This window comes from Diuraphis noxia, unplaced genomic scaffold (assembly GCF_037042655.1).
Source record: "Diuraphis noxia isolate RWA-SAM2 unplaced genomic scaffold, SU_Dnox_SAM2 contig0003, whole genome shotgun sequence".
Lineage (NCBI taxonomy): Eukaryota > Metazoa > Arthropoda > Insecta > Hemiptera > Aphididae > Diuraphis > Diuraphis noxia.
The window spans coordinates 59,387,426-59,459,514 of NW_028301713.1; the positions used below are offsets into that span (position 1 = coordinate 59,387,426).

Genomic DNA, 72,089 nt, shown 5'->3' on the forward strand with positions numbered 1-72,089 from the left:
TGCTAAAAAAATATAAATGTTGTATACAAAACGGATATAACAAATTACATCCTACTGACGCGTACCCACGTCGCTTACGACGATTATATAACCAACAAATTATAATTTAGTATGCACATAAAATTAATATTCTTCAACAGGTATTATACTATTATGTAATCAAAATGTGCGAAATGTGTTGAGTACGCGTGGATAACGTAGTAAAACTTCTGTAGAGAGGTTCAAGAGTACGAAATAAAATCGTCTAGACATAAACGTTTTTATAGTTTGTTTTGTATATGTATGTATTTATATCAAAAAAAAAACAACTAAATAAATAAAATGCAAAAAAGATGGCTGCTCCGACTCGAATCAAACCCGCAACGGTTCTCATCATTTTAAACCACTCGAACCGTCTTCGGAGCATTTCGTCCGATCGTAACGGTCACGCCTTTATATATAAATATATATATATAGGTACTTTCTGTAAAATAGTTCTACTTAAAGAACATAACTTATGGACAACGATTCTGATATCAAAGACGGTCTGTTAGCCTTTATTAGTAAGTGCTTATATTTTATGATTTACAAATGAATGATATTATAAATTGTTCTGTATTTTATTAATATTTAATTATTTTTAATATTTTATAATAATATATTCATATTAAATATTATTGTTAATAATTTTCGAATCATTATTATTAATTTAATACAAAACCTATATTAACTGACTTACTGTAGAACTGAATGAATAAAGGGGATTCATAACTTCGTAGTATAAATAGGAAATACCATAAAAACAGGCACGTAACTAGACATTTTTCTATAAGGAGGCCAATATTTTTTGGCCCCTTTCTGTTTTTTGTACCCAATTCCACTCCTCTTCTTATCAGAAAATATCTATAAAAAATATTACTATATACATTTCACAATGTATTATCTGTATTAGTTAAGCATTATATTTTTGTTATTTATTAATATAGGTATACAATATACATCTTAAAAAACTATATTAGGACCAAGTCGTCTATTTCTATGGTTCGCTGCTTAGTGTTAAGTCTCTAACTCGATACATAATAATATTATATTGGGACATATCATTTTGTTAGGCATGTTTATTTTATATTATACGATTACTGTATTGGTCCACTATTATATATAGTAATGTCTGTAGTTGTGTTTATCAAACGTGCGTTCGATACCCGTATTTGGCATTCCTAGATTTCAATTTATTAATAGACTGAATTTTATCATAATATTAACTTAAACATTTTTTTAGTTGTTATAAGTGGATATATCTTTATTGTTTTTAAACACTTATTAACAAAAATTTGTGAAAAACTTTGTGAACAAGAAAATCAAAAATGTCAAATTTCTATAAGTAGCTCAAAAAAACTCAGTATTTTATACACGAAACCAAGTATAGAAATGTATAATATCTGGTGAACATTTCATGTATCTTTGGTCGATCGTTTCTGAATATATATAAAAAATAAATCAAACCCGTTTGATGAATAAACGTTAATTTACGCTTGAATACGTTTTTCATATAAACTTCAGACGCTTGATATATTTTGTTTTAATTCCAATGATAAAAACTTATGAATAACCTAGTGAACAATTTGTTCATTTAAAACTTTTAAATTTCAAATTTTTAGTCTGTATTAAGAAAGTAAAATTTTTATTGGCTTAATTGTTGTTATGGGTTTTTTTCTGGCTTAATATAGACCATTCAGGTCCTTCGCCGCAACCACCACTTCTATCCATCTTTCTCTATCCATGGCTAGTTCTTCACCGTTCAGGATTCCCAGCATATCCAAGTCTTTATTGTCCCTGTCTATCCATCTTTGTCTTGGACGACCTAGTTGTTTTTTACTCTTCGGCTTCCAGCAGGTGACCTGACCGATTTTCTGTTCTCGACCTGCCATACATGCCCTGCCCAACTTATCCTTTTGCTTTTCATAGTAGCTATTATATCTGAATCTTCTAACATGTTTATTGCCTATTTATTCTTTCTTCGCTCATATTCTCCCGTGTTTTGGTTTCTTCTTGGGTCAGAAACCTGTCGTAACACCTTTCTCTCAAACCTTTCTAGGCTTTGCTTGTCTGTTTTCGTTGTGGACCAGGTTTCGCACGCAAATATCGCTATCGGGCGTATCATTACTTTGTATAAAGTTAGTTTAGATCTGATTGAAACTAATTTAGATTTTAATATTGTCTTTGTCATGGGTATGCAAAAATAATGCAGCTATCGAGATTACTGGACTTCTCCTACATGACGATTCTAAAAGTAATTGTGTGCAAGAAAATAGGTTTATTTGGTTGTTATCTCATATACTGTGTATGACGTTTCATGCCTTTTTACTTTTCAGTGGTGTACTTAATGTGCACGCATATACGATCAAATGTCTATTATTGTAGCATACATACCTATTATTTTTTAAATACATAAGAAAAAAACAACTAAATAATACCTCTTAGAAAACTGATGAATACTTTACCCTACGTGTCAAATCCTACACTACACGCCGACTTAAAACTCAAAACAATTAATGACAAATCAAAAATCTTTTATAAATTTGGTTGCCCCCTCGAAGATGTTTACTTCCTTAAATGGCTGCTGGAGAAAAATTAATATCTCTAATCCTGGTTTTCTATATTAATTTTCATTCCAGTTTGAGTTAACCAGGCTACATATCTCAGAATTTCTCGCATGTGTTACAAGTTACAACTTGTAACAAACCTAACATGGAAGTAAGTATAACTGAATCGTTTAGGAATCGGATCGTTTTTGTAACTGGAAGTACAGGATTTTTGGGAAAAATACTCACTGAAAAATTACTCAGATCTTGTTCATTGGAAAAAATTGCACTGCTTGTTAGAAGTAAAAAAGGACTCGATCCAAGCCAGAGGGTAGCAGATATCTGCAATCAGTCTGTAAGTTAATTTTGATTTTGGTCGTTATATTATTATTTATTATGTGCAATAATTGCACATAATTGATTTTATTTTATTATAATGTGTATTAGTTATGAAAAAAACAGTTAATTTTAATGTCATAATCCATTAGTCATGAACTATCGAAAATCTAAACGGATAAGTATAGTTTTAGATAAAAAAATTCATTTAACAATTAACATTTAATGAATCAATAATGAGCTAATGATCCCTTAAACATGATTTAGTGGCCTTGATTGTTCCATTAAATTTTATTGAACCATTAATTCAATACATTTTTCATGCAAGCCATTATATGACACTAAATGTTGAGATACATAAAAAATGTTAGTTAATAGTTATTACTAAACATTTAATGTTGAAAACAAGCTATTAGACCTTTAATCGTGATAAGTGGCGCTTTTTGTTCCATTAATTTGTTTGCAACGCTTCCTGGGAATTAAAATAAATTTAATAACTATTGATATAAATTATTAAAATACTAAAGAACAATGCTTGTACCATGGGACTATACTGATATTAATATTCATCTAATAGGTACCATGGTTTAAAATTGTATTTACATTTTTTTTATTACCTAATGATAACTAAATGCTCATAAAATTACATATTAAAAATTGCGATATGCATATTATACATATAGTAATCATTAAGAACATTAATTTAAAAATAATATTTTAACACTGTACATCAAGCAACTATTTTATCCTAGTTGATCAAAAGACAACTCATAATTTATTAAACCAAACTTTTATTGAAATAAAACAACTGGAAATATTAATATTAAAAAATAAATAAAAATTACAATATTTATGAACAATATTACAAATAAAACAATGTAATAATAATATTATTATTAAACAGTGAAATTTAATATTATAATATAATTTAAATTACTTTGGAGTTCTATAAAAATGATGAAAGTAAGAAGGTATAATGAGGCTTTAATAAATAATGATAATATTATATATCATTAATTTTCATTTTATCAACTGATAAATTTTCATTAGGTTAAGGCTCTTAACGGTATATAAAACATTTTTGAAACATTCCTCTTTTTTCTTAGCCAACATATTCATGTTATTTGTAGGTACTTATTGGGCTATTTAAATTGTACTTAATGTTAATTTTATTGGGTGTTGTATATCATGATATAGTTATCTCTTTTATGTTTCTCTTTTAATTACTTGGACCAAGTAATATATAATATATAATATCAGTCGATATTTTCCAATTTGATTGTGAACTCTCTAGTCTCTAGCAAGGATTTAAAATCTAAATAATCTTTATGTGACAATTCAAACACTTAATAAGATTAACCATTTATTTAAACATATTTTAATAATACAACCCATTGGGCTATAATGTAGATCGTTTAATATTATTTAGAGCATTAAAAGATTATATGAATGCTATCATCTCCGTTGTGTGATCCCTTTTCTAAAAATATATGTTTGATCTTCACTTTAAGAATAAACGCTGCATGCTCTCACATTACATTTCAGTTATGCCCTGCGGAGTCGTCAGAAAAAAAATTGAACTTTTCAGTAGGTATCATCACTTTCCTTCATAATTATAATGAACTTCAATGATCATGCAGATATTTCATTAGAACCTCTATTAGCATCTGTTTCAGTTCACATAAAACAATATCCTTATTTTTCTCTACGCCATAAATTATAAAATCATAGTTGGCAAACTTTTTCTTGTAGTAGAAACACTAGAAACTACTAACTTTACTTTGTGGTGAAGTTATAATACTTTCTATAAATCAAATACAGCAATGCAAAACTGGGTGTCAATTTCAGATCTTTCTTTGCCAACTTTTTTCATATTTCATGCTAATGTCTTTTTTAAAAGATCATCTTCAGTTTGTATGGTGGTCTCATTTCCTTTTCCTTTATAATCTTATTATTTCTGTTAACACGCTCTTTGCTATTGTTATGAGAATTTTTGACTTTACATCTATCCAATCACCAATTATTTTTATTAACTTACAATTTTCAACGACAGTGACGCCTGCATTTTCAATACCAAACACAACACTTGCATAATTATAGTGTGAATCTATAGGTACATATTCAGGATATTTGTCACTATCATAGTATTCACTACAAGGTACATCAATATCTCTAGGAGATCTTTGTCTTATACAAAGTAACAATAAAAAAAAAAATATTTATATTTTTGTAATATCCATAACATAATATTATATGTTTAGAAGTTTAGAAGAAGCTACTAGCAACGATGGCCGGTGCGTAGATACACTCAGAGCGCGTACGCAGCTGAGTGTAGACATTCGGCCACACCAAGTCACAATTATTATTTTGAAACAGTGGCGTAATTACGGGGGGGGGGACATTTGGGTGTCGTATCCCCCATGACCTTTCTTTTAAGATTGATTAACTACATACCTATGTACTTCTTTATCTAATATTATTATTATTATTCTTTTTATATAAATGTATATAATGAAATCAAATACCTCGGTGAATTAATATTATTATAAATAGCCTATATTTTATACTTTATAGAAATAATACAAAAAACACAAATCCTTTATGCTAGTTGTACACAAATACTTCGTACCTAGTTCGTTTTAAATGCAGCCACGCAAGTTTATAAGTATCACTATTGCAATATGAATATGTTTTGTGTAAGTTTTGATTTTGTTTATGTATTGTGTAGTGGTACAAAAATAAACCACCGAGCAGTAAAGTATTATTTTATCGTGGATCGACGACGATCGAAAGACTATTGTCATATCTGTCCTATCTTATCCTATCCTAATATTTTTCCCAGTGGCGTGTCCAGAACTTTTTTGGTGGATGGGCCACAAATATTAAGTTCTGAATGGTTTTACCCCCTCCTCATACTAAAATTTCATTGAGCATCGGACTTACATACTAGTCTAGTACTTATATAAAAATGTGGGTGGGCACATGCCCACCGAACCCACCCCCTAAACACGCCACTGATTTTTCCGTAGTCCTATTGAACTAAAAATAACTTATCGATTTTTACAGCACTTAATCGGAATTTATTCCATGTCTCACGTGTACATAAATATATTACTCTGAATTCTGAAAGATACTTATAATAAATACTTTTTATTGTTTTTTATGGGAGGGGGGTATAGGTAAAATGTTAAAATATTTTATCCCCCCCCCCCCCCCCACAAACATGGCAAAATTACGCCACTGTTTTGAAATGATGTATTTAAAAAATAAACATTTAAAATATAATAATAATATATTACATTTTTCTAGCAATTATATTTTCAAAACGATTAATTTAACAAAATATTTTTTAATTCAATTCATAGTGTGACCCTTTTATAGTAAAATTAAATGTATTGTTGACATAATATATCCATAACATTAGGTTATGTATGTTTTTAAGATGTTTGACCGCCTTCGAATTGAAAAGCCCAACTTCATGACTAAGATAAAAATTATTGATGGAGATTTGGAACAACCCTCACTAGGTTTATCATCAAATGATCGTGATTGGTTGATCGAAAATGTGAATTTCATTTTTCACTGTGCTGCAACAATCAAATTCAACGAACCTCTTTCAGTAGCAATAAGGATAAACATTCAAGGAACAGAAAATCTATTAGAACTATCAACGAAAATTAATAATCTTAAGGTAATAGAAATTCATCATTGAATGTGTTTTCATAATAAACATTTTTTTAGGTACAGTATGGTCAGGTATTAACAGTGGACATTGATTTAATAAAAATAAAATAATTATTAAATTTGCATTTTGATTAATTAAAGCTACAATTATCTCATTAACTTGAGTTAGTATTTGGGTTATTAGGTTATAATGATTAAGTAAATTAAGGAAATTACATAAAATATCAAAACTGTTATAATACCTATGTAAAATTTCTTAGAAATCTTAAAAAAAATATAATTTTATAAATGATACAATTAGTTTTATGATATAATAATAATAATAATAATAATAGTTAAATATCATCGTAATTTTAAATGCAATCTGTGCAATTGAATGATTGATAGCGTATCATTTTTTCAGGGTTTTGTTCATGTATCAACCGCTTATTCACATTGCCCAAGAAATGAAATCAAAGAAGAATTTTATCCCGTTTCGATATCAGCCAAAGAATTGAAAAATGTAATTAAACGAGATAAAAATACACACAAGTAAATATGGCTTTTCCTTTCTTTCTATTTTTTTTTTTTTTAATTTGCATATTTAATGAAAATCTAGCGTTTTAGTAGATTGGCCCAATACATATACTTTCACTAAAGCACTAATGGAAAACGTAATATCAACAAATGATAATCATTTACCGATCTCAATATTTCGTCCTTCAATTAGTAAGGGTTCTAAATAGAAATTATGTTTGAGTAATACATTACAATATTCTATAGATACCAAAAAGTATTTTTAAGTTTGTTTTATGTATTTATATTACTTTTTTTTTGATCGAAAAGTGTAATTGAAGATATTAAGCAACGTTATTGTATTATTGTAGTAGGGTGCACAAAATCTGAACCAGAACCAGGTTGGCTGGTTAATATGAATGGATTATCTGGGGTAGTTACTCCAATAATCGTCGGATTTTTAAGAACAATTCAACTGTCCAAAAACAAAATAACTGATATTGTCCCAGTTGACTACGCTGTCAATGCACTAATTAGTGTAATGTGGGATACGGTAAATAGGTAGGTATAGGTATAATGTATTACATGTAATATTTGCAGCATAATCATTTATGTTCAATTCTATTCGTCGATAGACATCGAGATGGCGACAGACGAAATAAGGTACCAAAAATTTATAATTACGTGTCTAGTGTTGAAAGCTCAATGAATTGGGGCGAGTTCTTACAATACACATATGAAACGTACCACCAGGTGCCTCCATTGGGATCAATGTGGTATATATTTTGTATATTTTCTGCTAATCGATGGGTCGTTAGTATTTCGAGATTTTTTTTACACCGAATTCCTGGGGCGATTGTTGACTTATCATTCATTATTCGTGGAAAAAAACCAAAGTAAGTTATAAATACCGTAAGTAATCTATCTAGTACCTAATAATATATCATATTTCTTTTCTAGTCTCAAATAATCGTTAAATGTTAATATTTGTATAGGTACTAGAAATATAATTGTTTGATATTTCCAAAACATAAGATGGAAAATTGATGGTTTGAAAATACATATTATGACTAGGTATTTTAGGGTTTAAATATTTGGAGATCAAATATTTTCAAAACATTGAATGGAAAATTATTGATATGTGATAGTTTAAAAATGTAGTGACTATATTAGGGTTTAAATATTTATTTGGAGATCTAATATTTTCAAAATAACAGTATAATATTTTAAAATAAATATTTGTGGTATAACCTAATTTAAATACTGTGAAAATATTAATGTTTTCAATTTAGTGTGTGGGTATTGAAGTTAAATTAGGTAACATAAAAAAAAAATTATATTCTTGTTAATTTCTAATACAATATTCTGATTTTTAACTTGTTACTTATCTTAATTTAAGGGTTTTGGTGATTTCATTTTGACCAGTTTATTACCAACAGGCTTATTTATTCAAACCATCTACCATTATTTGTATTTCACAATATTCAAAACTATACTCAATTACCAAAAATTTTAATATGGCTATATAAAATATTAATTAAGATTTTATATGTTCATTTAGAATGCTGAAAATGTATGAAAATATGGAAAATATGACTGATTTGCTTATAAAGTTTACGACGAGTGAATGGAAATTTGACAATAGCAATACTCGAGAATTATGGTCATTACTAAGTAAAGAAGACCGCAAAACATTTTGGTTTAGTTTCGAAGATTTCGAATGGAAATCATACATAAAATGTATGGTTTACGGGATTAGGAAACACATTTTACACGAAGACTTAAGTAACATGACGAGAGCATTGTCAAAAAATCGAAGGTATTATTTCGTATGTTTGATCAAAATACGCATATAATAATTTCATTAATTATTATTTATTGGTTTCAGGTTATTTTGGTTGCATCTGTTGTGCATTTTCTTTATTATAATATACATCATATTTCAAGTATATTGGATGGATATAATAAAATTCATACATATTTATTAGATTTAATCTTAAATAATAGTAATTTAATATTAATACCTATGTAATTTGTTTTTACTGTTTTTAAAAATGTTACTAGTTGTTTATTGAAAATTATATTATATTGGTTAAGCAGTCTTACACTTTCATGAACTGAGTTTTAGCTTCGAAACCGTCATTCTTACTTCCAAAACAGATTCTGATATGGCTTCTTCCACCCTTCAAAATCACCTCAATTTTATGTACCTAAGGCCTAGGCAACCAGATGATGAGCCAAAATAAGCCCTGAAAAATCATTTCATGTTCCATTCACACTCAAGAAAAAAAGCTCCCCCCCTTCAACTGCGAGGTGTTGATATTCCTATTACACCAAAGGTAAAATATTTAGGAATCATAATTGACAAAATATGATTAACATAGAGGCCCACACGGCAACACCTAGAATCCAAAAGCAAATTGTTAAATAATCACCTACACATGCTTCGCCCAATATTAAAATCCAAAATTTCTATAAATTCAAGATTAACAATATATAAATCTTTTATAAGGCCCATATATGGACTGGGTAAGCGCCAAACTGTCTTTAATACAAACTATTTAAGAGGACGTTTCACCCGCATGTGTTGTCTCCGTCTTACAAGTGCGTAACATTACAAAAACTTTTACGCGCGGGAAAGAACCGAGAAAGATACAGTTATAACTAAGAAACGAAATTTTCATCACATAAAAAGGAGAATTTTGTCTGTGCAATATCGTTTTTATTTTTTCGATATCAGAACTACAAAAAAAGTTATTCATGCTTAAAAAACGCAAAATTAATGTATTATAAAACAATAAGAATTTTTGTTGTATAAGTGATATCGAAAAAATAAAAACGATATTGCACAGACAAAATTCACCTTTTTATGTGGTGAAAATTTCGTTTCTTAGTTATAACTGTATCTTTCTCTGTTCTTTCCCGCGCAAAACAGTTTTTGCAATGTTACGCACTTGTAAGACGGAGACAACACATGCGGGTGAAACGTCCTCTTAAGTATTTCAGTTTTGTAGCCTCTGCTCCATGGAATGTCGCAAATAATGTGCTCAACAAGGACTTACAAATCCAAACTGTTGAACAACTAATCAAACAAAATTACATTAAATTTCACAAACAATTACAGAAAAACCAAAATTCTCTTATATCCACCTATCCTTACTTTCACTATCTTACACCCCCCCCCCCCCCTCGTTGCCTTAAAAGGCACTGGTGTCGAGATCTTTTAAGATATAATAATAACAAAAAAATATTATGTTTAATTTAAGTCTGAAGGGTTCTGTATTTGGATAGTTGCCTTTATCATGCCTTTCTGTCTTTATATTTATATTGTTTTGTTATACATGTTACCACATTGGGTTTTGTTAAAATAGATTGCAAATTTTCAATTAAAAAAAAAAAGAAGCTTTTGAAACTATATTTTGACTAATTTAATATATCATGTTAGTTGGTGATTTATTCAATTTTTTTTACTTATATTCAAGTTTTATGTTTTCTTAGAGTTCTTAGAGTATTTTTCAAACACAACCATCGAGACCAGCATATTACCTGTCAAATAATTTACAGTAAAAAAGGGAGAGTTTCATTTGAAAAGCCAATACGTTTGTGTCACCCTACATTTGTTGCTGTTTAAGATAATAATAATAATAACCTCCTCGATACTCAATTCATATACTATTGCAGATACCTAAAAATTGTTGAACACACTACCACCATCGAGTTTAGCATATTATCTACGGCATAGGGCGTAAGTCACGTTAGTCACGGCAAATGTTTTCGATAGAATTCTGTTAAAGTAATAAAGTGGCTGACTTTTTGATAGGTATGATAAATATTGTATACAATCGATTAAAATTTACTATACCAGAAATTTAGCCTTGGGACATGTCTGAAAATTAGTGTATGCTCAACAAAGGAATATATTTAAATATTAAAAATAAATAATAATCAAAATTAATATATGTCAGCAAAATACATGGGCAAAACAAAATATCACGAAATAATAACAACTATTCTTCACTGGTCTAATAAGAATCATGCTGATAGGAAAAAGGAAACTATCATAAACAGGCTAAGAATTATAGGTAAAACCAGAAAAACTCATGGTTTCCTACCTAATGTCCCGAGAGGAACCCCTCTCGGCTCTCATACACTACTTTCGGGGTTCAGTTCACAATAAAACACATTCTGACCGAATGTGATGCATACCTCGAAGCAAGGAATCGCAATCAATTACCCGATGATGTAGGTATATTGAACAACATAATTGAACCAGTTCTTCCTTCGCCAGGCATATTTCCTTTCCTCTAGGAGACAAGATTGCATAAACCTATTTAAGTATCAGAATAGTAATAGGTTTCTTAAGGTTTAAGCTCATATAAATAATATGATATACTATATTGTAATACCTTTATACCTATACATAGGTATTCTCCCAATGGCCACGATGCCGAAAGTTATTATATTTAAATAAAAAAAATACGTCATTAGTTGTAATACCTAGGTAATAATGTTTTTAACATTTATGTGTATATTATACTAGCTAACTCGGCTTACGTTGTTTTGCCATATACATTATTTTTAATGAATATATTGGTAGTAAAATAAAAAATAACAAAATTAGGTATTATAATTACCTATGTGTTGATGTGTTTTATTGGTAGGTATGAGACTGAAAGAGGAATGGAGCACTGGGAACAATAGCAAAACACTAAATAGATACCTATGCATTTTTTTGAGTTCATTGTAATTTTATTATCTTAATCTTAAATTTCGAACTAAATCTCTTAACACACATTATGAAAATTAAAAATAAGAACTATCAGTCTCTTAGTGCAATGGAATGTACAATACTTTTAGTGAGCCCATCTTTAGCCAACACAAACCAATGTTGATAATGGTTCGGGTGATTGATGTAATTCTGGCAATTTAACTTTTCCATCACATGCCTGGATTTTCTAAAAAAATTCTAATAAAGCTTTGCTTATCACCTTACAAATATAAATCAATAACAGAAAAACATGTCTATGATTTATCAACTTTCCATGCGGAGGAAAAATTTATGGTAGCAAGCAGCAATTTTATTTCATACATTTTTAATATTCTAAATAGACAATCATATTTTTAGGTATGCAAATAAATTATTATCAATAATAAAATAATATTTAGTACTTATTTGTTAGTTTTGTTTGTATTTAATCTTCTACACAAAAAAAAAAAATCATTGCTTTCCTTAAAAATTATTCACTTTTAGTTAAACTGTTCAGTCAGTCAGTTGATATCTCCACATTGATAATTAAGTCTATATCCTAAAAATGCTTAAAACAAAAAAGCCCATTGGAAATTTAAGACTTTATTTTATTTTTTACTTCAGTCAAACTTGTATTTAAAGTATAATATTAAGAATTAAAATAGTATAATGTTTTTTATAGGTACAATGGTACATTTAAAAAAAACCACATCAATAGATGTATCATTCAGTAAAACTAAAAATGACACCAAAAGATAGTAGCACGATAATAACACATTGAGAGAAAGCCGAAAGGCATAATAATTAATAATATTACCAAAGAATAACGTCTTATTACTATACCTTAACAAATAACAATAGAAAATAATAAGCGTTATGAATTCTAATATGGAGTAAAAATAATGTGGAATATATTCATATTCTATTGATAATAATACATTATCAGTATTATATATAAAAAAAAAATAAAATACTGTATAATATAAAAACAATATAATATATGCTATTTTATAGTTGAACATCAAAAGAAACTCAATATTATTTAATACAAATACATCAAGTCAGCAAAAAAAAAAAAAAAAAAAAATAAATAAATAGTACACACACATCATAATGAAATTTGTAAAAGCTTTTTTGGCTTTTTTTGTTAGATAACTATTAAAATAAACAAAAGTTTTAATTATTGGCATGTCCATACAATTGAGAGTTACTTCAAGCTTATTTTCACAATACTACCAAGATAAAAACAGTTTATTTTGAATTGTTTTAGCAATAATTTAAACGGTTTACTAAAATGTTGGCTTCTATTGCTATCCGAATATTTCAACAGTTTGATGTTGCTTGTACCAAAATAAATTTTCACATTGGCAATAAACAAAGTTGATGTTATAAAGAATCAGTAAACAGTAAATAAATCGTTTGCTTTGAGTACCTTCACAAAAACACATTTAATATTGAAAGTGGTAAAAACTATTATCAATCAGAAAAACAGTTAGATATTGTTTAGGTTAGGTTGTACTATAAAACATATTAAGTACATATAATTTTATAAAATAAACAATTAATTACACATAGTTTTATGTAATCATAGGTAACATTGAAGTCGTTGAAGATAACAAATTAAATTGTTTTGAAGAAATCACAGGTAGCTGATCAGTACAGAATTTAAATTTAAATTTATTCTTAAAAACAATACATATAAAATAAATAATAATATTTAAAATATTAAACTAAAGTATAACAAAAAATTTATAAACAGTCTCGAATGTTTTTTTTTCGAGCTTATTATTTTATACTTATAGTATACGCTCAGATTCATTTGAGTAGCATTTTACGCGTGAAAATATAAAAGGTGGAAAACGATTATTTGTTAAATCGTATTTGGTAACCTTTACTTTGTTAACTCGGCTTTGATAAACTATTTCATAATCTATACATTGCAATTTCCAGTTGTGTTTGGATTTGTATTTTGAAATTTCTAAAACCTAAATTAAGAAAGAAATGAGTAGAATAAGAAGAAAGTAAAGATTTTATCGTTTTCAAAAAATTAGTATTATACCATGTTATAAGTAGTCTTCCTTTCAGTGTTGTCTTCCCAGCCATATTTTCTGTTAAATTCTCGATCGCGTTCCTTATCTTCACTGTCAAGAGTCAAAAATAATTGTTTACCAGACAATCTATAATGTCCAGGAGACACATTGAAAGGTGCTTTCTCTCTTGTCTTTAATTTTCGCACTATTTTATATGGAGGATTGTAAGATAGTACCATCAAAACACGACCATCGGAAAAAAACCTAATATAAAAATCAAAATATCATTTTAGTAAAATTATGCGTTGAATAATTCGTTGATGATATTTTATTTAATGGAAATAAAAAATAAATTTATTTGTATATTGGATAAATCAAAATTGATATACAGTAGACCATCCCTGTATTCTTTAAAATAGTTGTACTAACATTTATAAATAATTTAATTAAAATAATTATTTTTAATTCATAAACTATTGTCAGTTGTCATAGGTGCATATAAAAATCACAAATTGTAACAAGTTTTGAAAAATTATGAATAATCAAAAATTGCAACATCATATTAAATTAGAATTATTACTGTTATGTAATAAAAACATTAAACAAATATTTAAAATTTTGAATTCAGTTAGTCCCTAAATATTTCCTATACATGTATTAACATATTGCTCTTGACTGATATAGAGAGTGTAATTGTTAATTTAGTAATTCTACTTAGGTATAAGTTTAAATATTTGAAATGTTTATTATGGTATTTAATTTTATGGGAATAAAGAAACTTTAAAGCATAATCACCTTAAGTATCTGTAATAAACAACTTCAAAAGAAGGTCCATTAGTGTTGTCTCTAAAAGATTCTTCACCTCTTCTAACATAAGTTATTTTACAAATGTAACAACCAATTGTCAGTACATTGGGTCGTTCAATGAACATGTTACGCCAATTTCCATCATACGGGACTAAGTCGTTGATATTTGAAGGCCAGAATCTAAAAAAAAGAAATACTAATACTTAATTATTCAAATAAAATTAAAGAGACAAATGAATTTTGGGTATATTTATATCAAAATTGTAATTGTATTTTTATAATCATATAATTTATTAAAACTAAAAAAAACAAAAGAAAAATATGACTGGATTCTTCACAAATTTGCAAAGTATACTCAATTATAAATTATTTTTATTTAAATAAACTCTAAAAATAAATTTTATTTAATAGGTAGTTGGAATAAAAATTGAAAATTGAATTGTAATTGCATAAAGTAATGAAAGTAATTAAATTAAATCATAAAAACAAGAATTCATTAAGATATATTTTCACAATTCCAAATAGAATTAGATAAGTTGGATCTGTTTATAGAAATTTAATATTATTAAATTTCTAAACACAATTATTTAGTAAGACTTAACACATTTCAATTTAATAAAGTATAATAATATTAATGTTTTACAGTTTTTAAGGTACTTTTTTCTTACTGCCCTTTCATCAAGCAGTACACAATTTATCACCTTGCGTTCAGGCGATCATACATCAGTAATCGATCTACAGTCTTTACCTAATCTATTTATCTAAAATATTGATATTTTTATAATATCTCACTTTAAAGTTAGGCAGGTATATTATGTTCTATCCATGGAAAAAGAGTAATTACTATTTATAATGTTTGAAATTTTATTATTACCATGTTAGTATGTAGGTAGGTATGTGTAATCAAATGTCAGTGCCTAACCTATCTTATGGTCTTATGGATTTTATTAGCTTACAACAAAATATTTTTAAAAATTGATTTTAAATATTTACTTCTTGCAACATTTAATATCAGCATTCAATTTTTACTAGAATAGTACATTCTTATAACAAAAAAAAGTGTGAAAATGAAGTCTTTGCAAAACTGTTTTATTTTTTATGTGTACCTAATTATGAGATATTAATTAAACTATTAGTTATATCACAATAAATTCTAAAGAATTATTATTATTAAGGGCCGTTCTTACAATGCTCGGTTAGTGCCTGATAACACTAATCGAATTTATACGAATTTATCATGAGTTAACCGATAGAATTCTACCGGTTAGTCTTAACCGGACATTGTAAGAACGGCCCTAAATATTATTTATTTATATTTGAAAGTTTTAACAGTCTTATGTAATAAAAAATATTATTATATTTATAACAAATGGTCATACCAGTGACAAGGCAATAATAAATATAACTGTTTTAAAAAAATAATAAAAATGCTTATTAAGTTAATTTACTTGGAACATGCTCGACGCCACAATTCGGGATCTCTTGCACACAAGTACCAACCACGACAAACAGCTGCACACTGCTCTAACATACGTAGATCAAGATCATAAGATACAACCCACCTAAATATATATATAATGAGCTCAGGAGGAAGTGCTGAAAAATGAGTGGTCTAGAACACAAATAAAATAATAATAAAACAAAAAAACATTTTAAGAGTTGAATCTTGAATATTGTCATACTTACTAGTTGAGCACGTGCTGGAAAGCATATTAGAGGTCCCATTATTCTCTGAAATCTCAAGAAAAGGTTTTCTTTGTTATCATATTCGTCTTCGATTGTGTCATCGCTTGCATTATTTTCATCTGCTAAAAATAAAACACGTTAAGTTCATTCCACAAATACTTAAGTTACACTTCTCACCAGTTGTATCCATAGAGCGTGCAACAAACTCTTCATCTGCAATTTTTTTCTCAACATCAGGGTCTAACTTCAGCGCTTGCTTGTAGCAACGCGTCGCCTTGTAGTGGAAACCCTCCCGTTCGTAGTCGACTCCCTTGCGAAACAACACTTTTGCGTCGTCCTGCAAAAATAACATTAATAAACAACATTGCGGAATAATGTGAGGCGGTGTAACGGAGGACTGTAACTACTACGGTACTACTCCCCGTAACGACACACTACTTTTGTAGGTATATTATACATCAAATGGTACCTCGGAAGACGTCGTCGGCGTATCGTCCATAGCAGTGTGGCGTTCAACTTTTGATGAGGTTGAATCTATTGCTCAACGACTTGAAGAAGTTTTGACTGCGGTGGCTCACGTAAAAGTCGACGAAAAACATGAGCATCAGCAGTAGCAAAAGGATGACCACCCTGGCAAGTATGCGATCTTGGTACAGCATGTAAAGGATAAGCATCGCCGAGAGCAAAACTCTGTAGCCTGCAGTTGTACCGCAGTTGTAGTCGTCGGTACTCGGTATCAGCAGTACCGTAGTGCGATCGGGAAACGGCGTAGTGAAAACAATAATAAAAACGACGATGATAACGCGGACGAGATGATAATAATATCACAGGATGTTAGTGATAGTGGCCGAAATAAATAATCGAAAACCTTCCTCTCTCTCCGTGTGTGAATTTTTATTATTAATAATCACGGGGTATTGTATACTATTATATTATGTTGTTAGTTGACGTTGTTGCAATGGTGCTGCGCGGCACCTCTCCAAATGTATTTTTTGTTTTCGTTCGATATTCAATTAATCAATTTCTGGTTTGTAATGAGGTCGTCCGTCTGTCAGCTGATTGTGATCCGCTGAAGCACAGCTGTTGCCGAGTGCAGCTGATGACCGAGCGGCGATCATTGGCATAATAATAATATATTAATATGTCTATGATAAATTTAATGCATGGAGGCAGACAGACTTTCAACAACGACTCTGAGGTATAGAGTATAGAGGTATAGATAGGTATATATATATATATATATATAGGTATAGAGTCTATAGTATAGATCCTTCGGTAATATCATAACCGGTTTTACCAACGACAACGACGTTGCAGCGCTTTTATTTGAAAATATCAATATTCTACAACTGTAATAATTCCAACTTAGACGCGATAACTTCGATAATATATTTTGTGATTACGTTACATTTATGTTATTGTGATTTTGGCCCATAGAAAAAATGTTATATTTCCGCTGAATGTGACCGTATTGGACATTGGTGTGCAAAATGTAGATCTTTTTTTTATTCTATTCACTAATCATAGAATGCAGAGATTGTTTTCTTGTTTAGATTTTTAAAAGATGATTTCGATATGCGGTGCTGGGTCCTATTATTAATTCAGTATACAGTATACTATTTAGATGATTGAGTATCGTCAAGTACTCACTTATATGAAACAGAACTCAGTTTAGGTACATTTCAACATTTTTCGGCGCATCGTATCTCTTTGGATTCTATGATTGTTATCCATAATGAATATAAACATCTCTAAAGTACTTGTTATGATCGGAATACATTATTCTAAAAAAATAATACATGTTTGGATAGTATGTTTCAATGATCTGAAAAGGATAATCTATATCATACATTATATTATAATTTATAAGGTTTGGCAGTTGTTTGAAGATATTGCATATTTTTATTTTTTCGAAAGCTCCAGTTCAATAATATTTTAGTACCTTTCAGACTTCAACTATAGTTGTGACTGTAGACTAAAGATTACCGAACTACTACTAATAATAATTCTTAAATTATTTTAATACTTTTTACATTATTAAGTTATTAATTTTACAATAATTTTATGACATAATATATAATATTTTACGGCGAGGAATGAATTAATTGTAATAATGACGCGCAATTTAGTGCCAATGCCGTGCATTATGGAAATAATTCTGATGTTTATTATATTTGGGTACCTACTTGTAATTATCTTACCAAAAATCTACACACATTTTCTATATTAGAGCTTAAAAAGTATAAATCTCTTTATTGAATTGAATGCCTATTTAATATTTCTGTGAATATAATTTTGTATAGAACAAAATATGATAAAACGACCACAGACTGCATCGGTTATTCACTGAATATTGCGAATTGCAATGTTTATCATGTCAAAAATTATAAATTTATAATTGGCACCGATAACATGATTTATAATTCGTTGGGTAAATTCAATGTTGGTTAATGTAAGGTATATAATACTACGTAATAGTTTTGCGGTAAAATTATAAATGCATTTTATTTACCTACTATTGTCTATTAAAAATATTTTAATCAAGTTTGTCTAAATATTTGGCATCCTAGATAATGTGTCGAGTGTCCGGAGTGCCCGTGATCTCTCAACAACGGTTATGTCCTTTGTAAGTACATATTACAATGTTAGGTACAAAAAATTAGAAATTTTAAAATGAAAAAAATGATTAAAAATAGTAGAAATGTATTCGTGGAGATATATATTATGATATAGTATTGATTTAATTTCCATTACATGCGTTTTAAAATTTCAGTGTTATAGGTTCGTATGTTGACTTGACATTTACCAACCTCGACTGTAGCATACAATAAATAATACATAAATAGTTGTCGTTTTAAATGTTTTTGTTGTAAAAACTTTACCAGCTATTGTTTCGTCATAATTTTCAAAAATATATGAAGTTTATTGCTACTATAAATCGACCCAGTGCCACGACGACCGTGTTCAGCGCGACTCGTATGTGACCCTCTCCAAATATCTGGTTTTAGTATTATGTCGAATTTAAGTTATATACAAACATGAGGAAAAATGATATATATTCGTAATAGCTATAATATAGATACCTTTTTTTTCAGGTTCAACCGACGACGCCGCGGGAATTGCTTTCGCATTACTGCCGCAAAACATAATATAGGATACCTATATAATATTTTAATATGCACTGTGTATTATAAATAAATACTACCCTCTAAAAAAAATGTTTTTCACGATTAGTTCAATATTATTACACGTGGAACGTTAATTATTTTTGACTGACGTATAATGTATAATACACATAAGTCGTAACATAATTAAATACAATACAGAAAAATGATTAAAGTTTATAAGCATATTGTAATTTTTATATTTTTATATTATGTATTATATGCTAATATATTAATCACTCGCTTACTCAGGTGTAAGTCAGTATTGAAACCAGGAGGGTGGACCATAGGTTTGGGGCAAATATTTGTTATTATTCAAAAAGTATGAGTCGTAGATACTTGAAAATTTCACCAGTTATTTAGATTGGCGTTTTCTTTACATGATTTTCAAAATATTTTGACTTTTTTTGAGATATTTATAGATGACTGAAATTTTAAATTTGTCTGAAAATTTTTTTGAAGTGTCGATAAAATTATTTTGGCCCTATCAAAAAACTTGACAATTTAATACAAAGTTCCTCATAAGTTATTCTTATAGTAATTAAAAAATTATAAGAATGCATAATATGCACAATTTTTTTAAATTATATTAAGGGAAAACAGGAAATTTTACGTACAATCAGTTTTCGACAAAATTCGATTTTTATTTTTGATGTAACTTTAAAACCAATGACTATTGATACATGAAATTTTCACCGAATGTTTATATAAGTATATTCTATCCACCATGCAATTTTCAAAATTTTGAGTTAAGTTGAACTATGTATAGGCATATGCAATTTTTGATCGGTATTAGCTTTTTTTAAAATTAATATCGATAAAATTTTTTTGTTGCGTAGAAAAGCTTGAAAATTTAATACAAGGCTTCTAACACATTGTAACAATAGAATTTGAAAGATATTAAAAATTCATTGGCACGATTTTTTTTTATAAGCATTTAAAGTTCAAATTTTGAATAAATACGTAAACATTATGGAAATGTTCAAATTATCTTAGATAGAAATTCATAAAGGTTTTTCTTTTTAGGTCTAAGATTTGAAATTGAGTACAAGGCTCGTATCATATTGTAACAATAGCAGTTGAAAAATATTAAAAATAAATAGGCACAATTTTTTTTTATAAGCATTCAAAGTTTGAATTTTGACAATATACGTAAAAATCACGGAAATTCGTAAATTCTTTTATGCTAGAAATTCATAAAAAATTTTCCTTTTATATCTAAGATTTGAATATTTTTTAAAATCAATTATATATCCTAGACAGATAAACCGTCTCCACTCAGAAACGTTTTTCGTAAACAATGATATAATATCATTGGATTCAAATTTAATTCCATCCATTACAGTAACCCACTTGTAACCTACTGTACAGCAGAGCGATATCCACGACTTACCCGCTTTTTAAAATTAATTTTTACTCATTAAATTTGATTCTTCAATAAGTATGCTTGGACGAAACAACGTCTGAGCTCAGAATCGTTTCTTGTATGCAATGGTTTATCATTGAATTCAAATATAACACTTTCATTAAAATTAAATATTCGATAACTACCAATTTCCTACTGTACAGCAGAGTATCCACTGGTCCACATCATATTTTAGTTTATATACTAAAGATTCTCTGACATGATCATTAAAATTTATTGATCTCATAAATTTAATAATTGAGTTTAATAACTAATAAGTAATAAGATGTCTTTATACATTCGAGAAAGAAAGAAAAAAAAACTATAGTTTAATATATTTTTTGTAACCCCTTCCCATCATGAAAAAATCCAGGTTGCAACATTGGTGTAGGTGCAATAGGTGCATCCCGAACAAAAATGTTGTAGGATATAAACAGTATTACCTACAGGATATCATACCGAAGATTTGTTTTTCACTTATATCCCTATTTATTTTTCAGTAAACAAAATGTTGACAAGTTTCGCATTTGAGCTATATATAGGTAAGATACTAAGAACTTCTAAAAAATATGTGTGTGAACTTCGGGAACCGGTGTTTGCGTGACGATTTCTACTGTGCGCTTCCTCGTAGTTATGAGAGGGAGTATTATATTATGTGTCTAGTTAAAATTAGACACTTTGGAAGGACTTTTTTAAAAACAATCCAAAATATTGATGGAAATAATCGTGGGGTATGAGTGATAACTGATGGCGTTTCAGATAGTGAAGATACTGCTCGGTTTTCGTATGATTGGTGATACAATATCACCCCAAATATTTTAGTATGGTTTTGGCTTTATGAGCGTTTCACATTTAAGATATATTTATATAATTATATATTTTGTTTGTGTGTTTAGGAACTTTGTATATTGTATTTGAATATTTTGAAATGGTCGTAAATTATACGTTTTTCAGTATCTTATGTAGGTAGTTATACTAGTGTAGGTCTATATATTTTAACATATTAATCAAATATTTTATGTTACAACTATAAATTTAATATCATCGTAGAACTATAAAAATTGTAGTATTTTCTAAGTATTCTAGCATAGGCTATCCTTAGTACTTAAAGTTTAATAACTTGCATAGAATTTATATTACAAAACTGAATGTCGATTTTTGTATATAGATGTTTTCGAAAAAAATCTCCTAACAATTTAAAATAAAAAGAGCAGTTTTCATTGGAAAAAATAAGTTTGCTTCATCACTTAATGGTATATTAAACTAAATGTTTGAAATTATGGACTATAAGTATAGCTAATAAATACATTTTTAATGGATGGTGCTGGGGGCCTGGACCAAACGCGTTTAGTTATGTTCTTGTAGGTTTATATAATGTTCAATGCAAATATGCAATGGTATGCCCTACAATTAAAAAAAATCTGTACAATATAATACCAGGGGCGAACGCAGGAAAAAATTTGGGGGAGGGGGGGTTGAAAAAATTTAAAGTAAGTATTCATAAATATCATATTATTCATACTGTATTACAATGTATGTATATAAATGTATTATAATATTGTACGCAGCATCGCAGCATAGTAATAATAAGTAATCGTTATACCTTACATGATACGCTGTATATATATTTATTTACTGTGAGAGTACGCAAGGTTTATATTATCTATAAACCTTAGAGAGTACCTACCGCCAATATCACTTAAAAGTTAACATTGATAATTTTTCAAATTTGGCATTGGCAGAATTTCCGATGAAAATTGTAATTTGTATGTTACAATGTTATATTTTATTTCCATTTGCTAATTATTATATAACCCCATGGTAAAATTTTTGCGGCGGTTGAAATGTCAAATGCAGCCAAGGCTGCAGTGGCTGCACCCGTAAAACCACCTATGATAACTAATAATTTATTTTAATTTTTTTGAAATGTTATTAGTAATACACTATTACATTTGTAGGTCAGATAATTTATTTTTTGTACCTACTATTTCGGGGGGGGTGTTTAAACCTCTACCCCCCCTCCCTGCGTTCGCCCCTGTATAATACAATAGACATAAATATGCCATTAGGATCTCTATATAGCTGATGTTGCAGAAGACATCAAAACTAGTTTTCGAATAGAGGAATATGCCAATGAATATTACATAAATATTATAATATAAGCTCAGCTGAAATCACGAAACATAATATAACATTATGCTGGTCATATTATAAATTTATGATATTGTAAATATAATCTATAGAAATTAATTAATGTCGCTGTTGTGTGTAGTTCTACGACAAGTAATCTGAAACAAATATAATGGTTTAATGGGAAGCGAGCATGCAGTCTAAATAGTTAACTAAGCGTGAGAATGATAGTGGTATTGGGATGTATGTATACTATTTATATAACATGTTGTATAATAAATATATACAACCATTGAGAAAACAACCCAGTATATACATTTTTTTTCTATGATTTATAATTATACAAAGATAAAAGCGATCACTTATTTGTTTTGTTAATAATTTGTTTGCGATGTATTACAAACGTTTTGTATTTGCATTTCATCGACTCTGCACGTTGTGCGCATATGGGTAATATTTTACAATGATAAAATATAGTTTATTAATTATCTACCCGAAAGGCGGTAAAGGAAATTTTACAACTTACATTTTTGTTATCAATTGTTTCAGTATTTCACCTACAAAACTTAAACAATACATTTCACAATAGCATCATATACTATTATAATATATTATTATCTTACCACCGACATCGAAGCACAGGTGAAAATAACGAGTGCTCGCTGTTGGTTGAATATTCGATAATATAGTGATGACCAGGTGCATTTTGTACTTGGTTGAATTATTGTATTTTAAATTACGGTTATTATATAGGTACCAGTAGGAATATTTTGTATGATAACAGATAAAAATTTGGTGGCTAATAACCGTAGTGGAAGCCTGTAATCTTTTAAATAAAAAAAAACATTTGGTTATTTTTATCAGTGTACAATTTCATTAAATAATATAATACGAGTTTTATCTTTGAAAATTTTTTTATCATTAAATTCGGCAGATTATAGCACACTGACCTATTTTATGAGGTTATTAAAACTATTATGAATTATGAACAATTTTTTTTCTTCATAATAATGTACTTAAATAATCTGTAAAATTGGCGCACAATAAGCATATACATGCTAAGAGCTATAAATAACATAGGTACAGACAGGGCCGTATTTAGGAATCTGGCACCAAGGGGCAACAAAAATTAAATACACCTCATTAATAACTATACAAAATACAAATTTAAATTATAAAACAATTAACCGCCCTCTCCTAATCAGTCAGTTGTTGGTTAATACATGTTTTAACTGCAAGAGAGCAAAATAATTTACTGTTTCTGAAAATGTACCCAGTGATAATTGATTTACAAAATGAGTACAAATATAAATAAAACCTAGGGCAAGTTATTATTTTGATTATTGATTTCTTATTGCTTATTGTGTGAATATTGGTAAATATTACTATACAATTTATTTTTATTTTTTTTTATTGGGGTTGAGGCTTCGACAGCAAGGTCAATTAGCCTTTGGAACTGTTGGGGGGGGGGGATGTTGATTTCGGTATTCGTGGATGTTTTGTCAGAATTTCGAATAGCATCCGTAGGTTTCTACCATGCCCGCGTGGGGGGCGGCGGCCTTTCTTTCAAGACAGCATGAACTGCTCGGAAAGCAATTATGCCGCTCTTGACCGGGATTCGAACCGGCGCGGTGCGTGTCGCAACCGACGCCTTAATCCGCCCGGCCACTACACCCCCTATACAATTTATTATATTAGCTACATACCTATGAGATCGATTCATTGTACAATACAAATTATCCAGGAATAATTTTTTACCTAATCAATTATATAAAAAAACGATTGGAATATAGATTTTATTTTATAAAACAATAAATCATTGTTTTGTTTTATTTCTGAGTAATATATAATATTACGTATAAGTATGAGAATAATAATGTAATTAGTGATTCATTACTAAAAAAAATATATATTTGTAATAACGCAAAACATAGAGAAGAAAAGGAATGAAGGAAAAAAGAGTAATAAAATATAATTAAAGATAAATAGGGGAAAATATAAATAAATATAAATAAGGCGCCTGCCAATAGTTACATTACAATCGGAAGTTAAGGTTAAAGATCTGTATCATTCTCTAATCTTTTAAGTACTAGAGAATGATACCAGATCCAGATGCATTAAATTATTGTACTATTACCTTCTTCCAGGTATCTATATATGCGAGCATATTATAATTACACATTTCAAATTATTTATGAGTTACAAAAATTTTAAATATAAAAGAAAAATCACTTTCAGGTACAAATCACGCATAATATGCTACTGATTGTTACTTGGTATGCATATGCGATGTATAGGAGACTATATAAATAATAAAAATGTAATTTGATCATAATATTATCATTTATTCGATGAAAAAAATAAATACAATTTCAGTTTAACGTAATCTTTGCTTTATTTCCCATTGAAAAGTGGGTATTCTATAAGAATTTCACTAGTAACATTTTTTTTACCGGGTTTCAGTGTTTCACATATAGAAAAATAAACAGAGCTATTAAAAAACAAACAAAAACAAAACGACAAAGCTCGTCTGTGAGTTATGACGAGTGTTTCGAACATAAAATAAGGTGGACTTAAACATAAAACGATCAAAAAAATATGTGTAAATAATTCACGATGAGTCCGCGAAAGGATCAAATTGAATACGGCGTATTAGGTTATAGATAAGAATATAATATAATGTTTTAAAATATAAAAACGATAAAAAAATGCGAACGATGTGATTCAAGTGCGTGTATAAATATAGTGCTTACATATGCTATATTATATTATTTTGTATCTATTATCTGTAAGCTGCAAAATTAATTCTGGCAGTAATATTTTGCACAGGTATTAGAACCGCTATCCATTTGAACAGATTAGACAACGTAAAACCTTAAATCTTCAATAAATTGCAAAAACTAATATTCTACCCAAGCCTTGATTATTATTTTTAAATAGATGTAAGGTAAAAATAACATTAAGTAATTTAAAATCTCTTTACGCGTACATATTTCGTAGATAAAAAATGTCCACTTGAAGGCATTAAAAAAAAAATGAAGTGAAGTTCATCAAAATGTAGAATACAATTTTCTCAACATTTAGGTATATATAATAGGGTAGTCAGAAAAAAAGCCAAGAAATAAAATCCAGGGAAAAATAATCCACAGAAAAAAAGTCAAATTACAATAATTAAATATACAACAATTAAAATTAAAGTATTATTTAAAATTTTTTTACACATTATTGGTCAAATATATAAAAAAAAATTATAATTAAATATATAAAAAATAAAATTTAAAGTATTATTCAACATTTTTAAACATTGGTCATATCTCATATTGTATACACACATATATATATATATAATTATTAATACACAGGTTATATATTAATTGATTAAAAAATTTTAACACAGTTGATCATACTGTATTGTTCGTATTCATATATAAAAATAAAATTGTTTATATTATAATATTCATTGAATAAAAATAACATAATATTTTGTGGAGTTTATCTCGAAATAATTTGATTTATGATGTCTTACACCCTAGATATGTGAAGTATAATGTATATACTTTATACAGGGTAATTCTTTTTTAAATGTACATGTTGCAGTTTGAACTACATGCTATCTTTAAATAAATAAATACATTTATAATTTAAATTTAAATTTTTTGTTTAATAAAATCAATAGATTCTTACTGTTTAGAATCTAAAATATATTTATTACTATGAATAACAAATAATAACATATAACCTGTGTATTAATAATTATATACAAAAATGTACACTTATTCAAATGTAAATTCTGTAAATTATAGATGTAAATAATGTAATTTCATTGTTCCCAATAGCCGATGTCGCCGAGGGCTTATTCTTAATAAAAAAAAAAAAAAATAAAAAAAAAAATAATTATAGTATACCTAGATATATGTATACAATATGGCCAATAATGTGTAAAAAATTTTTAAATTATACCTAATTTAATACTTTAATTTTAATTTTAATTATTGTAATTTGACTTTTTTTTTCATGGTTTATTTTTCCCATGGCTTTTTTTCTGTGAATTATTTTTCCTACATTCATATAATATAATATAATGTGTATACGTATATAAAAATTTATATTATAATAATTATCTTAGCGTACGAATAATATATTGATTTTAATTCCATTTAAACACGTATTTCATAATTTAATAGGTACAGTATATATGCAACAACATTTTAAAATATAACATAAAAAATACGAGCAGTCACTTACATTGATTGCATCTCTTTAAAAAAGTTCATTTTTTTATGTTGATTTAAAATTTAACTTTATCATTAACTGCAGTCAATAACATAGAACATGCGCAAACAAATGAAAATTATTTTGAATTTAAACTCATATTTTGAAAATAACACTTTTCGAATATTTTACACTTACGGTTAGATTGAAGTGTATTTATTATTCAGTTTTTAAATATTCATCTAAAAATGTATCAGTTTATATCACATGACTTGGATATTTCTAAAAGGTATTGTCATAGGTTTTCTATTGATACTTAAATACCAAACACAAATAAATAGAATTGAGTGTAAAAAAGGCTGTTTAATGCATTTAATTAAGAAATTATTTCATGTAAATAGTTGAATGATCTTCAAACATTATTTTTAATCAGAAATTCTATTATAAAATAAAAAAAATAAAGAGTACCTATTGTGTTTGTTATTGCATTTGCATCTCTATATAATTATACGTGTGAAAAACGTAAATCTCAAAGTTATAATATGTAGTACTTTTGAAACTATACATTTCTCTAATTTATTTAAAGTGAAACTAATGTCATAATTTATTATTATTATTATTTCAATATACTGTAAATGCCAAATCAATTAGTTATATCTATTATGTATTACTTAAGAAAATATCAGTTTTATAAAATATTTGTACTACATTATAGGTAAGAGTGTAATACACTGTTCGGATTTGAAAAAAAAAAAATTAAAATTAAATAATATTTATCGTACTTTATAATACTTAAATTAGAACATTCAAATTGTATAATTCTTTGTCGAGTAAATATAAATTTTATAACAAAATTACATAGGTATATTGAATTAAATATATCGGAAACATGGACTCTGGTCATTGGTGTAGCTAAATTGCCTATCTAATACGCCATGTTACCTTGATGTTTGCTTGTCGGGTTAAAAGCTAAAAATATGATACAATGATTTTTTGATTATAATTTTATAATAATATGATTACGAATTGCGAAAATATCAAAATTCAGTTAGTATAATATTGATATATATTTCAGTATAATGTGATAAACACGGAGGAACACCCTGTATTTTATCATGGATAGCGATAAGCAGCTACGCAGACTTGCGTTATAGGCGTTATTCGCATAATTCGGTCCGAATTGGATACGATTTCGAAATATCATCATAATCGTACGATTTTACGGTCATCGCTAAAAACAAACGAACAGTTCGCGTCAGCTGTAATACGTATAATAAAGTATATGTATTATGTATATAAGCATATTATATATATATATATGTATATATTATTATGTATAAACATTTTTCGAGTAAAAAGAATATAAAATATATTCTTTGTATAATATACTCGTTTTTATAATATGGCAAAACGTCTATTGTCCCTGTAACCGAATGGTATTCATTTTAATCATTTTATATTTCGCAGCCTAGCAGGTAATATAATTATATAATATACTTATTATTATACTGTAGTGTTTGCTACATATTTTGAGTTTTGACACGGGAAATCGAGTAGGTGGGTGCTTATTACATGCTATATAAAACTAATTTATCCCAGATTAACTACCTTTATATTTTGATGTGTTCTTTTTATTAAATTTTAAAATAAGAAATTAAATTATTTAGTGATGGGAAGGACTCAATAATTATTGATTCCTATGGATTTCCTAGTATGTATAATTTATTTCGAGCCTCTACAAAACTTTGACAGTTGGAATATAATGTGTTTAATTGTCGACTGTCGGTAAACTGACAGCGTATAATATAAGGTCCCATCGGCCATCTTGGATATAAGATAACCACGAGAGAACTTTCTATAACTCACATTGTGATATGAGTATTATTATAGTATTATTAGTAGCCCAATTATTAATGCAGTATTTATACATATTTTTGCATTGATCGAATAGTGATAAAAAGTATTATAGTGTTTAACTATAGTTGATTATACAATACGAGCTGCTTTATCAGCTACGTTTACAACTTATCATGCTATATCTCGGTATGCATATCAAACGTATATTATACTCATTAAAAGAGCAGATAAGATTAGTGATTTTTATACTTAAGGATGAGTAAGTGCAATACTTTACAAATCATAAATAGTACCTATTATAAGTGAGGCATAAGCCATAACAGCTGTCAACTTCTGTTTCTCTGTCTTAAGGATTATTTTAACTCTTTTAAAAAGAAAAATATATTCAAGTATATAGATCATACTATAGATATTTAATTTGAATTATTGATTTATATTTTTAGAAACAACTGCAAGTCTTATAGCACCTTCAGACTTGGACATATTAGTGTAGATTTGGGATATAGGTTTAGTAAAAAAGTTAATTCATTGAACAAATTTTCGTTGATTAGTTTATTTTGTCTACGTGATAAGTGTCACTATGATAGTTTGTTTTTTTCGAAGAAAGTAAAAGGTCAACTTTACGTCGAAATACGGCACTGGAAATAATATTGGTGTAAGACATTTATTTCAAGAGTCTTAAGCCTAATGGTATCTTGAGTTTATCATTTTTATCGTATAAGGTTGAAAAATGGTTCATGTTTATGACAGGATTGGTAGAATTAGCTGGAGTTGATAAATTACAAGCTATATATAATGTAGATGAGTGATACAGTAATTCTACGCTATATAAGTAGTCAAGAATTTTTTTAATTTATTATGCCATGTATTTATTCTATATATAATATTGTATAATTCCTTGTAAATTACATTATGCAGTTAAATCATTAACGATATGTACGATTTTTAATAAATATATTATATAAAGCCAAGTTAGACATATTCACCGTAAACTGCTCTTTCGAAGATTTTTGGAAAAATTCTAGCAATACATAGATTTTTATATAATTTAAGAAGTATTCTACGTTGGTGCAATCTTTTTTTTTTCAGAAGAGAATCGTTCTTTTAGATTTTGAGTGAAGTGATGAATGTATTGATTTTACAATGAGTAAATATTTGTGTAAATGCGCACAATTTATAGATTAAAAAATGCTTTGATCTTCAACTTCAATATATTTTCTGGTAGGAAGTGAATCTAGTTGACACATTTTTGTTTAATGTCTTGATCATAATTTTTAGGCTTGATTAAAAAGTTTGAAAATTTAACGCATGATTTCACTTAAGTTGTTCTTTATGTAGTCGAATAATATTAAAAATACAGCTACGATTTTCGTATATATACGTATTTTAAGTTCAACTTTAGACTAAATTCGATGTATTTTAAGCCAGTAATAGGTAGGATACGATTTTAATTAATTTGTTGTAACTATACAATTTTTTGTGTGTAGTTTTAGACATTTACGGAAAGCCTGAACTGATTCAAAAGTTAATAAAAATTTTATGTTACATCAATATGTACTATTATAATAATTAAAAATAAACAATATGGTATGTACTATGTATATGTATATTAAACATAATATTTTTGGCAAAAATTAATTCAACCAACCGTTACCATATACTATAATGATGAAACAAATTACTATAACATTAATATAAATATGACATAAGATATACTTAATAATATAGAACGATAGATTTAGTACACCTAGGCTTAGAATTGATTTTCTTATTCAATAACTCTCTATTGAATTAAAATTTAACACATATATAATAGTGACTTATTGAATGATGAGATATCTTTATTAGATTAGATTTTTGAGAAACTTGTCAGACAACCTCCTCTCGGTATTTCTTGGGTTATGCTAATAGGCTAAATATTTTGCTAAACATTGAAAAAAATATATAATGACCTGGGAATCAACTCGTACATACTTCTTGATGACCCGGGAATCAACTCTTACGCAGCCATATAATCGACGCCTAAAGAATATCAGAGCGGTTACTTGCTTTTATCTTCCTTAATTTTTAATTTTTAAGTATATTATGAATTTTTTGTTCAAAACATATATACATCAATGCATAAAACGGATCTCAAGCGAGCAGTTCTTTCAAAATTCAATACTTTTACACTTTGATTATTCAAATTTAAGCACAATAAGGATAATAGTTCATGACAACAAGTTGTAAATATATAATATAATATATATAATAGATATATTATGTGCTTTGATAATTAGAATATTATATGATAAATACTAAATTAAAAGATCTTGTATTTTAAAATACAATCTATTAAACAAAAATATTTCATTTAGTTATAAACTATAAAGCGATTTCTAATAATTTAGCTTACAAATAGTTACAATATTGCATATTATTGAATTGTTTGTAATTTTGTATAATCAATGTTAGGAACTGGTTTCAGTTTGTTACATAAAATTTATTGAAAATATTTTGAGTTTCACATGTATGATTTTGTACATTATACAATGTTTATTTACATAATTTGGAAACAATTTTTTGTCACGCATATAATATATTAACATAATATTATTAATACTAATTTACACAATAGCTGACGACAAGACGTCACTAAATATATTGTTGTTTCGCTATTACAATAATACAAACTGCTATATATTTGTGATTTAAATATAAAAATATTTTAATTTAAAGTGAATATTAAAGCAAAAATATTTTTTTATTTATGTAAGATCATTTTAAGTTACAATAATAGGTGATTATATTTATAAATATAGTAACAAATTAGATACAATATTATTGTTATTTTTAAATTTTATATTAAAATCTCCTCAAAATAACGATTTTGATTTAATGGCATTCTTTTAAAAATCGTAATTTGTACTAATACCAATTGTATTATAGAGCCGACAAATAAAACAATGTCAGCAACGAAAAATGAAATGGTTTGGTGCCAGGTGTTTATAACGCACAAGAGGCCAATTCAGAAACATGCCAAGTGTTAAAAACCGCTCATGAAAGTAGAAACAGTGAATTGCAGTGGATTAATAATTAGAGTTCAAACGTTAGGGGTGCTACTATTGTGTAACGCTCACAGAGCCCTTCCCCCGTATCACTAGACATTACTTATTTTTAATTGATTTTAATTGCACCCCTGAAGTTGCGTTACTGGTGAAGTGAGGTTATGAAATAAAGAAAGAGTAGACTTTTTGGTCTTAGCACTTAGTGCCCTAGGAACTTTGTATTTGGCTATAATTACCACTACTTTGATGGGATGACTTTTTTTGTTAAGTGGTCTTTAATTTGGATTTAAATTGAGATTTGATATTTTTGATATTAATAATATTGTAAGTTGGGTGAATTAATTTTGTATTAAACATGTAATTGTATACACAAATATATTAACATATTTACGTCAAAGTTTTGAGACTCTAAATAATATTATTGAATAACAACGAAATCGTTATTCTTCGCTTAAATATATTCTAATTTCGTGCAAGTTTGAACTTCAAATGTCTTTAAAAAAATGTTGCGGACATGTTTTTCTATGATTTTAGTGTAATTCTATACGATTCTTGCCATAGGTAGATTAGGTTACGTTGCTATACTATTCAGTACTTTACCATCACCAATGAAACAAGTATTGTTTCTGTTTCGACTAACTCCTACGTATATTATACCGGGACCAGATGATATTATTTGAGTTTATAAGACCAAATTATTATTAAATTATTATTTAACTTAGGTATTTCGTATATATATACAAGCGATGTGTTTGTCGCCCGCCGACGCCTTATACATGTTCGGGATTTTCTATCATAATATCAATAATATTGTCACAATATCATTTTGTCTCACACAATTTCAATCCGTTTCGTTTCGGAGTCTCACGTGTCTGTGGCCGTGACGGTGTAAAAAGAGAATCGAGTTTAAAACTGTACTCATGATAATATTACAATTGGACGTATTATGCGTACATAATATTTATATCGTGTATGCGATTAACTATATAGTCACCATGCTTAGCATATTATAGTATTAGCATTTGCTGCAGGTTGGCCGTAACAAACACACACCCGTGATAATATTATAACATATTATATTATACACGTTTCATGTCATTACGCGTACGTGAGTGTTTGGGCGGGCGCAGTGTGTGTCTGTCTGTGTGTGTGTGTGTGTGTGCATACAGGAGGCGATGGTTATTTTCACGAAAAACACTCGTTTTAATTAAAACGCGCACGGAGTTGGTTTGTTATTAGGTACGCGCACGCGGCAATACAATAGTAGTTCTAGTCGAAATTTAATATAATATACGACGAATTAAAGGCTCACGTGGGCGTGCGAATTATTATAATATGAAAGCCACCAGCAGCCATACAGCGAAACGGTATTGTAATAAACCTTTTTGTACAATATCATGCACACACAAATATTGCAGTGCAACTATAAGGTGTAGAGAGTATAATATTGAATTATAGGCGTATAATAAAGCACGTGGTCACTCATTTAATAAGGATTTTTTTTGTTGTTGATGAATTTTAGCTATACGCATATTATTACATTTTTTAATATAATGGCTCGTAATTTTAATACGATTATACTATTATTATTATAATTTTCTTTGAAAATATCCAATCGTTTCATGATTATTGATTAATTTATAGTTCAAGGGGATAAAATTGGCAGTATTCATTACAAAGGGTATTGATTGATGAATTTGTTTACACTATTATCATACTTCTGTGTCTCTACACAAGTATTAAAAAATCGAATAACTCAATCTACTGCAGTATAGTGGGCATCAAGTGGTGTTTTTACATCGTCATTCAGTAGATCACTGTAATGAATGTGTTGAATTTGAATGAATTTGTAAATCATAGAACTAAGGAAAGTTTTCATAAATTTGTCATAAATATTTGCTGAAATATTCATGTCCCTAAAGTAATTGGTTTTTGAAAAAAAAAATGATTTGGTAGAAAACTGGTTTCGGTTACAAATTTCCATTTACCATTAAATGTATACGTTTTTCATGATTTTTTTTTTTTAATTAGTGGGCATTTTAGATTCTGAGCGGAGCGAGGAATGTATTGATTTTACCATGATGTGTGTTTTTATTTTTTGTATTTTTTTTTGTATCTGTCATCACGTTTTGGGGCAGTAAAAGTGCTTCGATTTTTGACTTCAGTACCTCGTTCGATCAGAAAGTGAATCTAGTTGGTACTTTGGAGGGGGTCTAAAGTAAAAAATTCTTAATAATAAAAATAAAAATAAAAATTTATTCTTGAAAATTCAATACAAGGTTCCTTACAAGTTTGTCAATCTTTATCATAAAAAAAAAAAACACCAGAAATTCAAATTAAATATTTAAGAGAATTTGAAATTGAAATTTTTACAACACTGGATTTTCACTGGATTTCACATTTAGCGATTTTCTTATTTTGGTGTAACTCTAAAAAAAATGACCGCAGATACTTGAAATTTTCACTGAATCATTATATATATAATTATATATAGGCGTTTTTTATATTTGATACGATTTGTTTTGAGCTGTTTACTGACATTTTAATTTTTCAACTTTTTTAGTTTTTTTTTTCTATAAATATCGATAAAAATTTATTTGTTGGATAGAAAAGCTTGAGAATTTAACACAAGGCTTCTAACACATTGTAACAATACCAGTTGAAAAATATTAAAAATACATAGGCACGATTTTTTTTTTATAAGCATTTAAAGTTTAAATGACTAAATATGTAAAAATTACGGCAATGTTCAAATTAACTTAGATAGAAATTCATAAAAGTTTTTCATTTTAAATCTAAGGTTTGAAAATTGAATACAAGGCTCCTAACATATTTTTATAATAGCAGTTGCAAAATAAAAGCAATAAATAGTCACCATTTTTTTTTTTTAAGCATTCAAATTTTAATTTTGACAACATACGTATAAATAACGAAAATTCGCAAATTTTTCTAAGTTAGAAATTCATAAAAAATTTTCTTTTTAAATCTAAGATTTGAAAATGTTTAATAATCTATAATAATATATCCTAGACATATAAACCGTCTCCGCTCAGAAACGTTTTTCGTAAACAATGATATAATATCATTGGATTCAAATTTAATTCCATCCATTACAGTAACCCACTTGTAACCTACTGTACAGCAGAACGACATCCACGACTTACCCGCATTTTTCTCTATTGGCTCCCGGAAAAGCTAAGTAGATCCAATTTTTCATCGGAATCCGCTCTCAAAATTTAAGATTGAAGCATTTTTTCAACTGTAAAAGTATCTTCAGAAACACAAAAACCATATATTTATACTATCTTTGTAAACCCAATACCACCAATGTATACAATGCAATAATTATCGATCCTTGTTATTGTATAACTTATAGTTCAAGATAAGCATCATCATACTAGCTAATCATACTAAGCTGTCAAATACACTTTGTCATTATCAGTGTTAATTTGGTCTACAGGCATAAAATAGAGTCGTAATAATTTTAACTTTTCAGTAGGTACATAATTCGTGCGCACTGTGTTAGAACAAAATAATATACTGCTTCTATTTGGATTATTTATATACCCAGTTATAACATTTCGGGCGGGAAACGTTTGAATCCAGAAAAAAACTATTTATATTACAGTTTTTTGTTGAATATATTTGATCGATTTTCAAACATTCGTGTAAGACCGTAATTAAAATATAATAAATTATTACACTATTGTCGTCTTATTTTTATGCATCGAGTTTGATATTATGTATACGCTCAAAAAACTATTAAACATGTAATATTATGTGTTACTTGTAGGTAGTTATATTGTACTAAATAAATGTGTTTGTCTTAATTTCGTCGGGATGTGTAGCTGAAACATATTATCCAATATCTCGGCACAAGTATTAGTGTTATAAACGTCCCGGTTGTCATTTAAAGATAGATTAAGTATATTATGGTGACAAAAGTTTACAGTTTAAAACTTTTCCAACTCGATGGCTTAGAGTCTCTTGTACGGAATTCAAGATTTTCTCATTTATATAGGTAATATTATATGTACCATGGGAATAAACTGCTGCACTATGAGTTTCGGCTTATTCTGTTAATGTTATTTTTTTTTCATTAAATTTGAACATTTATTCCGAATAATATCTTAAAATGAACAAACTGCAGCGCAACGTATCTCTGCTCAAAACGATCGTATTGGAAGATCTTCAGCTCAAAACATCATACACATACAAAAAACGTTTAGACACGTAGATACTCGATTTTCATTTCAACACGATGCCAAATTTCGGAATGGTTCAATTCGTATGGTGGGTTTCACATGGAATCCCATCCCGTTAATATCACTGTTGTTCTATTCTGTGATATCGTTTTAAGCGGAGGGTTTAATTTTATTCAAAAACACAAAACTACATTTTCGAATAAAAGCTCGAAGCCGGACATCAGCCATGCTGCAATCCAAGTTTCTCGCTCAATTCAATAACAATGCAGGTACGCGCTTTGACTTGTGAAATAAATGAACCTCTTTGGCACAGCGTCCGACCGTGATTTGTGTGCCAATTTATTGTTATTAAACGTTGAATTATAATTTATAATTACACGTAGCCAGGCACGTAGGTACAATGCAATTTAATATTCAAAGTCGACTCGATTGACTTATCGATTTATACACAACGATAGATAACGAACATTGTAATGTTGTAAACCATACTATGAACACTAAATTTAAATTAGATTGATTTCATTTTAAGACTGATTTAGTATGTAATCGATTGGAATAAATATTTCGTATATTATATGACTCCAGAAATGAGCAAAAAGATCATAGGTATAAGATACATTCAACATTGTCGAAAATATTCTAAATATTACATATTGTAGTCAGTGGCACCTGGCACCCAATATATATTTCTGAGGTATAGCAAGAAATAATTTTACCATCCCCCCCTCACAAACTCATAATTATATTATTATATACATTTTATCACATTGTAATTGATAATATTACTAATTTTTTATTAGTAAATTATTACCAACCAATATTATTGATTATCATCAATAATGAACATATTTCAAATTAGTGCGATGTTTTTCATAAATTGTTTGCATATCAATCACAAAATATCAGAAATACATAAAAGTCATCACTCATCAGACACCAAATGAAATTAAGATAAATATAATATTATAATATTATGATACATCATCACGATTCAGTCTTTGTAAAGTGCAGCTTATTAAATTGTATGAAACTGTATTACAATACATCAAAGAAAATAATGCATTTTCAAGTCAACCTGAGAATAACATTTTCATTAATTTCTATAAACCCTGTGAATTTAAGTACCTACTTTGATACGGTTCCTATATTAATTTGTAACGATATTACACATTACTGCAGCATGACGTATTCAGTATTGTAATCAATACACTTCAAACATAAATTAATATTAATAAATAATTTTGTTTTGAAAACTTAGGTCAGTTAGTAAATAAGTTTTCCAATTAAAATAGGTAACTACCAATTTGTCATTTTTTCTTATTCAATTTTTATCTTAAAAGTATATAATTTATCGAATAACTTTTTGAAATGACGACTAGATACAAAAATATTTTTTCATTCTCTTATACTTTTCGATTAGACCAATATAAGGAAGCTGAATTGGTTTTTCTCATATAGCTTTTTTGGGCAGTGAAGTGCTAAAAAAGGTCCACATAGAGCCATTATTGATCGGGATACAATCTTAAAGCAAATAGTTTTTCGTATATTTTACTGTTTTTCATTAGATCTATATAATTTTATTTTCCAAAAGCTATATATAGGTATACTGGAAATTTGTTACTTTTGGTATACGATGGATGTAATATATTATATTCAATTGATTCCGCTATGTTTTATAATATTAAACTATTTGAGCACTCCATTCGCCCAAGTTACAAAGAACATACAATATAAATAAAAACAATAAAACCAATGGGCTTTTTGTTTTCACTCAGGATCTATAAATAAATGAAAAACAAAAGTCAAGAAGAAACGTTAAATCGTGTAGCATTGTAAAACGATTACGTCTCGGTAATTTTAAACCTTAAAATTAAGATAGCACGTTAAAATTATATTGCTACCTATTATAATTACTATAAGAGTATGTGTGTGTTTAAAAATAACCACTTATAATATTGTACATGAATATCTACCATCGCGGAAAAACTTTAGCGTAAATCAAATAAATTAATAGGTACCTAATTGTTTACTTAAGAAAATCGCAAGAATTGGGTAATTTGGGCTTCTAAATTGTTATATATTTCATCTATTAACCTAGGCAATTTTTTTTGCATGGATCATAAGCATTTATCAATACAAAAATTGTGGTATGTTTAATTTGTTATTAAAGTGTATAACATATTATGTGTTATTTATAATTGGTGATATTGGCAGGTGTTACACTTTATTATAACCTATAGCTTTCATAATATTTATGTGCAATAGTTGTATCACAATTTATTTAAATCTTTTAAGATTTGCACTAGGTTTTTAATGCTTATATTTTGTTAAGTATCTAATTCTTCAAATCAATTTTAACGTTTTTATGAATAGCCACAACATAGCAAAACTATTTAATCGAAAAGCGTTTACCATAGTTTTAATTCAACCATTGAATCATTAAATACCACGAGAAGATAAAATGTAGGTAATTAAGTGAATTAATTTTATTATATTTTGTTAGTAAGTTCATAATCAAATTAGTTATTTTTAGTGCATATAATGTTTCTAGATAATTGATGCAGTTATACATCTTGCAAAGTTGCTGATGTGCGTAGTCGGTCCACGATAAAATAATATTTGACCGTTCAGTGAGATAACCCTTTAACACAATAAATTACAATAATAAAATACATTTTTGCAATAGTGTTTATTACAAAGTAATATTATCTCCGTTATGTACGGTCAACATAGGGGATTCTGGTTTTTATAGTATTATCTCTATAAAATATACCATATATTTATGTTATAGAAGTACCTACGAACAAGTGGTGTGCCGGTATTTAAAAAAAAAAATGCAAAGGGGTTGGGGTTAGTGAAATGACACCCAGATGCCTTCCCTCTCGCGTAATTTCATTTTGCTGCATTGTAATAGTCATATAGACTAAGGATGGATGTTTATTTATGTACATTTTTGTAATATAAACGCTACTGCCATGCAACAGCTTTATGTGGAAACGTTTGTCTGTAACACACATACATTATTTATATTATTATATAGGTACAACGCAAATCGAACTTCACAAGCACAAAACCATTTTAAACCAATGCAATGCTTGGTATATATATATGTATATATAATATAAGGTAGAAAAGAGTTGAAAAGGTCTTTCTGCATAGAAATTTTGATATTTTGATGTATAATATGTATTAATATTATGTTTGGAAGTCGGAACGAAATGGATCGATAATCGCCATTCTTGTATATTTGTCACTATATACAAGATCAGCTTAGGACTTGAACTGTAAATGATTCATAATATATATTTTTATCGGTAAAAAGAGAGAATTACTGGTAACTGAGAAAAAAAATAACCACTCACCCAAATCTCAAACTTACACACACGGCAACGGCAACTTTATACCACTTATTATACACATATTACATATATATGCATACATAATATAGGTAAATATCGTCGTTATTATATGGGGATGTGGTTCTTTGGGCAGTGATAGACTATCGTGTGTTAAACTGAGCGATTTTCCGATCGTGAACCAGATTGTGATAAAAATCTCAGAAGGAATTGTTTTAAAAACTAAAAAAAAAAATACAGAAAATCACGGTACAGTGTAGAATAGTGTAAAACAGTGTGGTAAAAAAAAAAAAAACTTTTTGAAATTTCCTTAAACACTCGAGATGTTGCACAAGAAATGAATCATCCTGTATATAGTCAAGCATAACAAGACGAGTACACATTAATTTCTTGGGCTCTGTTGTCGCCGGTCCGACAACATAATACACGCACACCGTGTATTTTATACAGGCAGTTTCGTCCTTATCGCTGTGGTAGAAAAAACCGCCTCCGGATTATATAATCCGCTGTGAAAACGTCACCCTTTATAATATATAAATAAACTGCGCATTCCGACGAGTACATAAATCATTTCGGAATTAACGGAAACAAACAAAAATACAATTCCACGGATTACTGCTGTTGCGCAGCTGAAGCCACGATCTCCTGGCTCCGACGATGATTCCGCCACGGCCGCTACCTATCGCCTCTTCTACCCGTCTCCAATCCCACTACAATAGTAATTTACGCTTTGCACCAGCCTAAATAATATATTTCATACAACCGGGAGACCCACCGACGTTGAATGACTGTGGTGGTGGTTGTATTAATATTATATATCACATTATATTATAATATGGTGATAATTATAAAAACAACAACACAACTACTCTTACACACTGTGTATAGTCATCTACCCGGAAGTGCGTATTGTGTAACATTCCGTTTTCGTCCTATCTCTGACGCTTGGTCCACGAAGACCGTTTATACGATACACCAACCTGCAGTTACCAACGGTGCAATTTCGGGTTAAAACCATGAAAATAGTACTGTTAAAACAAACGCGAGTGTCTCTCCCCCCGCTATCGAAAAGTTGTCTAAAGACTAAAACTAATTTCTCACCTTTATTGACCTCAAGTCCTGGAAGGATGGACTCGAATTATTACATTTGAGTTTTATAGCAAATATATATATATATATATAACAATTATGAAGATTTTTGTTTTTGTTTTTATTATTTATTTAAGTTTTTCATGTATTACTTTGTATTTTGTGTATACCTTTTGATTTAATTTTAAAACTGTTGTAAATCAATTTTGTAAATTATAAATTCGTACCTATCATTATAGACTCATTGCTATAACCATTTATATATATAGTATATTGAAAAAATGCAAATTGGAATCAAATTTCCGTTAATAAAGATTATTATTAATATTAATATGCTATAGTATACTTTTGTACGATGGCACATTTTATTAGTTATTGATAGCTATTAATATGTCATAACTTAATTATCCACATATAATTACTATAGTTATTTTTATAATACATTTTGAAATCAACCATTCAATTTCCTCATTTAGGTACTTATTGTACTGTGGCTATTTGGAGTGCATCCAAAAACAACAGCACCATTAATCGTAATAGTAATTATTAGCGATTATAAAATGTAAGTTTTATAATACTACCGGCTACTACTATATTATGAAATACGTCTGTTTTGTATTGAATAAAGCACAAAATACTGAATGTTAATATTTAAATATTATGTTAACGCATAATAATCATTCACAGTAAAATTATTATTATTGTATAATATAATATTACGTGATAATTAAAATATTGAATCAAATTAATTTCCAATAACCATTTACTATAAATACTTGTATTTTTATTTATATTATAAAAAAACATAATACAATATAATATACCTATCTCTAAATAGACATAAGTTTTACAGATTTTAGATACATTTGCATTGGACTTCAAAAAAAAATTTACAGATATTTTATAGAATTAAATTAAAAATACAACAAATTGTTTATAAGTTTATTGTTCATGATATTTTAATCAAAATGTGTAATATAATTAAACTAAAAATTAACCAGGGAATTTTTTTTATAGGAATTTCAGTTTTGGAGTATTGTCAGTGTAATATACTAATATATAATAATTAATAATAATATAATGTATAATAAATAATTTTACAATCCTACCCACTTAAAAACCTACAGACAAATACGCAAAAATAACCCCTACCGTATTACCCCATGCCCAATGGCCCTATGTTGCCGCGGGTTCCCCTTACAAAAAAAAAAAAAATAAATAAATAAATAAATAAATAATTATAATTAATAATGCTATGCATGTTTAAATTATGAACCTTTTGACACAATACGCAAATGATGTAAGATTATAAAAGTATAATTTAGTAGTTCACGATTATGTTGGTATTTAATTTATATATTTTGTAATTTACCTGTATCAGTAATTGACTTCAGCTAGTGGAAAAATAATTATCTTAAATTTAATATAAAAACCCACAAAAGCTAGTTCCATAATTACATGGAATCAATATAACCGTATGTAATGTATGATTTAGCTAAAATATTTATATTTATTTTTGTACGAATGACTCTAAATTATAATTTATAAAATAAAATGTATTAAATTGTTTACTGTTTAAAATTATATAATGTGTGTTGGTGTTGGGTGTGATACTAATTTAAAAATAATAATCTAAGCTGCGTTTGGACAATTTGTATTTCAAGAGAAATAAATATAAATTATCTGACTTAAAATTTGATTGAGTGATAATATCCTTATCTCAAATACAATTCACAAACACATGAAGGGACAAGAAAAAGTTTGAGTTATGGACGATTATTTAATTATCTGAGTTTGAGTTATCTCAAGACTCGAAACTGTGTATCAGTTAGACCAATATAAAAAGTGTTCAAAATAGTATCTGCAGAAGAATATAAGAAAATAAAAAAATTAGGTACACAAATTACGTGATTATAATATTTAAATGTACGCTTAGTAGATATTTTTACAAACCAACTGGCCAAACGTATGTGAATATTATATAATTTTATACAACATCAAGAAAATGAAAAATATAATAATATATTCCTACGTGATATGTAGGTGAATACTGTATGCGTAGCACTAACACGCTATATCGTCGGCGGGCTAAACGATTCTGGGGAAAAAAATCTTTTTTTTTTCTCGATTACTTGCATAATATACAAAACTCGTGAATATAGGTACCTAAACATATTACCACGAGGTTTGAAAATGTTCGAGGTTTTTCTCGAACGAAAGGCAGGAGAATTTTTTTTTTGAGAAATAAAACGGAAATGTTCTCATTCTCAAACTCGATGTAACAACATTATGCTGTATATATACTTACTGCATAAGACGTATAAAATGGTGGACGAGTCTCTTATGAATTATTTTTGATACCGTACATAACTAAATAATGCAGCTATAATTAAGATTCGTTAACGAGGTACTTAAACGACTCATTCATAAATTTTTTCAGGAAAATTATAATTAGATATAATATACTTCGGTTGAGCAAATAGTCACGATCGGTTAAATAATAACCATTATTATAATGCTATAATATGCTAGTCAGATTATTCGTTGGAATGGTTTTAATATGTTAGAGACATAATATACATTGTAAAAACAGTCGTATAATATCGGGTTCGAAAGTAATTAGTTTGGACTGCAATGTGGGCCGTGGCCCGTGGGTATGTTCAAATCGTTCATTTTCACGAACCGAATATAACATTTTAGTGTGGAATACCTAGTATTGAAAACATTCAATAATCAATATTTTAATATTAAATTGGTGTAGAATTTATAAATCTTGATGCAACTTTAAATATTAATACAAAATTTTATTTAGAGTTAAGATAACATTTAGGAGTGACGGGTCATACAATAATTGTGATCTTATAGTATCTGACCACAATTTTCATATTCAATAAAAAATAAAATGTATTACTATTTAGTATCGATTATAGGTACTACATTTAATTACGTTAAAACCATTATTATTTTAGATTCTGAACGAAGTGATGAATGTATTGATTTTACAATGATGTGGTTTTTTTTTTGTGTCTGTGTACAGCATAACTAGTCGAAATAATGATTCAATTTCAAACTTTGGTGGTTTCTGATGTAAAAGTGAATATCCTTGGTGCATTATACAGGTCAAAAGTAAACATTTTCCAACAGTTTTCGAAAAAAATCGAGAAAAACAAAAAAAAAGTGACAGAAAAACGGAAATTTTTACACAAAACCAGTTTTCGACCAAATCGATTTTTTTTTATATGGTTGTTATTCAAAAACTAATCACTGTAAATACTTTTGACATTTTTGAGTTATTTATAGACCACTGAAATTTTCGATTTTTATGAGAATTTTTTTTGAAGTGTCGGTAAAACAATTTTGGATGACCAAAAAGACTTGAAAATTTAATACAAGGTTCCTTATGAGTTGTTCTATTGTAGCTAAAAAAAAAAAATTAAAAATCGTTAGTCACAATTTTTTTTTTTTATAAGCGTTTATAGTTAAAATTTTTACGAAATCTGTCGAAAACGCGAAAATTCGCAAATAATTTTGAAGTTAAAAAATCATAAAATTTTTTGTGTTTATAACTAAGGATTAAAAATACAACACTAAGTTTTTCATAAGTTTTCCTTCAAGTAGCTATAGAGAAAACTCGAAGCATCATTATACAAAAAATTTTAAGTACGTTTGAATTTTAAATTTTTACGAAATAGTGTAATGATAACGATTTTAAATATTTGTTAATATTCAAAAAGTGTATATTTAGTAGAAACTTGAAAATTTTACCAATTATAAGGATTGGTATTTTCTTTACATGATTGAATTTTCAAAATATTTTGACTTTTTTGAGATATATTTTTTTTGGCCCAATCAAAATACTTGAAAATTTAATACAAAGTTCCTCATAAGTTATTCTTATAGTGATTAAAAAATTATAAGAATACATAGGCATAATTTTTTTTTATTAGCATTTGAAGTTCAAATACTGACTTAATACGTAAAAATTACGGCAATGTTCAAATTAATTATCTTAGATAGAAATTCATAAAAAATTTTTTTTTTTAAATCCAAGATTTGAAAATTTTTAATAATGTATGTTATATCCTAGACAGATAAACCGTCTCCGCTCAGAATCGTTTTTCGTATACAATGATATAATATCATTGGATTAAAATTTAATTTCATCCATTACAGTAGGTAATCCACTTGTAACCTATACTGTACAGCAGAGCGACATCCACGACTTACCCGCTTTGTTTTATTTAAATTGTTAATATTTTATTTTAAATTCTGAGTAGAACGAAAGAAGTATTGATTTTAGTATGATGAGGTTCTGATATTAAAGATTGGATAAAAAAAAAACCGGGATTTTCACGCAAAAATTGGTTTTTACAAAATCCATTTTATTTTTACGTTATTATTAATAAAATATGTTCAAGAGACTTAGTTTTCCGTGTTTCTCATATTTCTACAATTGGTTTTTGTATATTCTGGTTACTAAGTACTAAGTACTGATAATTTTAATTTTTGTACTCCCAAAAGAGTCAACTATATCCAATTAACCAACTTTAGAGCGATAATTGGAGAATTCAGCTATTGCAAAATCAATATCATCATTGCTCTGCTTAGGGTCTGACATGTAGTGAATAAAATAGCCATCTAAAAATATAAATTATATCGGTCGGCATCATCGTAATTCGTAAGATTTTACGTAGATACCAATATGCTTTAAATATAAGTGATAATAATAACGAATAAATAAGAATATACATTTTTATAAACTGCACAAGTAGATAGTTATCAGAGATCAATACCATTTGTCATATCATAAGATAGTGGTGTAAAATTATTATGAAATTTGAATACAATGGTCATAGAAAACGAGTTTATTTGATATTTTTGAAACACAAAAATATTAAATCGTTGACCATTGTATAGTGATATTTTTGATAAAGAATTCTGAATGTAGATTGAATAAAGTTGAGTTTATATAGAACTTTTAAAATATATATCGATTTTGCCATCGGGCTTTCAGTTTAGTTTAATATTATACTTAGGGCAGTGAAGTATTTGTGGTGTGGAAATAGCTAGGGATGATTATTACATCGATTGGCAGTATTGATCTTTTTATGGACAAAATGACATTTGAATTTAACAATATTAATATGATTATCAATATAGTTAATTTAACACATGTTATTGTGATTGGAGATAATATAATATAATCATTATACAATATTTTTGGCTAAGTAGGTACATCCAAATTGAATATTAAATTTATTCTTAGGTAAGTGTTTATAATTTGTATCTGACTTAAAAGAGACTTTTTCTGCAAAGTACCGATTGAACTCGATAGATAGAGCTACTTGAAACGTTTATTAACTAGATAGCTCAATATAATATCCACAGAAAGTCATTATTAAACCTCTTAGTAACTATGTGTAAGACTTGAGAATGAAAAATTAAAATTTGAGTTAAAATGAAGTTGACTATACCATCAAAATATTTATTGAAGTAAATCTTTAACAGTTATATATTAGTGTAAGTAACTATAGTAAACCCAACAATTATTTAATGTTTTGGGGAAATGCTAAATATTCAAAAAATAAGTATATTTTTTAATTATTGTCAAATCTTCAATTTCATGATATTGAACTGTTTTAATATAAAATAATGGTAAATAGTAATATATTATTAATTTTCATACTCATTCAATATAGGTTTGCCTGAAATATTGTTTTTTTTTCAAATAGAATCAAATATACTTCATTATAAATAAAAATAAATGATTTATTTATTGAAAAATATAGTTATACATACATTAATTAAAGACTAAAAAGCGGGTAAGTGGATGTCGCTATGCTGTACATTAGGTGGTGGGGTGGACCTCTGACTAGGGTAGGTTAGTTTTGAATGCAATGATAGGTATCGATTCTGAACGGAGATGATTTGTCAGTCTAGGATATATTATATTTAAATATTGTCATATATTCTATTTTGAAACAAATATTTTATTTTTCAATTAGGACGCATTTTGCATAAGGCATGGTTAATAAATATCTCCGAAAATATTGCATGTAGTTTTCATAATTCATAATACCTTATATTATCATAGATATACATACGAGTATACCTGGTTTGACGATAAATCGTTATCGTTATGCGATTTCATAAAAATTTAAAACTCAAACGCTCAAAACGTTTTTTCTATAATGACGCTTAAAATTTTCTTTATAGCTGTTTGAAGCTAAACTTATGGAAAACTTAGTGTTGTTTAGTACCTTAGATATAAATACAAACAATTTTATGAATTTTGAACTACAAAATAATTCGCAAATATTCATGGTTTTGACGAAAAAAAACTCGCCACATCATTGTAAAATCAATACATCCATCACTTCGTTCCGAATCTAAAATTACATTTTAGGGAATAAATTATTATTTTAATTTGAATATTATAATATTATATTATATACTGAACTGTTTTTAAATTACTACCTATTTTTCTGTCTATTACATTGATTTTTTATAGTTATTACATATATTTGATATTTTGGTACATTTATTTTATAGCAATTTAAGAATGTTTTATAGGTAATATTTTAAATTATGTAGAATACAATACATAGTAAAGTTTGCTCTTTAGTTATTAATGTTATTAGTATTTACTTTTTCGTTGAATATTATAATATATTATGATCGCAGTTAATTTAATTTAATGTACCTACACATAAACATACGAATGCACGCACACACACATATATACACGTTGTATGATTATAATATATAATATTACGTACCCACTACACCTATAGGTACGACCATTTATTTTTAATGCATCTATTGTTTGGACACAACACTATTATAAGGCACCCGAATCAGATTAGCCAACACAATGGAACCTTTTGTATTAAGTACATATAAATAAATGGCAGGATTAAGTTTATAATCATTTTTTTTTTTTATTGTCTTGTAAACACCAAACTACAAACATCAATGGGTCGACCGCGATAAAAAAGTTTGACCGGTCTTGTATTACTATCAAGGATCAAGATATTATGATATCGGCACATCGCGTGGTATTCATCAATTATTATTTATTATTATACAACTAGTACTTCTACAACAAAGATTGTTTTATTATTAATCGGTCTACAAAACTAACAACACAAACACATCAAAAATGTTGTTTTTATAAAGATACCATAATTTTATTACAAGAGTTTTATAAAAATCGATTAATTTTAAATTATCATGGATTTTATAGTTTTTGTGATAAATACTACCTACCTTTATATTATCATAATACAATCATTTTATTATTCTCGTATCAATCGTATGGTATGATATATTTTTGATGAATATCAAGAAAGTCATTAATCTTTGATGTTAAAACGACTGAGCTATTCTGTCCTCGTGCATGTTCAAAAAAATAATGTGTTCTCGTTGATGAGGTTTGAACAATCACATCCTGTGATGAAAACGTCAGTTTTTGCCTTGAATATGGCTATTTTATTTGGCTGGATGTTTTCCGAGCCAAATATATATACAAATGAATATTTGCATACAGGTACATATCAAGTATCAACAAAACCAATTAAAATCTATTAGAAGATCATAGTCCTCTTTTGATTTTTTTTCCGTTTAAACTAGGATACATATAATGATATTTTTTCAAATCGAATTGTCGTTTGTTCATTGTTTATGGAACGTAACGTTTCGATTGTCATACCAGCGGCGACGGTCCAACGTGCACGATGGTCATGAACTCATGACCTATTGTCTGCAGTTATATCAGATACCCAATTAACAAATTACTGAAAGAAAAACTATATCGACATTGCCAAATTTTAAAAACAGAAATTTAAAATTGTATACCTATAATAAGTAATTAATACTAATACTAATAAGTTATTTTACACAAATATAATCAATGTGCGTGACGAGGATTTAACTTGAGGAAAAAGGCTTTTCACATAAAACGTTTTTCATTCGAGATTTATTTTATTTGTCGACAACCAACGCGTCGTTTGGGTGGTCTACTACGTTAATACGAAATGTTTTCGCTGTGCTTGGCGTTATCTAAACACAGCTTTTGATATTCTTGATAATTGACGTCCGGAGACCAAGAATCAAATACTCACACGCTAACATAAATACGAGTACCACAACTAAGATTGCTCAATTTTACCAATTTTGATGCGGACGGCGAGATAAAGACGAATTTTACAGCAGTACAGCTAGAACATTGTCGTTAAAGAGGTATAGAAAATTCAGTGTTTGGTACCCTCGTCTTGAATAATGTTATTATTATTATTATTGATGTTTAAGAATAAAAACAGTGCAGTGTTGAATTTCTCAGTTAGATATTATTGATGGTATGAGATGTAATTTAAATAAATTGTACGCAACTTTTAGCATTTATCAAACCATGTTTTACGGGATGTGGGACAGGGGGTATTGCTGCTGTCACTGATGGGGATTTCGAAGCGTATGAACGCTTGTGCATTATTATTGGAAATTACTGTGAACTTGTAATTAAGTGCTTTCTCTCAGTTTATTGTAAAAAGTACTTATTATTTACTCAGGATTAGTGTTAAGTAATGTAACAACTAATTAAATCTTAAAACTTACATGTTTAGGCCATCTTCCTTTTTTTTTGCATTTTAAACAGCATTTCTGAGTAGCTAAAATGCATTTTTAATAATTACAATTAATAGATATGTAACATTGTTATATATGTTGAACAGCCTACGTTATATATTGGTTAATGCATATTTATTATGTTCATAAGATGTAAAAGTAGTTTCTGGTAGAACATTGGATAAAGTTGGTATTAATATGGTTGGTAAAAAGAAGCATTTTCCATTACTTATCAAAATAAGCATGAAAAATAAAAAAATATCTAATTCCAAAATATCCAAACTAGTTAAAAAAAAAATTGTTGTTCCTTATTTAATAATGAAAAATTATCAGAACTTATTACTTTCACCAAATTTTTTTATCATACATTCAATTTATTGTCTAGACCTGATAAAAATTGTAAAATAATAAGGCATTTTTTCTGTTTTATAAATATTTATACTATTACACGACTATTGAGATGTCATATTTATAATAATATTGTGATGAAGTATATTTTACTGATAATTTACATGGTTTATTTGATCTGTGTAAACCATCAAACCTTAATTGCAATTAAAACATATTACAAAATTTAAGAAATTGTTGGAATCCTATAAGCTGATTACATAGAAAATAGAATTTCAGTAAAACATATGCGTTTTTAAAACCCTTAACTTATTTGTGTTTCTAATGAATTCCTTGTAGGTGATATAAATTATTTAATAAACTAACTATTTATAGTTATTTATTTGGTTTATAGAATTGGCTAGGGTTGTAACCCAAATAATTTCTTTCCTAGCTATATAATATTATCGGGTATCAAATACGATGATACGATGTCGGTATCAGTAGGTTTTGGCCTTAAAGAAAGTGTGTTTGACAGTAATTTATGGTGTAATGTATGCAGCATGTAATGTAAATGTATACTTGATGTTATTTCATAAAAGATAATACACGAGGAGTAATAGTTACCCACTTGAATTTTAACACATATAATATTATATACTCGTATAGGGTGCACATCACTTATTTTTTTCTTTAATTATTAATTTATTAGAATTCTGGTATTTGAAATTGTTATGTATGCTTAGAAACTTTATTTTTGAATTCATTTGATGACTTGATGTTCTATGCCATGTAAGCATTGTCTTGTGGTAAATATAATAAGGTATCAATGTATTATTGTTCTCAATCTTCTAAGCCTATTATAGTATTATTCTTAGAACATAAAGTTAAGTAACGTAATAAACAACTTGTTTGATTTAGAAAATAAAACATCAAAATTAAAAAAAAAAATCATCTAGTAAGAAATTTATGAAACTAAAAAAATGTAATTTTTATTTGAAAAAAGAAGTTGGTATCGCCCCACATGACACTTTTTTAAAGGTATCTAATATTTAAGCGTTTGGAAATGTTGTCCTTATAAAGTTGATTATACTTAAACATTCCAAAAATTAGGATTTTTATAAAGTCATGTGTAAACTATAAGATGTGTTGCTTGATGAATCATCTAGTTTATACGTAGTAATATACGTATAATGGTGTTTGGGCTAAAATACAGTGGATTACGGTATAGAGAATTAGGCTTAAAGTGACTTTAAGATGTCTTAATAGTACCTACTTAAATTAACATACATGTTTAAAGGGAAAAGTTTAATGATTTTGAATTCAGTACGCTACAGCAGGCGATTAAGTACGTATGCTAGGGACCAACTATAATTTCCCAAAGGAAATAGCACTTGTAGGGTCAGAAATAGTATACGTTAGAAATTATTATAATCCAAGCCTTACAAAACCATAATTATTATGCATGTATTATAATATATATTTATGAAATATTAAAGTGGTGTGCGTAAAGCGGTTTGGTTTATCACACAACACATTTTGTTGATATGTAAGACCTAATAATCGTAAAAACATTTTACTTAATAAGTTTAAAGCAATTTAGCAAAAACATGAAGTAAATTTTACTCCGAATACAGATTGTTGGTGATAAGAACTTATCACAAATCTAATGTGAATCTACAATGCTGGAAACCCTTAATAGTAATATTTCGAAGATCTAATTTAGTATATCGATTTTTCCAATATTTACTTTACCAGCTACTGTAGGATAATAATAATTCTAAATTTCTACCAATAAACTCTAAGGGAAAAAATTCTGTCTACTCTCTACTATACTGTAAATTTATATTAAATATTTCTCAACGGGGTTGAGACTTAAATAAACATAATTTATAAATATTTAATACTGTAAGTTTTTAAAATGTTTGTAATTGATCAGTCGTATAACGTACTTATATCACGTAAGTAATTATATTAAATTGAATATTTATTTTAAAATGTATTACACTAATTTCCTAAATTCGTTGTGTATTGTACCCATATAACTATATAAGTATCATATAAATTACGATATAAGTTTTTAAATGAATCTATACATCATATTATATTTATATATACAGCTATTCTATATGTATTGGTCATAATAATTTTATTAAAAAAAAATAAACAAATACTTGAACTTAGATAGATAATCTAATATAGGTAATGTTATTACTTATTATTACTTACGCATAAATATTTGAAGAGAAATATCAATAACAGATATTTTATCTAATAATGTGAATTATGTATGATTGTTTTATTTTTTGATTACATTTACCTATTGTATTAGGTACTGAATATAGATTTTAAATACAAATAATGAATAAAAAATAGTAAGAATTATATCAACAATTCATCACATTATTAATATGCAATACAAAAAAAAACTAATCTAATTGTAAATATTATACAACTATATTCGTGTTTATAACATAAATTGTGTTCCTAGATAGGATACTTATATTTCCATTCTGGGAAACATTGATTTTGATCAAAAAGTTGAGAAAAAACATATTTCCAGAAGTCCAATAATGATATTAAAAAAAATATTTGAATTCAATATATTTTTGTCTATATGTTGTAGACAATTTTTTTTAAATTTAAATAATAGCCAATTATCTCGTTTTATAGAGTAGGATATCTATAGTTATATGGACAGTCAAGCTGTATAATTATTTTTGTATCCCTATTACTGTCACTAAACTATTGTGCTATATTGTCTTAAATAAATTTAAAAGATCACTTATAACAGAAACCGTTTATTGTTTTATAAATATTCTACTTCATACTATGTTTATTATAATAGTGACCAAATTAATGTTCATGAACAAAAATTAATAAATTTAGGGCTGTAGTGTAAGAAACTGTTACAAATTTTTAATGAAAATGAGTTAAAGTGTATAGTTATTATTGTGAAATAGGTATGATAAATGGTATGGAAAAATGTTCATGAATTTTAATATAAAAAGTGAAAATAGGTATCATAATTATATGTATAGCAATATTATTATACTAAGAACAATTATTTCATAACAACTGCTAAGAACAAATAAAATATTATGTTTGTTTCATTTTCATATAGTTATCGTAATGAATCTCTAATTTAGATTAAAAATTATGTTTATAAAAAGTTGAACGTAATTTGTTGTAATAAAAAACAAATTTATTACCTTCCTCTTACTTTTATGATTGTTTAATTAATTTATGTTTCTTTCAAAACAACTTCTACAATTTAATTCAATAAAAATAAGAATAATTCTACGATAAATTTGTTTTCACTTCTAAATACTGTTTATATGTCTACGCAAATAATGGGGAAAGAAACTGCATGGTAAACGGGGTTCATAGAGCGTTTAATTTATGGAAAACTTTTTAGCTATTATATTTGATTTCCCTTCAAATATCAAATAATTTAAATAAAAATTTTTTGTAATTTCTATCGCTGTGATTCTATACTATAACAGTTAAATATTATTTTATTTAAAACACCAGGAATTCAGAAGTGACATATAGGTACAACTGTATGACAACGTATGTGCCGTTTAAATCACAATTTTATTATTGTGAAAAGAAAAGAAAAGAAAATTCGTTAATAAAATACTGATAATAATACGTCTGTATAATAATATAATACCGTTTTATAGATTAAATGAATTTCACACGTTTCAATCGTGTATTGGGAGTTATGTATTTGTACAAATGTTTCCATTTATTAAGCTGAATTCACAATATATTTTCTAAATCATTTTAGATTCTGAGCGGAGCGATGAATGTATTGATTTTACCATGATGTGTATTTTTATTTTAGATTCTGAGTGGAGCAATTAATGTATTGATTTAACCATGATGTGTGTTTTTATTTTTATTTTTGTATTTTTTTTTGTGTCTGTCATCACGTTTTGGGGCAGTTAAAGTGCTTCGATTTTTTACTTCAGTACCTTGTTCGACCAGAAAGTGAATCTATTGGTCAAAAGTAAAAAATTCTCAATATTTTTCTAACTAATTGGGGTAAATAAACTAAAAATTAAGGGAAAAACGGGAAATTTTACACACAATCAGTTTTCGACAAAATCGATTTTGGTTTTTGATGTAACTTTAAAACAAACGACCATAGCAATACATGCAATTTTCACCAAATGTTTATATAAGTATATTCTATCTACTATGCAATTTTTAAAAATTTTCGACTTAAGTTGAACTATTCATAGGTGTTTTCAATTTTTGATCATTATTAGTTTGGATGAAAAGCTTGAAAATTTAATACAAGGCTCTTAAAATATTGTTACAATAGTAGTTGAAAAATAAAAGAAATTCATAGTCACAATTTTTTTATAAGCATTCAAAGTTTGAATTTTGACAAAATACGTAAAAATCACAAAATTCGCAAAATATTTTAAACTAGAAATTCATAAAAAATTTTCTTTTTAAATCTAAGATTTGAAAATTTAATAAAATGCTCCTAACATATTTTTACATTAGTAGTTTAAAAACAAAATAAATACACTGTCACAATTATTTTTATAAGCATTCAAAGTTTGAATTTAGACAACTTACGTAATAATCACGAAAACTCGCAAATTATTTTAGCTAGAAATTCATAAACAATTTTCTTTTTAAATCTAAAGTTAGTAAGATTTGAAAATTTTTAATAATCTATAATATATCCTAGACAGATAAACCGTCTCCGCTCAGAATCGGTTTTTGTATACAATGATATAATGTCATTGGATTAAAATTTAATTCCATCCATTACTGCAGTAACCCACTTGTAACCTACTGTACAATAGAACGACATCCACGAATTACCCGCTTTTTAAAAATATAATTTGTTATAAAAAAATATTTGTGATTAGGTGTACATAAAACATTTTTTCCCCATGAAATTTAATTTTGAAAATTAGTATAACCGTTTAGACGGATTACCCATACATGCCAGCATTAATTCCCATCCAATATGTTTTAATAAGTTTGTTAGAAATAATATAATATATTAAACTATGATTAGGTACTACTTTTCAACTATACTATAAAATAATCATTTATTTCGCATTTCTGCTGTACGAACGCGTATTTGATATTAAAACGTGTGACTCGAACTTGTGTTATGTAATGTTAATATACAATGCAATATACATGCAATGTCTATGGCAGGTTCTATATTATATTATATAATTATAACTATTATTTGTTTTTATACAGGATGACCACCTGTATCATAACGAGGTTTTTGGAACGTATTAATATATAATATCACAGGTATCAGCCAAGTATAGTACGTACCTACATTTGTGCTACTTACAGTTACATTATATACCTATGATTGTGGGATAATAAACCAAAACGAGCGAATTCAATGTTTTCAAACAGGTCCGCGACTGGAGGGCTTTTGACTTCCCCATTACGGTACAAAGTGGCCATACAACATATTATTATATTATTATGAACAATATTATAACATCGTGACATGTATAGGAACACTGACTCTGTACTAATTTTACAGCGTGAGCGACGTATAAGGTGATAATGATTAATGACTATAATGAGATGATATATTATGTTTGTTATATGAAATCTTGGTTAGGTTCAAGGTACGCACATAAAATAATATACGTGGCCACAGTCGTGAATATGGAGCAGTCACGACTTTTTTTTTTACTAATAGACGTACCACACAAGACAAAATAATTATTTTTCGTTAGCCATACAAATATAATATTATAACACGATATTATGATCTAAGCAAGCCATCAAAAATTATTAATGTTATTTTCTTCCAAACATAACATCTAACGACTATATTATTACAGAGCAGCGATTGGATTCTTCAAATATTTTTATGAACGAAACGAGGGTAAACTATGTTCGAAGATTGAACTGCAGGTTAATATATTATTATTTTCTGTCAATTTTAACGATTGTTAAATCGTAGTAATTCTAATCTGATTTTTTTTTTATTGACACTTGAAATTTGTTCTATATTGTAATGTTAACACTTACTAGTTGAACAAATGGTTTTATTTTTCATTAAAATATAATGTGAGCCACATTTGAGACTTTCAAGACTATGGATTGTAGGGCATCACTAGAATATAATAACACAATTATTAACATTGCCACTGCGGTAATTATGTCAATATCATTAGGTTTTATAGTCCAGATATGTGAATTCCAACATATTTCTAATAGACCTCTTTAAGATTTTGAAAAAGTCTATAATGTAAATTTATAAGCCGAGTATAAAAATAATGTAATCTTTTATAAAATAAAAAATGTATTTATACATAGCACGCACACATTTATTTTGATTGTGAAACTAAAATATTTTTATATTATTATATTATGTTTATGTATGTGCGTAATTCAAGTTATATAAGTTATTTAGACTAAACACTTGTCAATCACTGCATACTGTTATTCATTTATCATTAAACAATACTTAAAAGTGAGTAGTGAGTGGAGAAATCATTTTATTTATTTTTATTAAAATCAATTTAATACCTCTACTTCAAGATTTCTATAATTATGTTTCAATATTACTACAATAATAGTTATATATCTACAACACACAATATTTAAGTGATATAAACACGGCGTTTTGTATAGGCAATTAAGGTACAAACTACTTTTCTCGGCATCAAATATTTATATATTAAATATTATTATTTTTTGTGCGGTTTTTTTTAAAAACACAAAATGTAAACAATAAAAATCTATAAAAAAAATATCTTGTATCAATGATTTTTAAGGTTTTTCAAATGTACGTTTAACAAAAATAAATAATCGGACCACACGATTAAAAATATTTATATCGATTTATCAATTGTTTATAGTTTGGATATATCGTGTGGTGGTTGGTGGTAGTGAGGACTCGGGGGAAGGTTATTTGAGTTAAATCAACCATTCACTGCAGTATACTCCAATCACCTACGCAAACGCTCGAAGGCAAATCGTGTATGAAAACCAACCCACTTAAATTTGGGAGGAAATATATGAGACTAGTGTAGGTAGTACTTGAGTAGGTATAATAATAATAATAATAATAATAAAATAGAAACCTAGTCGTTTGCCGCAAGAATTTCTTGACAGATAAATTTAATATACGGTCTACAGAGTTGCTGACACCTTTGTATGACATATATTTTATTATTAATTAAAAAATATTACGCACACATACACAAAACGCATTTCGTATTTTTATAGGGTTATGAGCGGATTATAACGAAGCAATATGCGTAAACGTTCGATCTGCCTGCAACTTGGGACTTAGCAGCGATAATTCCCGCCGGGGTCTCTCGATTAAAATTTGATAACGACGGCAGCATGGTCGACATATAATAATGTGTATTTCCGAAACGGAGGAAAAGCGGTTTATCGGTCGAAATTAGCTCATCGAAAATTTTCGCGTTGTATACCGGGCGAGTCCGATCCGGATCGTTAGATCGGATATCCGGGATGTGCTAAAATAATACAGATCCATCGAGCGGCCACTGTTATCGTAATATATGTACAATGTACATATAAAAATAACACTGTTATTATACGACGTCCTGGCTTAACATTTTATACTGTCTCAAATGCACACTATTGCAGTGTGTTTGGAACGATATATTTTCATGACGTGTACACTATACTGTTTTGGTTTATTATACGATAAATATTATGACAGCCTTATTATACACTTCCACTCAGTCCGTTTTTATATGCACATAATAATAATAATAATAATCAAAGGTTTTTGTATAAACTATTTACAGTATCCAAGCTATCCAATCCTGTCGGGCATGTGTTTCGCGGCTGTTTGTTTGCAGCCAGTCGCTGCTGTGTCAATGATCAAAGAGCTATTTCCAGTGAACTCAATGGACATGTATTTTGTGATTATTTTAGATCTAGGACGTGCCACTACTGTACCTGCTGCTGAGTTATAAAATATGCGAAATTGGTTTCGTTTAAATTATTGAGTTCAGAGCTGCTTGCGATAAAAGTTGATATTATAGTCTTTACTTAAAAAAATATGTTTTACTGAAAAATAATAAACGAAGTCTACCATGAGACGATTATGAAACAAATATTACGAGTCTAAGTGAACAATTTTCCCTTTTCGATATGTGCAAAAATATGCCTCAGATACAACTGATATTATCGTTGGAGTTGAATTTATAAAATGTTCACGTAAGATATTATTTAAACAGACTCAACATAATATCATATGAATAGTAAATCGTGTACGAAACGTAAAAAATGTATACATATAAACATACAAGCTGTTAAGCGCTAACTCTACTACTTATATAATACTCTTATATATTATATACAACGTATATGAGCATACAAATTATTTAATGGATGAATATAATATTATTGAGTCACACGCTATTTACGTAGTATAACAGTAATCCTCCACTTCAAGCTTAAAATCATATAATATTATTATAAAAGTTGTAATACACTAGTACGCGTATAAAACGAATTCAATGGGAATTGAATTGGACATTTTTTCTTTCTTATCTCCGTATCTAACAAATCAAGCCACGTATCTAGATGGTTATTATTGTTTTAAATCATATTTTATTCTTCAACGAGTTACCATATATTATTATAAAATATTGCATTATTAAGAACCGTATCGATTCATCACACTTTCTTTATCAATTATTATTACTTTAAATTATATATTGGGCCGTATACGAGTTGATTCCCGGGTACCTGTTTACCTGCACCAATAACGTTTAGTTGATTCCCGGGTCATTAAGAGGTACGTACAAATTGATTCCCGGGTCATCAGGAAGTATGTACGAGTTGATTCCCAGATCATTATGTGTTTTATTTAATATTTAGGAAAATATTTTTAAATACAAATTTAGTTTTTTCATATTTTGAAAATCATTCAATTTTTATTTATTAATTGTATTATATTTATTATTTATTAAAAAAATTTAGTAATTTGGTAAAAATTTGTAATTCACTGTTTTTATAAATTGGTATCTGGTAATGAGATTACCAGTATACCGTGACATCATTTCTCTTAAAAAAATTTGTTTTTCTTGGTGTTTTTTAGATTTCTTAGTTCCATTACTCCTGCATTTTATGTATGTTTCTGATTGTACATCTAACAGCTCATTTATAAATACGTAAATATTTGGGTACCCATTATAAAAACAACTGTTGAGTTTAGAATAAAAACTCCATCAGCTGTTTGTAGTTCTATTTAAAGTAGTTGAAAATTGAGCCCATATACTTGGTGGAAAACTTGCTTCTGGGGAAATATAATTATCAAATACACATAGTCCATACACTCTGTCCAATGACTCAGTTAGAATTTTAGATTACATAGTAGTCAAGGGCACTGATTGAGTTGGAACATATATCTATTTTTGTATCATTGATTTCTAGAACTAATTGGGCACCTTTAAATAGCGCTAAGTATTCGTCTGTATAAATACGGCTTAAATTATTAAGTTTGAACTGTTTAGTTACATTGAGGTGGACTATCTTAAGTCCTATACCCGTTTCACTTTTAGATGCATCAGTGTAGATCTTACTACTGTTATACGAACTGTGTGTAAATTTATTAAATAAATTGTTATAAATAATATTTAGTGTTTCTTTTTTCAAGTGTTCTGTTAATCTTGTATCAACTACTCGTAATATTATATGCAAACCTAAACGACGTATTTACTTCGTTGACTTTTTTCTCTTCTCGCCGAACAGCCTCAGTTGTTGTACTATATCTACGTCTATGATTTTATCTTTTCTCTATATTTGCTTCTTCACTCATCCCTGCTACGCACAACCTTCTGTTTCCAAGTCGTCTTAAGCCGTGTTCATGTTATTACACACCTACACAATAACGCGACGACGTGTCACACATAATCCAATTAAATTAAACTCTTGTAGATCACGTATATGAATATTACACTTTAACAATATTTATTTATAATTTATCGTATGGCTTATATTCCAATATACTTAGATATATAGTATTATATCTATTGTGTTATGTCCCTGTTTGCGTAGTATTAGAGTAGAGGCATAAGAATCAGTTCACGTACAATATGTCAGTATGTGTGGGTGTCTAATGTGAATACATAACTTAAGACGGCATAGGAAACTGACACTTCTTTTAGAGAACGTGCTACTCAAAGTCGCTGAAAAATTTACTGTGTTCCACGTGTGTTTGGTATTCGGTCGGGAGATGAGATCGAACGGGACATTCAAAACCTCGGAACCGCCCTTAGTCCGATAACTTACCGCAGACCAGCAGTCAGAAAAGTACCGCCACCTGCACGGCTGTACTTGCCTCTTCACCCTCTGAGTTATCCGTAACCGGATTAAATTATCTCTTGATAATCAAAAAACATCAACAGCGCAAATCATCGCCTTCTTTTTAACATCCCCCCTGCCTCTCTGACGTCCCAGCTCAATGATATCAGCATATTCAGTACACGGCACGAGTATAGTATGCTACCAATCTCATTATTAGTATAATGTGGTATAAGAGGGAGGTCTAAGACAGATAAATAAAAGAACGCAAGCTGACCATATATTTTTTTATAGACACGGTACATTAACTTCGACACCGAAAACCTTTCATGTAATAATAATACGCTCTTTGCGTCTCCGGTAAATGTGTGTATATATGTATATATTATAATATATGTGTGTCTGTGTACGTTAACAGTCAACGTCGTTTGCCTTTTTCAGCAATACTGACGAATTTTCATACTGTGTTTATTATCAAAGGTGCCAAAACTGCTAACGTGAAACGAACCGAGGTATTTGGAACCAAACGTGTTGATGATAAAGACAATAAAAATATTTAAAAAATATTTAGACACTATTTAGATATATTTTATCATCCATCTGCATTTTTAATATTTTGACTGAAAGAAAAGTTGTACCTATTACGATTTATATCATATAATTAGCTACAGTTTTAATAATAATAAGTAACACGCTTATTCAAACTATATATGTAATAATTGACAATTTATATAATAGATGATTCGCCAAGCACGCTTTTCTCACCCTCTGTTTTATCCTTTAATATTAGATTTACTAAATTTTTTTTTAAATAGGTATACCATATTAAAAACAAGATATGTTTTTTGATATTGCTATTAAAGTAACTTAACTTGAATTAATTAATTATGGTAAGAACATGTTTAAATTCGTTACCTGTGATCATGCTAGCAGTATTTTTTTATACATATATATAGATAATGATTAAAATACACTAAGTAATAATCTTACTGATAATCAATTTAGTTTATTATTATGTAATTTTATTCGTTTTATCGAGAAAAGTCTGACAATTCAAGTATTCAATTGAATAATATTTATTGAAATGCATTTGGATACCCAATATTTTTTGTTCATATCTTTCTGGTGCCTACACAAATATATCAGAATGCTTTCCGACGCATGAGTATTATATTATATTTTATATTATATGATATGAAGCAGTCGCTTTACACTTTTAATTGTTATGCCATGTAAACCAGGGTCGGGTAAATTTATGTATAAAATTGTATACACTATGATGTATTATAAATGTCTATACATGTATAAAACGTATAAATTGTTATTTCTATTTTTTATTTTTTTTTATAGAATATTAAATTTAAACTATTATTAATCATTTTTTAGATAACTTCTTTGAATTTGAATCACTAAATTTCTATTGTTTATGTAGTTAATAGTTTTTTACTTATTCATTATTATTTAGTAATATAAAATGTGTATTTACTATTTACAAATAAATCTGAGCCCTAGTTGTTACTTATTACTAAAGTAAGTAGATAATTAAGTATGCGTATTGATATTGAATAGAATAGTGAATACAATTAAATAGTATATTTTATTATAATGTTATCTTTCTTGATTATTTTGTAATCTTTTCAATAGTGCATATTGAATATAGAATATTGTATACATTAGTAGTTACTACATGATGTACATAAAATAAATAGTTCAATTTGTAGTATTTGAATCTTTGGATCTTGCTTTTAATTTGTATTCATTTCAAATTAAAAATATTCAATTAGAATTTAGAAGTGAATAATATAAATTAAATAATTTAAATAATTTAATCATTCAAGTAAGAAAAAAATCAATTTTGCATCTTGCATAATAATAACAATAACAATTACATTATTTATATATAATACTCAATATTTAATACTAACAGTTAACGTTGTGAATCTTTGATATTTTTAATAAAACACAATCAGTGGCGTACCGACGGGGTTAGTGGTTTAACCCCCCTCTCCCCCAAGTAAAATTCGAATAATAATTTTTTTTTATGAAATATTATATTATTTAGGCTAGGATCATATTATGCATTTTGTTGGTCGGTCGCTTTCCGGTGGTTTTAAAAGGTTCCGAATATCAGTCTAGTCTGGCCCCGATAACGCGTCAAAATAATTATTCTTGTCAAAATTAATTACTGTTATTCCATGTTACATTTTATTACACATGGTTGTTTATGAGCAAAGTACTAAGTTCATATACAGATATACTTGTGCGTGTAACGTGTATAATAGGTAATATTTTGTAATCATAATATCGTTGCTATCTACTTTGAATCATGCGATTTGACATAATGATAAATATTATATACCAACTCAGCTAATCTACAAATAACTGATCAACGAATAGGTACTAGTCGATTACACTAATCAACTTGAATACTCGTTCAATTTCATTTTATTTTGAACTCTTGTTCTGTGTCCAATATTTTTGTATTTATATAATTATTTAATATTTTAAACGTAATTAATTTTTTTATTAATTTTTTTATTCAATATGAGTGATAATAAAATAAAATAAAATTACACTACTTGAATCTCGCTTAAATGGATTATATTATATTATCAAAATCATCGAGACGAATTAATATTAAGTCATAACTTAATAGGTTAATGTTTTCAGACCATAAAATATACCTTTAAAAAAAATTTTATTGTGCGTGTCTTTAAATATAAAAAGAATACAATTGTATAAACATTTTTTTATATATATATATGTATATAAAATATGGCACCCCCACCATTAAAAAATTCTGCATACGCCACTGAATACAATATACATTTTTCTTTTTAAAATTTTGTTTTGAAGTACTAATTATAAAATATAATAAAAACAAAAATGTATTCAAATAAAAAAAATTAGTTCTAGCATTTTGTGTAACAATATAACAATGTAAATAGTTAACATTATTAATATAATTATAATGGAAATTAAATATAACAAATTTTAAATTATAATAGTACAAAATTAACAATTTAAGTTTTGATTACCAAATATAACTATTAGTGCTTCTTAAAATAAAATTTCCCAAATGTTTTTATTTTATATTTACTATTTAATATATTGTATTAAATAAAAAAAAATATATCTTTTTATCTTTAATATTTATCTGGTGGAGTATGGTTTTTTTTTAATTTTAAGGTTGTAATAAACACTTACAAATTTCTTTGATGGTTCATTATTAAGGCAGTTTCTTATCGGGTTATGAATGTAGGACTAGTTGGAAAAAATTCTCTGTAACTGAACTAAAATGTTATGATATTAAATATGAAAAAAGTAAAAACGTAGTTGCCTACTATTAATTAATATAATAATAATAATATTTGACAAGTTATTATTTATTTCAGTTTTTTTTTATTTTTTTTTATTGATCAAAGTACATCGACAACTAGGCCATAAGTAAGAGACATTTTTTTTGTTACATTTTTAGTATTTTAAGTATACATTTTCTACATTAAATTAAATTGTACAATTCTGTTTTTTTTAAGAATAAAATTAAGTTTTTTACATCCTGTGGGTTTGGTCCAAGTGCTTGACAGATTTGTTCGTATATGTGAAATTGTTTTCGATACTGGTTGTATTTTTTCAGTTATTTGCTTACCTATTATTGGATCTTTGATGTGATAGAAGGCCATATTCTAAAAAGAATATTTATTCGACTTCCCATTGTTATAATGTTTTGATTATAAATTAAAATGCAATATTAAAATGTAACATTAAATTCTAAAGTACTTATGTTTTAAATAGTTAAATCTAATAACTCAATACAGTAAATACTAAATAAAAAATGTATAGTACCTATACCTAAACAATACTAAATCATAATCATAAATGATAATTCAAAATTAATGTGAAAAATGATAAGCAATTAAATAACTGATTTATTGTAATTAACTGTGTGTCCAGTTATCAAAACAAAATTATATTTTATAATTATAATAATTGGATTTTATAATATTATACATCGATTATGTATAAATCTAGATGTATTCATACTATGTATTATACATACCTATAATCTTCGATGTATAATACATGCCCTGATGTAAACTGTGTCTTGTTACGGTAAAAACTTATGTTTTCAAATTTTGTCCAACCTTTTTCGTTGTAGAAGTTCTTACACACATGATTTTTTTAATAACATTTTTAAAGTAAATAAATCAAATTTCGGACGAAGAGTTTCCGAGTTATTAAAATGTAATTACCAAGGATAAAAATTTAAAAAAAATGATTTCGTTTAAAACATCAAATATCTTGTGTACCTAACACTTAGTCTTGTTGTTACTTGCATAATTTTCACAAATTATGTTTGTAGAATATTATAAAATAGAAATTACGATAATTTTCCATATCCATAGATTCATAGATTCATTATTTTCAAACCTTTCATTGTAAATTTATTAATTCCTCAATAAATGAAGTTAAATAACTAAAAATCCACTTTTTATTCACCTATAAATGCGAATAAAATATAAATAGATGAATAGCAATACATTAGGAAATAGATCACGTAGAGAACATATATTCACTATTCAGTGTGGATCTCATTGACGAACAGAAAGTCGGAAAAATACGATTTAGTCCAAAAATAATACAATTTAATAAATATAATAAAATATCTAATACGTCAGAGTATTGCTAGATATAATAATAACAATATAAAGGAAAACAATAAAGAAATAGTGGACATGTGGGATCTTAAGCAAAGTGTTCGTTGTAATATCCATGGACGTGAGCCAATTGCTAATGCCTGGTACAGTGGCCTACGTATCGAATATTGTATATTTGTCAAACAATTTCCTAAATTAATCGAAAGTAAATAACTTACTATTGAATAAAGTGTTACGCTGTAATGATTAAAAATCAATTCAATTTTTTTTTAAACATGATAATAAGAATTCATACGTGTAATGAAGATAAAATATAAGATTATCTACTTCATGCGATCCTATACAATCTCCGAAATAAAAATATTTTTAAAAGAAAGTTAGCTTTTACGTGTAGCGATGAGACAATGATACTATTTGTGAAATTTGATTTGCAAATCTATTGATATTTTATTGTTTGAATATTGATTTTATATTTAAATATGTATTGTAGTATCAATATGGTTTTCGAAATTATTTTACTTTTTTTAATTTTCTTGTAATATATTTTTTTTCATAATATTCTTATTGGCTTATTAGTCATATTATTTTATGTTTACATATTTTTTTCTTTATGATTGTCTGAGTTTCCAGAAATATTATTGTAAGCAATGTAAGTACGTATATTATACATAGTTATCTGCATGTATAGTTTTAGAAAATCTAAACAATCGATGTAACAAATAACAATTGACAATAATTATGTTACACTTAATTTAATCATTTATTTTTTTTTTTTAAATATATTTATCTATACTTATTTATTTTTAATTTTAATATAGATATAGATTTCTTACTGCAATACGTTCACATTAATTTATTGTGGTCATTTGAGACGAAAATTATGTTTTTACATAATTGGTATTGCACACTTTTTAACCCCAAATTGGAAGATTTAGTCTATACAAAATCATCTTAAAACAATGCACACGTGTTATTTTTTTTAAATGGAACAATAAATTCCGTACGTATCAGGTATTAATTAATAATATGACTTATTCTATAAAAAGTTTATTATTATTAGTTAATATGACAAGTTGAATTATCGATTTCAGTTTCTATAGAATTGAACGAAATAAACTATATATTATATATAATTAGTAATTACAGTGGAATCCGCTTATTGTGGGCAAACAGGTCTGGTCCCGATACAAATGTACGAGTATATTAACAATGTTAAATCTAACCACGTAATATGGGCAATTTTATTTTATCATAGCGTTAGAATATACACATAATTTGTATCTAAAAACGACAAATTTAATCGGATTTCGTCATATCTACGAGATTGTGTATTGTAATGTAAAGCCGAAGAATTATCCCGGAAAATTGGTAACAATCAGTTTATTGCTATACTGATGATGGTTGGTTAAGCTGGTGGAAGAATAGACACGAGATAAAATCAATACATTCATCACTTCGTTCAGAATCTAAAAGTAAATTTATTAAATATTTTATTTTTTCATTTTCTATACAAATTAAATTTTTTTTCATGTGGATTGCAGACTATTTGCTCAATATTCGGAAGCTTTAATCACTTAGTTCGGATTCTATGATAATATATGATTTGATAATTTCGTGTTATTAAATAAATAAAGGCTTTACATCTTAGTTTATTAGCCTAGATTCTAGGCCTAGATACAAATGAGTAAATTTATGCGAAAATTGTTTTTATTATAACAAAAAAATTCAGAAGTTTTTTTGCATGATTAAATTGCGAATTAATTTTTAAAAATAATTAAAACTTTTAAAGCTTTACTCAGTAGTGCCAAGGAGGCCGCGTATCACAGTTTAAGAACCACTGGCATAGGTGACTGCAGCTCGTATTATTTTATATCGACAAGCTGCAATGGCTCGTACATGCCAAGCTATACACGAACTTACACGCTGTGGTATGCGCCTTTGTCGGTTCCTACTCATACTGTATATACCGTTCAGTGTTTTCGTAGCTAATAGTTGTAACCGTAGGTACCTATTCTGCACCGACTGCATGCCTTTCGAATCCAAAATGCAGCACTTTTCCCGCACCCGCATATATAGTAATTATAATACGTGTGTACGCAGAGGTATTGCGGATAAACGTTAATAAGTTGGTCTCAAATGCGTTCCGTTCCGGAATCCGGTGTACGAAATTCCGCAGTTAAACCGTGCTCGGGCACTGTATTAGTCAGTAGATGATCTTCTATAATTCTTATACCTAAGACCGTTGTCGTAGTTTTTACGGCCGATTTCTACGTCACACACGATAGGTACACAAAATTATAGCACCATATCTTGACCCATTTCAACGATTTCACGCTGCACGCCTTACCCTTGATCAATTTTAAATAATAATAATTTATAAAAACAATTGTATCTCTATTATAATAATAGTATCATTGTCAGCACACGACTGATCAAGACAAAGCAGCTGGTTCTCGACTCAAATTTCATCCACAACATTGAAAAATTGTAACACATTTTGATCAGTTATATTTCGGGAAAATTTTATCGTTTTTATAAAAAATTTAATTTATAATGTACGATTGATTGTTGTTTGTTAATTTGTTTTGTTTTTATGGACGATACTGCCAAATTATTTTATTCAAAGTCGTATAAAAATAAAAGCCATGCACTTAGTATATCGATCGTTACTACTCTTTCAATGTATATTATTATAATATAATAAGAGTACCTATAATACATACAATATATGAAACGCACCGTTATCTAAAACAGTTAACTTAAGTTTGATGTAGTTATTTTTTTTCACCAAGTCAAATTTGAATCCTACCACAGAAGATTTAAAAAAATGTATATATGTAAATATTTATATCAAAATCAAATTGACTTATTTTTGAGTCGTTAAAATCATTAACTAATAAATATTAGGTGGCCCAATTATCTTAATAAAAGCCTATTTGAAACTTGAAAGGTATGAAAATCAACTTTTTCTTTAAATTTTAGTGCCGTACCTATAAACAATAAATGAATTGAGTATTTTTTAATTTATTATTTTAATAATATTAAGTATCTTGTTTCATCTTATACTGTTCTAAAATACCTAGTATTTAAGAAGATTCGTGGAAATTTTTAACATTTACACCATGTGACAATATAAAAAGATCTTTACCAAGAGCACCAATAAACTTGATAAAACGAAGGAGTGATACACATAAGTTTTGCACCATACGTTTGTAGCCGGTTTTTATTGGTTTGTAATCACATTTTTTTCATTTGTAGAGGTTTAGTTTGTTTTTTAAACCAACATTTTGGTGAGGGGCTGGGAAAATGTCCCAATTTCCAATTTCAAATTTATAAATGTTTATAAATAATAACCATAAGAATATTTTATAACGCTGCAATGTAAATATTTAATATTTATCATTTATCAATACATAATAATATTATACACTTATCTATCAAAAAAATAATATTGTAGGTTAGGTTAAATTGTAAATATTATAGTTATACTTATAACTTTATAAATGTTATAAAATATATTAGCTTCTGTTGAACAAAAATTATTTATATTTTTAGACTTTGGAGTATTAAATATAAATAACATTACGGAAAAATAAATTATACCTATACAATGAAATCTCTAAATACCGGACACTTTCAGTTACTGAAATTGTCTCTGCTGTTCAGAGAGTTGAGTTTGCAAACATTTGATAATTAGTTCCCAAAAATTTTTCACCATCTTGAGGTGTCCGTAAAGGGAGGTTTCACTGTATACTGTATTTATACGGCTACTAGCTAAATGTTAATAGTGTTTACGTATAGTTTATAGAAATATATAATTAATAGTAACGTATACAATTAAAAACTTAACAATTATAGTATAAAATATGCTAGATATTCACAGGCAATAAATACCTATTAGAGAAACATTTAATTAAATAATAAGTTTACTTAACATTATTCTTGATTTACGATGCAAGTAGACATGTCAAATTCATTATTTTAAATTAAATATATTTTTATATAATATTATTGGTATTACTCGATTTGTATTTAGTTTAATAATCCCAATAGCCAATATACACATATTTAATGATCTAAAAATAATATATTTATTTTAATCATTGATTTATAATTATAACGAAACGTGACTAGTTATCAAACATCATTCATTCCACATTCAGTCTCCTGGTAGGTATCATATGCATTTAATTTTGTCGTGTTTATTAATGCAAAAATGCCAAAAAAAGGAGTATTATCACGTAAAGTTATTATTGAAGCTGTTGTAACTTATAAGGATAAGTTGATCAAAGACTATGGATCGGGTAATAGTAAGTACCATTAACTATTAAGTTCAACTTTTTTTCTAATTTCCACTAACAACTTACAATGAATATTGTTTTACCTACATATTTATATTTTGAAGTTTTTTGACCCGCAGACATCTTTTTTCGGCATTTATAATTTAAAAAAAAAAATTAATAATAATCGAAAATTGCATATGACTATCAATAGCTCAACATATTCAGTCAAATTATTTTGAAAATGTTGTACTTGTTGTAGGTAGTGTATAGAAAATATTATTATTGACATTCAGTTATTCATTCATTTTTCATGTATTATCCGACGCTAATTTTTAGCGAATTAATAAATGTATAGAAAGTTAGACCGTATTTTTTCCCTCTGAAAATTACAGTTTCTAAGTTTTGGCAATTAAATAAAACACGGTATTTAGTAATCATTTATTATTAGTTTAAAAAATGAAAACAAACTTTCTTTTGAGAAAAGTTTTTTTTTAATAAGGAGTTCACTAATATTGGACAAGAAACTGCCAATACTGTTTTACTTAATATGATAACGCTATAATCAATTCATATCTTAGGGTATTATTCAATTACTTCAAAACATATTTTTTGAACAAATTGTTTTAAAAACCAATAATTGATCAGTCAGAAGCAGAACAAGAAAATAATATAACGGCTAATGCGGGCGGATTTCTTGTTAAAAAGTTAACCAAACTGAAGTTTGTTCGTTAATCGAGGTTTTGGCTACGGACAAAACTTCGCATGATAATCATATTACAGTTCAAATTTAATATTTTTATAATTCTTACGCGTAGGAACTTATAATAAAATATCAATACGTATAGTGTAATAATAATTAATTGTGAAACACTCGTTTTAGAGCGGAATACTTTCTTAATTCGAAACAAGTACTGTAATTATTATAAATCAGTAAAAACAAATTTTGACTTATAGTAAGTAAATGTAGTATAATCCAAATGTATTTTGATATTTACTTGTAAATTCGTTTTTTTGTAATTTATATTTAACGTTATTATTCAGAAATGTTTTATGTCTTCTTATTATAAAAATAATTGGCTTATTGATTTTTCGTGACTAATTAGGTATTTATTAATATTACTTTCTATTCATAACACAAATGTTTGATTGATAATTTTTAAATCAATAAAATAACAATGGTATATATTTTGTTTTCAAAGCTCTAACATATATGATAGTACAATATAAGACAGTTATATTAAGTAATGTTTAAAAATAAATCTTTTTTATGTGCTTTTGTTGTAATTTCAACTAATTTGCAACTAAATATCTTGTTATATAACATTATTTTAGTAATCGAAAATATATAATGTGATTGATTTAATTCATTAATGTACCGTGTTATTATAGGCTGACTGTTTCTAGTTAAATAACAATTTTATAGAACATAATATTTTATTTTTTAATAAGCGGAGCTATGTATTCAGTATTGGCGATTTATACTTGAGTAACCATATAGTAATGTTATTAGATTCTGAACGAAGTGATGAATGTATTGATTTTACAATGATGTGTGTTTTTTTAGATTTTAAACGAAGTGATGAATTTATTGATTTTACAATGATGTGTGTGTTTTTTTTTTTGTATTTTTTTGCGTTTGTGTCTGTGTACACCATACCTAGTCGAAATACTGCTTCAATTTCAAACTTTGGGGGTGGTTTCCGATGTAAAAGTGAATTTCCTTGGTGCATTATTAAAATCAAAAGAAAACATTTTCCAACAGTTTTCAAAAAAATCGAGAAAAACAAAAAAAAAAAATGACAGAAAAATGGGAATTTTTACACAAAACCAGTTTTCGACCAAATTGATTTTTTTATATGGTTGTTATTCAAAAACTAATCACTGTAAATACCTGAAATTTTCACCAAATGTTTATGTTAGATTAAATTTTCGATTTTTATGAGAATTTTTTTTGAAGTGTCGGTAAAACAATTTTGGATGACCAAAAAGACTTGAAAATTTAATACAAAGTTCCTTATAAGTTGTTCTTATTGTAACTAAAAAAAATTAAAAATTGTTAGCCACAATTTTTTTTTTATAAGCGTTTATAGTTAAAATTTTTACGAAATCTGTCGAAAACGCGAAAATTTGCAAGTAATTTTGAAGTTAAAAAATCATAAAATTTTTTGTGTTTATAACTAAGGATTAAAAATACAACACTAAGTTTTCCATAAGTTTTCCTTCAAGTAGCTATAGAGAAAACTCGAAGCATCATTATACCTAAAATTTTAAGTGCGTTTGAATTTTAAATTTTTACGAAATAGTGTAACGATAACGATTTATCCTCAAACGAATTTAAACATTTGTTATCATTCAAAAAGTATAAGTCTTAGATACTTGAAAATTTTACCAGTTATTTAGATTGGCATTTTCTTTACATGACTTAATTTTCAAAATATTTTGAATTTTTTTGAGATATTTATAAACAACTGAAATTTTAAATTTTTCTGATTTTTTTTTTTTTTAAGTGTCATTAAAATTTTTTTGGCCCAATCAAAATACTTGAAAATATAATACAAAGTTTCTCATACGTTATTCTTAAAGTGATAAAAAAATTATAAGAATACATATGCTCAATTTTTTTAAATTAGCATTTGAAGTTAACATTTTGACTAAATACGTAAAAATTACGGCAATGTTCAAATTATCTTAGATAGAAATTTATAAAAGTTTTTCTTTTTAATTCTAAGATTTGAAAATTTAATACAAGGCTCATAATATATTTTTAGAATAGCAGTTGCAAAATAAAAGAAAAACATACTCACAATTTTTTTTATAAACATTCAAAGTTTGAGTTTTGACAACATATTATGTAAAAATCACGAAAAATCACGAAAATTCACAAATTATTTTTAACTAGAAATTCATAAAAAATGTTCTTTTTAAATCTAAGATTCAAAAATTTAATACAAGATTCCTTACAAGTTTGTCAATCTTTATCACAAATAATAAGTCCCCCGGAAATTCATATTAAATTTTTATGAGCATTTGAAATTTAAATTTTTACAGCATTTTAATTTTCACTGGATTTCACATTTAGAGAT

At 27.3% G+C, this 72,089-nt stretch overlaps 2 protein-coding genes across 3 annotated transcripts; one reads left to right on the forward strand and one right to left on the reverse strand.

Annotated features, from left to right (window-relative positions):
• The first annotated feature begins 436 nt into the window (after positions 1–436).
• LOC107173305 (fatty acyl-CoA reductase wat-like) lies at positions 437–9,249 on the forward strand. Its single transcript, XM_015523833.2, has 9 exons — positions 437–542; positions 2,658–2,919; positions 6,343–6,591; positions 6,988–7,115; positions 7,183–7,292; positions 7,451–7,640; positions 7,715–7,975; positions 8,641–8,898; positions 8,968–9,249. Exons 2-9 carry the CDS (start codon positions 2,731–2,733, stop codon positions 9,065–9,067), a joined length of 1,485 nt encoding a protein of 494 aa, XP_015379319.2. The 5' UTR covers positions 437–542; positions 2,658–2,730; the 3' UTR covers positions 9,068–9,249.
• Positions 9,250–12,413: 3,164 nt separating this feature from the next.
• LOC107173149 (F-box only protein 9) lies at positions 12,414–17,305 on the reverse strand. 2 transcript variants are annotated; one of them, XM_089224279.1, is made up of 7 exons: positions 16,819–17,305; positions 16,527–16,686; positions 16,350–16,468; positions 16,112–16,275; positions 14,652–14,843; positions 13,886–14,120; positions 12,414–13,811 (listed from the first exon to the last, which is right to left on the reverse strand). In XM_089224279.1, exons 1-7 carry the CDS (start codon positions 16,846–16,848, stop codon positions 13,623–13,625), a joined length of 1,089 nt encoding a protein of 362 aa, XP_089080405.1. In that variant the 5' UTR covers positions 16,849–17,305; the 3' UTR covers positions 12,414–13,622. The 2 variants fall into 2 exon arrangements, with proteins under 2 accessions (XP_089080405.1, XP_089080404.1); XM_089224278.1 differs by having other exon boundaries at positions 16,350–16,471.
• Positions 17,306–72,089: the final 54,784 nt, after the last annotated feature.

Excerpts from the sequence above, each read along its gene's own strand:
- LOC107173305 (XM_015523833.2), top strand. The coding sequence starts at position 2,731 with ATGGAAGTAAGTATAACTGAATCGTTTAGGAATCGGATCGTTTTTGTA. Across the intron at positions 7,641-7,714 it reads ATGTGGGATACGGTAAATAG|ACATCGAGATGGCGACAGAC; the intron begins GTAGGTATAGGT and ends ATTCGTCGATAG. Across the intron at positions 7,976-8,640 it reads ATTCGTGGAAAAAAACCAAA|AATGCTGAAAATGTATGAAA; the intron begins GTAAGTTATAAA and ends ATGTTCATTTAG.
- LOC107173149 (XM_089224278.1), bottom strand. The coding sequence starts at position 16,848 with ATGGACGATACGCCGACGACGTCTTCCGAG. Across the intron at positions 16,687-16,818 it reads CGCCGACGACGTCTTCCGAG|GACGACGCAAAAGTGTTGTT; the intron begins GTACCATTTGAT and ends TTATTTTTGCAG. Across the intron at positions 14,121-14,651 it reads GTTTATTACAGATACTTAAG|GTTTTTTTCCGATGGTCGTG; the intron begins GTGATTATGCTT and ends TTTTTATATTAG.